General features: G+C 38.8%; 1 long non-coding RNA gene across 3 annotated transcripts; it reads right to left on the bottom strand.

The window, feature by feature from the left end:
• Positions 1-28,708: 28,708 nt before the first annotated feature.
• LOC122179205 lies at positions 28,709-54,561 on the bottom strand. 3 transcript variants are annotated; one of them, XR_006178586.1, is made up of 5 exons: positions 54,385-54,561; positions 37,653-37,750; positions 37,095-37,293; positions 36,351-36,615; positions 28,709-28,929 (listed from the first exon to the last, which is right to left on the bottom strand). It is a non-coding gene; the product is annotated as an uncharacterized LOC122179205 (long non-coding RNA). The 3 variants fall into 3 exon arrangements; XR_006178585.1 differs by lacking the exon at positions 28,709-28,929 and having other exon boundaries at positions 36,060-36,615; XR_006178587.1 differs by lacking the exon at positions 28,709-28,929 and having other exon boundaries at positions 36,060-36,615; positions 37,095-37,259.
• Between the last annotated feature and the right edge of the window lie 400 nt (positions 54,562-54,961).

The raw sequence follows: 54,961 nt of genomic DNA, 5'->3' as shown, positions 1-54,961 counted from the left end.
AAAAAAAAAAAAAAAAAAAAAAAAAAAAAAAAAAAAAAAAGACTAGAATAACTATCCCAAAATTTATTTGTAAGGAATTTTTCCAGAGATTCACTTTAAAAGGACATGAAGTGAGAGACTAAAGAAAGAAACTGGAAAAAAATCACTGAGTTACAAAACACAGGAAATTGATTGACTTCTGGATTTTCCTAGTTTTTGGATGACTAAAAAAACTGAAAATGTTGTACTGAAAGTATATTCTGTCCAAGTTAGGAGTATCTTCTCAACTTAAAAAAAAAAAAACAAAATTACTAGACAAATCATTTACATGATCATTTTTTAATTGGTGACAGTTATCCTGAAATAGGGCAACATGTTACTGTGTTTCTAAGGAAGGACTATGGTTATGAAGTTAAATATTCTATATTAAGTATGAATTTATATATAAAAACTACAGCTTGCTGGTGCATTTGCATTTAAAAGAAGTAAATCTGTAGAGAAAGAAAGCTAATTGTTATGCAGATATCTCCCCTTTGATTGAAAATAATTCTACAGACATCACTGTATCTCTCAGCAACAGTCCAAACTTTTCAGAGTATTCCTTCATTGAAGCCAGCTAGATTCTTTGTTCCAGTACCTCATGGCATTGAAGCTTATCATGAAGCATTTTTCCAAAATTTCACCACGTGGAAGTTAAGATTATTTACTGATGTCCCCATTCAATATTATAAAACAAACAAACAAACAAAAAACACAAAAAGCCCACCACAGACAAAAAATAACCATCACACCATTCTTCTCCCTTTGTGGCTTTCCCAGTCTCTTGCTTTTGCAGTGCTCTTCTGAAATTCCTGTGATCTTTCCTCAAGTCAGTTAACATCTATAATTTTACCATGAAAACAGCAAGCATGATGTATTTTAATGCCTCACTGTCCACTTCTATAAATCAAGTCACACTAATGTTTCTAGCTTTCCTATCTCAAATGCCAAAAATTAGGACTCCACATCTGAAAGACACTATCATTTGCCTCCTTCAGTAATATTTACAAAATAAAAGGAGCTTCACTAAATTCTCTTTCTCCCTGTTGCTAAAGGGCAAATGCATTATCATTTTTTTTCTCCAAAGGCAATATCTGAAGTAATATAAAGACTGAGGTTTTTGTGCCCTATTCTAACTGAAATCTCTCACAATTCCTGGCAGAGAACCTGGGGGGGAAATTTTTACCTTAAACACAGTATTGTAGAGATTAATGTTTTTAAACTTAAATAAGGATACAATAATACTCCTCTTAACACATCTGATTAAAAGACATCTCAAAAAAGTTAAAGATACCAGACCATACGATAAAAGTACAGGTAAAGAAGCATACTACAGTCCTGAAGCACCACTGACATTCTGCTTACCTGGTTTTAAAGCTCTTTTAAAACTCATTCCAGAAAAAATTGCAAGAGCCAAAAAAGAGATAGATGATGATTAAACACTAATTGAAATGTTGTGAAATAAAAGTGAATGTGGATTTAACATTTTTTCTCCATTTTATATGATTTTTAATATGCAGTTATAGTTTTGTAGCACAGAAGCAGGTGATGGTAGCCAGAAAAACAGGGCAAACAGCCAGCATGCCTTATGAACCTGATAAGGTTACTCTGAAATGAAAGCTTTTGTATTTCCTCCATCCCTTTCTAGCTCTACTAGTGAGCCTAAGAAAAAAACTATTGCCTCTCTCAAGAAACATTGCTTCCTTCATTGCTTCAGTGTGCTGCTTCAACAGGATCACAAACTTTGGGTCAGTCTTTACACAAGCAATGTAAAGACCTTGCAATAGAAGGCTTACAAAGTGCAAACACACAACAAAGGCTGGAGGAAAAAGAGGTGCATTTCTTACAGTCTCCAGTCTTTCTGAATATAGCAATTCATCTGTGGTAGCTCTTTACCAAAACATTCTCCCTTCCAGAAAGCTTCCCTTTCCCCCTCAATGACAGCACGCTGAAAAATGCTTCACAAGGATTTTTCGTCCCTTCCCCCACATCATGTTATTCTTGCATCTCTCTTACACTGAGAAAATGATGCAGAAAGAGCAGCTAGTGTTTTCCACACCAAATAATTTGTTGACTGTTACAGGGCATATGGGCAGGACAAGCACTGCCTTCAGCAGAATATCTGTGCCCTCTGTCATTATTTTCTTCTCTTGCTGCCTATTCCTAGCTCAAAGCAAGCTCTACTTCCGTTTGCTGCACATAGCAGTCAATTAAAGGACAAGAGTATTTTGTAGCTGAGCTATTCACAATGCCAACACAGAAAGCCTCGGTTCTTCTTTACTTTTTATCTGGGACTGAACAAAAAAGAGCACGTGGGGGAAAGGGAAGAAGAGATGGAAGCGTGCCCCACTGTTTTTTGTTTTTGGTTTTGCATATACTGTATTCTTCACAGTGTTCAAAACATTAGCGTTAGCATCTGGGTTGCCCATAGAATATTAAATCACAAAAACATCAGAGGTTAAGCTAATTTAATTTCTGTAACTACAGAAGAAATACAATTACTTTTATTTTGAATACTTGTCTTTGTGTGACAATTGATTTTTAGCTGTTTTTTTAATCTAGATGCTGTTATAGTAAGGTACATGTTTTTAAGTATTTGCAAATAACCACTGCAAATATCACTGAGACTTATCTCCCATAACCCACTATCATCATCTATTTTCATACACAAATGAATTTTGTGTTTCTGTGTGTGTTGCACTATTAATAGCTGAAGTTTGATAATATACTAAAATCATGTATACCAGCAGATGAAGGCAGAGAAGAGTTGTTTAAATTCCTAGAAATTTAGAAAATGATGTTTCTGTGACAAATAAGAGACTGAAGTCCCATCTCATCTCATCAGCAGCCTTACATTGAAAGTTTGTCTTTTTTCATAGCTCATACTGGCAAAGTGTTTTCAAGAAGTTATTTGTGCTGTGACATAGAGGTGAAAATTTCCAATTCTAGTTTAGTCTACTATTGCAAATTACATAGGAGATGAACTTTAAATTTACTAAGGGTACAAAATTGAGTACTTATGCTTAAAACTTAGGAAACACTTGAAAGGGAACTCAGTGAGGGACCTACAGAAACGCTTGCGCTGGAGATAAGTGCCCAGTACAGGAAATCAACACAAAGTTCAAGATATTCCTGCTCGTTTAAAAATGTAACCAAGCAAAACAATGTGTGCGTGTAGGGGGGAGGGAAGATATTAGAAACCTGTTGTATTTTCTCAATATATCAGCAGGAAGGAACTTAGTTGCTGCCTTCTCTTCTTCTCTAGGATGAATGAATGACAGGCCAGTTAGTCTCATTCATGTGCCTGGCAGGAACAGATCCTCCTGAAGGCACTACTGAGGCACATGGAAAATAAAGATGAGGTGATTGGTGGTAACCAACATAGCTTCACCAAGGGCAAGTCATGTCTAACAAACTTGGTGGCCTTTTATGATGGAATTACAGCGTCAGTGGATAAAGGAAGAGCAACTGATATCATCTACCATGAAGATGATCAGAGGGCTGGAGCACTTCCCCTATGAAGACAAGCTGAGAGAGCTGGGTCCCTTCAGTGTGGAGAAGAGAAGGCTATAAGGAGACCTTACAGCAAATTTCCAGTACCTGAAGGAGGCCTCAGGTCTGCCTCCCACTCAGAGACAGAGCCTATTTGCATCAGTGGTAAATAATTAGATGACAATAGCACTGCTCAACAGGAAGCTAGAAGCCAGAGGAGCATGTGGCAGCCTCCTGTGGATGCTCAGTCAGAGAGTGGGTAAGGGAGGACCTTGCTCATACTGCACCAAATAGTAAAGGCAGAACAGCAGATGCAGAAATTTAGAAGAAAAATTATATTCTGTATTCAGAAGAAAAAAAAATTATTTGTGAATTTAAATATTTTGAAAAGCTATGGCAGGCTCAAAATATTTTCCCCTTTTATGTGTGTTTACATGATGTTTAAATAAAATGTGCCATGTTATTGAAATGAGATAGCGAAAGTGGCTGGAAAGCTCTGCAATAAAATAACTCCTATGAAATTCTTGTGTCAAAGTGACATTTTCTCAGTGGTGGTCTGCATCATTTGAAAATACATCTGAATCTGGAAAAAGGCATCAGGTATATTTCCTGCTCTGGAATACAGGATAGCACAAGTGATCTTGGTTCTTGGTCTTGTTCAAGAACAATACAACTGTATGCTTCCTGATACATGAAACTCATGGCAAAGATAATTTACCACCCTCCTACAAACACATCTCAGCTGTTTTTCAGGTATAAACATATGAGAACTGTCTGTATTCCGAAAGGATCAGAATAGCTCCAGCACCAATAAACTTTGTATTAAGAGATGCAATGCATTCACCAACGTGTTTAATTCAAAGTTATAGCCCATTTTGCAGTGCTTGAGCCCATCTCTGTTGCAGAATTCACTGGTTTCTCCACTCTACCTCAGCACTGAGATTTTTTGTTCTTGCACACAGCCGGCAGTCTGGCAACCTAATCGTCCTCTGCTGATTCTGCCAGATGTCTGTGAAATAGAAAGCTGCCCACTACCAAACAGACTGTCAGTTTTATGACTGTGACAATTGCTTGTGGCAAAATTAAAATTAGTACAACAATATTGCTGTGCATTCTAAACTGGATCGTACTGACTCCTGTTCCAGTTTTCTTCAACACTCTTAATATGATCTTTAAACAACTGTGAAAACAGCTGCATGCTGACTGCCATTAAAGCCAACATCCACCAGATCTTAACATCAGGCACTCAAATGGATATTTTTCTCACTATTCCAAGGAATGTTGTAAGTGGTGAAGTCTAGGGAAAGCTGTCAGTGTTATTCTTAGAGTTATAAAACATCTTTGAGTGATTAGAGATAACAGCCTGGGTAATGTCTCTACGTGGTTTCTGATGTGCAGATATTGCACAGACTTTTTACTAAACAGAATACTCCATGTGAGGCTGTAGCTGCAATTAAATATTTTTCATATGTATTTCCATTCCAAGCATTTCTAAGCACCTCTAAGCAAAGGAGAGTGAGTGGAGAAATATAACACACAGAGAAAAAAATGCTTGGAAATATAGCATTTCACAAAAAAAAAAAAAACAAAAACCTGTTCTTGAAGAGGTCAGAAATGCCGCATTTCTCCTTGTTATCATCCAAAAGTAACTCCCATCTCACTCCCTAATCCCCAGGAAAATGGAAGCTACAATCCCACCAGACAATTCTTTAGATGCTACTGATATTGCCAAAGATGGGAATGCACAAGTCATGTGCCTCCCTTTAATTATGTCGGCAGGTTATTTACAGCCAGGTATGGCTGAGGCGAGGCCCCAAGGTGGAGGGCAGTGGTGGTGAAGGAGCCTCCTTTCCAGAGGTTGTCTCCATGGCCACTTGCTCCTGCATGGGGAACCAGTGTCCTTGCAGCAGCAATGCTGTTTTGCACTGCAACAAGGGTTTTAAATGTTTCTAATTGCCCTAATAATGGGAGTAGGCAGCAAAAGTCCTAAACACTCTGAAGGTTTCTTTGCAATTGTGCCTAGTTGTGCCCACTCACTGCAAAAAGCTTAAGTAAAATTGATGTCTTTTGCTCCTTTCAAGTAGCCATGGAAAATCCATTTGAAGAAGAAGTTGCTCAAGCTAGGGAGAGGAGCTTCCTGGTTGCAGAGCCCCACTGCAAAGGGCATCCAAAAACAACAATGGCAAATGCACAGAGCCCTATTACAGCCCACTTTGGGGTCTCCTGAATCAAACAGAAATCATCACAGATGGTTTCTCAGCTTTTCAGCACCTGCTGCAAAGCAAAGCCTGTCTGATATCAGCTGCAGTGCATTTGCAGACTAGTAAGACAAACCAAACACAAGATGGAGAGCGTAGCAGAAACAAGAACCAATGACTTGCAAGGCTGCTAAGATGGGTGAAGATGATGGGCTCTGCTTCTGCTAGATGGTGCAGGCCACTGGACCTTTCTCACCAATGTTTTGCCTCATGAGGTGGTGGCACCTGCCAGGGTTCTGTGTCATCCCTGATCTCCCCATCCCTTTTGTAGATGGATGAGGGAGGACCCAGCAAAGCTTCACACTTCCATGAACAGGTAATCCTTGCCATGAGCTGTAAAGTTTTGTATTTGTTAACTGAACTTTTGAGAGAATCATAGAATCACTCAGGTTGGAAAGGACCTGTCACCTGTCACCAGTGAGAAGAGACCAACCCCACTCTTGCTGGAAGCACCTTTTGGATACTGAAAGAGAGCAATAAGGTCTCCCCTCAGCCTCCTTTTCCCCAGACAAAACAACCTCAGCTCCTTCAGTCTCTCCTCGTAGGGCATATTCTCCAAGCCCTTCACAAGCCCTGCTGCCCTTCTTTGGACTTGCTCCAGCACCTCAATGTCCCTTCTGTACTGAGGTGCCCAAAACTGAACACTATACTCAAGGTGAGGCCTCACCAGTACAGAGTATAGGGACAGGGTTGCTTCCCTAGTCCTGCTCACCACACCATTCCTGAAACAAGCCAGGATGCCATTGGCCTTCTTTGCCACCCGGGCACACTGGAACATGCACATATAAACACACAGTACTCAGACATCTTACCGTGGCTGTAAAACAGGAGAACAAAAAAAACCACGACCAAGAGATGGCTGCTTACAGTCCTCGAGCTAGGAAGAGCATGTGTGTCAAGTGGACATCACAAAAGGAACTGTTGACAGCCAGCTTTGAAAATCCAACTTTGAGACTCATGCAGGCTGATCGTAGGTTGCTGTGGTCACTACCACTGTGCTAACAATCTAAACACTTAATACAATCTAAACATTGCTCAGAATAGGCTTTCCTGATATTATTGAAAGTGCCCATGTTCTCAAGAGAAATACTATTTTCAGGACAAATCCATTGTTCAAGGCCTGACAGCAAACAAGCAAATCACCCTTATACATTCAATGATTAGTCCAGCCAAAATAAGAAAGGAAAAAAAAAAAAAAAAAAAAAAAAAAAAAAAAGAAAAAAAGTTTCCTTCTGGGCATTCTTTTTTTTTTATCATTCTGCATGATGAAACTTAAAAAAAAAAAAGGAGAAAAAAAAACACAACCAAATGTCAAACAAGCAAATAGACACCATCTTAAAATATCTCCCCTTTATAAGGAAATGCATCATATCAATTGTGTGGGAACACAAAATGATTTTACTGATGAAAAATACTTTTGAAGCCTTCTAGGCAGTTTCATTTATGCATAAGCTAAAAAGGTTTTTCTGGTTTTTCTTTCCCCCCCATTTTTTAAAGGACACTGCCTAGCTGACAATTAGAAAGAATTGCTACAAAAAAGCATCGTTTTCTTCTTAATAGCAAGTATTAGCAACCCAAATCTCATGGAAATTCAAGACAAGATGCACTTGAACTACTATTAAGATATACTGCAAAATTCATTGCTCATAGGGCAGCTGTCCATAGTATATTAATATTGACTTAAGATATCATCAAAATTCATTTTGTAAAAAAAACCTCTTCACAGGAAGGTCTTTAAACAAGGAGAAAGGAGACTACTGAAAATCAAGGAAAGAAGCAAGATGAGTTTAAAAAAAAACAACTATTTTTAATGTGAAAAGAGTCAATGGGCAAAATCTCCATTGCTGTAAATGAACAATGAATAACACAGATGACTGAAGGACAGCTGGAAAGCCTGAAGAGATTAATAGCTTCTTTTTTTTTTTTTTTTTTTTTTTTTCCCCAGGAATGGCATTCTGCAAATAGCAAGCACCCTGTCATGAAGCAATCACGTGTGTATTATTGCACTTTCTCTCACTGGCATTTGCTCTTTTTCCATGTTTCTTACAGATTCATATCATAGTGTCTGAAAACAGAGAGCAAATGGGAAACTATTGATCTGGCTAAACAATGAGATGTAAATGCAGTTGGCAGTTAATTGCATCGACCATTTTCTTGCTGTAGCTTGGAAAGTAGCTGGAAGACATTAGGGATGTAATGGAAAAGTTGACATTAAATGAAGTCCCCATCCTTATCTTCTAAGGCAATACAGCCACCTCTTCTCATTTCGTAGCTTTGCTCATCTTGGTAAAAATTCCTATTGATTCACACATTGTGAAATGCATCGATTAAATTATAACATCTTCTGTGTTTTTGTTTGGGAGTGAAAAATAAAAATTGCCAGAAATTCACAACAAAATCCACATGGATGGATCAGAGTGAGAAATATCACATGATGATTTCCTCATCTCACCTTGTTTCATATCTGTCAGTATATTATCACCTAAGACTTACATCAGTTAAACAACACAAAATCTTTTTCCAAATCCAATGCTTTGCTCTAGAGAACAACAGAATGGCTTAAGCTGGAAGAGATTTGAATTCCATCCAGTCCCACCCCATGCCATGGGCAGGGCTGCCCCCCAGCAGCTCAGCTGCCCAGGGCCCCATCCAACCTGGCCTTGATTTGCCTCCAGGGATGGGGCAGATGGGGCACCACAGCTTCTCTGGGCAGCTGTGCCAGCGCCTCACTGCCCTTTAAATAAAGAATTTATTTCTAACAACTAACTTAAGTTTCCTATCTTTTACTTTAATGCCATTGCCCCTATCACTGTCAGACCATGCAAAAAGTCGTTTCCCCTCCTACTTATAAGCTCTCTTCAGCTGTATGCACGTGTTGAACAAAGGAAGGAAATCAATATTCCTCCTTGGGCAAGCAAGCAAAACAACTACAGCCATCATCTCTAGCTTACTGCATAGTTTTTACAGTATTAAAATATAAGCAAAAAAAAAAAGTCCCATTACACTACTTCAGGAAAAGTGGAAAGTATGAAGTCACATGTGTTATGTATACAGGAGCTATAAACATCCATTGCTTTCCCTTCCCCTCACATGCACTATTTTCCTTCCCATAGCTGCACCTCTAAGTGTATATCCTAAATTCTCCCCTGTGGAAACTTCATAGTAAAAGAGCATAATCCAAGGAAATACATGGCTTTTATAAGATGTTAGACAATTTGTCTATTAATAACAGTTGACGTCACACCTTCAGGGAAGCTAAAATGCTGCTGAAAGAGAGCTAAAATAGGCCAGCTCTGGCTCAGTATGGCCGCAAGAGCAGCAGTTGGCCTTTCTGCAACCTGCAACCAGATTTATTGTGCTCTTTAAACTATCCTGCCAAAATCCGTGTTTTCAGAGATTTTTCTGTCAGTAAACGAAAAACAACAAAGAGACAGCTAACGCACTTGTAGTAATTTGAATGCTATTTCACGTTAATTAGCCAGGTCAGCCTTGCTGCAACACTTGAACTAATTGTGGGAAAATGGTATCATCAGTTCACTGCTAGGTAGCGCTGTCAGGCATGTTCGGCAGTAATCCATCATTCAAAGAGGAAAGCAGTGTTTTGAAAGAGGATACAAAGCTTTGGGGACTGGCTTTTCTCCGACTCACTGCTGGAGCCTGTTATTAGTATTAATGTTTTATTAAGGAAGATTCTGAAGGAAAGAGACAACATTAAGGCTTGTCTGGACTTGTGACCCTTTGCTGTCCCTACAATGGCTTATTTCCCAGAAGGAGAAAGCATCTTCTAATTTCAAATGAGGATCAGCAGTCATCTTTGTTGATCAGCCCAGCTAACACCATGTCCAAGGTCACACAGGCGTTGCCTGTGCCATGTGGCTTAAAGCAGAGCTCCCCTCTGTACCTCCTGCCTCACCAAACTTTACAGGAGGAGAGTATCAACATGATAGTGCTGTGACGCAAAGCCTGGAAGCAACAGACCCTGTAGCACAGCAGCAGCAGTGCACTTTCCCTTTGCTCCCAACACAACTGTTTCTTGCTCAGGGAAGTCTGGGCAGCATGTATCAGTGCTGGGGGAGTCTGCAGTACCCCTAAAAGTCTTACTCTTGTTCTTGGAATAGTGTCTTCCCTGCTTTCACTGCTGAGTTATTCTCCCACTTTGTTCTTCACAAATACAACTTGGAAAGCCTTATAACAGTGTGTTCAGAGGAGAAAAAGGAGCATCTGTCCTTTCTGACTGCAGTAAAACTCATATACAACTATATATGTGTATACTAACATCAAATCTATAAGTGATTCCTTCTTCCTTCCAAAAGTAACTGCTAAAGGCTTACTATCTCTCTAGAAGAGAAATGCAATTTATTGAGTGGTCATTGTTTTGTATTAAAATTTTTCTTAGCCTTAGACAAACTTATTATAATACTGTAAGAAACTGTAGCATGCTGCCACCAGTGAGAACAGAATTTGTCACACAAAAATAGACAATAAATAGGCGTGTGAAATTGTCTCATACTGATCACAGGCCAAAAGTTTTATTACACAGTTTTTTAGGCAGTTTCCTCAATTAAAAAAAATCCAATTGTGTAAGACGCTTCCACTTGATTAGCTGACAGGGTTATCTTCTGGCTCTTGATACCTCCTCAGTTTTCTCCAGCAGTAGGCACATCAGCAAAATAGTTATTCCATTTATTTATCACATTATTAAAAGAACAACTTAGCTGCTAATTTTTGACCTAACCAAATAGAAGGTGCCAAGTCAGAGAAAGAGTCCATCCTAGGTGATCATTATTTTAAGCCCAGGATCTTTAAGTGTAAAAATTAAAAATAATAATAGCAACAACTGCCAAGATATTTTTTTTTGGCTAGGCCTTGGACAATTGTTCTGCTTTCCCTACACTCCTGCTGAAGATAACATATGGTTATTTAGGAAACTATGCCAATGCAGTGCAAAAAGCATCCACATCTTTTAGCCACATTGTGATATTTAAAACAAAGCAAGGCTAACTCTTTCTTTAAATGCAAGATCCTGGCGGATTTGCCAGATTATTTCCCCAGAGAAACAGAAACAACATTTTTATCCCTTAAAAAATAAATAAATAAATAAATAAATAAATATCCAGCGTGGAACCATCATGTATGGTTGCTATGGTGACATAATAGTTGGCTAAATTCAATCAGTTCTCCCTATTACGTTGGTACTTTGTTTAAGAAATCACAACTTAAAAGCAAAGCTCCCTTCCGTCTTTCTCTTCATGCACATTCCATTTAAAAGAACTCAGTGGGCTTATTACAGCACTGGTACCTGCAACATGATCTCTCCTAAAAGTTTCCTCTTCTCAGGGAAACCCCAGATAAACATCAAGAATAATCAGCTAATAATCTGTGAAAATACATACACACAGTATTATCCTTGTACCTCCCACTGTCATTCCCAACCAATACATCCTTATATCCTCATACACTAAACTGTTTTTGCTGAGGCTATTTTTAATGTATCAGCTATCAGCTGGCCTATGTTTTCTTTATCTGTATTACTTCAGATAAGTGAATCCACTCGCAGAAGCACAGAAGTTTTAGCTGCAGTGGAATCATTTCGTAGCCTTGCCAGGGCCTGCAAAACATCTGATATCACTAAAACTAGGAGCATTTTAGACACCAAAGTTCCACTTTGGTATTAAGGCTCAGTAGGAGAGTTTTTAAAAGTCTGATTGAGGTGGATGAAAGTATGTATTCCCGCTGTATTCCCTCAAACATGCCTAAAATGACCATGAAAACAGTGCAAATTTAATATAGTTAACATGGGATCAGGAAAACAGCTTTCATTTTGTTTGTTCAGGCTTTAAAAAAATCTCCTTCATAGATTTCTTATGTCTGCCCTATAACAGTCCTTTGGCTCTGATCTGCATAATCTCCACAGCAGTAATAAAGACAACACCAGTATGCAGTCAACCTGCACATGCAGAGATGCTTCTGACTCACGGCAGAGTGAAATAGTCTAAATCTCTACACACAATTTCTTTGTGATAATTTTTAAAGGCAAACTTGGATTTGAGCAGGACCACGGGCACAGTAAAATGTAGGGTCTTTCCACGGGAGAGAGCTAGATGCAGGGACCGAAGAGGCCCATGCAAGCACTTCCTTCCTGTTCAATCCAATCCACCACCCTCAGGCAGCTTCTAGAAGCTACTACAGAGATGACCACTGGCCTTGGCCCAGCACTGGGAAGAAGATGATGTTCCACTTGAGCTGCTGTCAGAAAAGAAATGTGACTGTACTGGATGGTCTTTCAGCAAGAGAAATAAAGCCAGAGCATATGCAAGCCCTGTACCGTGTCTGTAGCATTTCAGAGGTTCCCTTCAGCTTTCTGTTCTTCCTTCTAGTCCTTGCCATTCATTCATCACATAAGCAGACAGACTCGTATTTTAACGACAACTTGAGAAATCTCTTTCTCTCTCTACCCAGCCAAGGACATTGAATTCAACTCATGACACTGTTTCAAAATGTTTTCTCAGCTTAAAAATCTTATTGAGTTTTTAATGCATTCTTAATAAATGCTAAAAAATGTATTTTATGCAGCAGCTGAAAATTAAGCCCGCCCTGACAACCTGCTCCCAATTTGAAATTATTGTGATAATAGAATAGTGCATTTTGTATTTTAAAGATGTTTTTCCCACCCATGTAGCAATGCAGAAAACTCACATCTCAACAAAGGAAAAGACTGTGCTTAGATGTATGTTTTATAGTGGCAGCATGCCTGAAACCATTGCTTTGCCGTACTGTTTCAATTCTTTTCTTCTTATTCTGAAGGCATGTAGATAAGTCAAAAACAAAGGAAACAAAACACTATGCTTACAAGTAGAGAGAACTCAGTCATTTTAATGTGAAAAAAAATATATATTTCAAGATTTTACAAAGGATTGTCTGCTAAAGTTCTGCATAGCAAATCAGAGGCCATTGCAGAATGCTAGTGCTATTTGCATTCATTTCTTTGTACTAAAAACTCACTGACTGATGTCTGGCAGAAGAGATTTATTTTGCACACCAAAAGATCTTCCATTTGGAGTTTGCAATGAGCAGATGAGGGAGAATTAAAGTAATGATCTTTTTCCTTCAGCGTATTTAAGACATCATTGTCTGCTGTCACAATAGAATGGACTTAGTGCCGTCTATGGACAATGACTACAGCTTCTACTCTCAGAAACGCTTAAGAATTTTGATGGTTTTTCAGGTACTAACAGAAAGCTCATTCAGGATGCTGGTTTCTACTGCAGGATAAGGTGAGCTTTGAAAGACCAAGAGACTAACGGCATCAAAAATTTTGCTTGATAGATATCATAGCAACACTGCCACCAAAATGTGAGTTCTAAAAGCTCACAGTATTAGATGAAGTCCTTTAAGATGCATCATCGCTCCTGATTTGACTAGCTTCAGCTCAGCTTAACCTAGCTTGAAAGAGCAGTCGTGTGTAAAGCAATACCGAAACTACAAAGACAAATTGTTTTGGCAGCAGATGAGCTTTGCAAGTTGAAATGCAGGAAGAGAGGCCAACTGGGAAGCCAGTACCTGAGCTAAGCACTTGCGTGAATGCTTAAAGGAGTAATTAGAGGCAACTTTCAGTAATTCATCACTGAAATTGAGCTAGCATTCCCTTCTACTTCTTATCTGCCCCTATTTCACCTTTTGTTTTGTTCTCCTCAGGCCTATGTCTTGATTCAATATTTTTTCTTCAGAGAAAGACGGTCTCAGAACCAATGAAACCCTAGTACCAGCTGGCATGAAGTCAAGCACATTTCAGAAGGAGCATTAGTAGGATGGGTATAAAGCTCTGGAACTTTGGTTTTCTCAAATAATAATTATGGGAATAGCAATCTTGAAACCACTGTAACATAAGGAAGCTCTTACAGAATACAGAATAGTATTTTCTAACCTCTCAATGCATACATATACATAATATATATACACACACATGAATAACTTCACCAGATTTCCTATTCAGGGAATTATCTTCAAATTATCTCTGTACAATAGCATTAAAATATTTAACAAAGAGCAGTAAGAAATTTTATTTCCAAGAAACTTTTGTCAAATCAGTGCATACCCAAAGAAAAAAAATGCTGCCTGATATTTACACTTTCAGAGCACATGCATATTACAAGTTAATTCAAGCAAAACAGAGAAAGACATTTTTCACCCACAAAGAAAAAACAACACATTACTTCCATTTACAACAAAGAGAGGAAAAGAAGATCCAGGGAACTAGAGGCTGGCGAGGCTATGCTAAGTAATGAAAAAAAGTGTTTTTAAAAATTATGATTAAGATAGAACTGCATTAATAAAATATCATGGAATTTTGCACTCTTGTTCAAGACATATAAATTCCAAACTCAACATACCTCTCCTATAAAAAGAGTTGGAATTCTGTTCCCCTGTTCCCAAACAGCCTAGACCTAACCAACCTAAACCTACCAGGCCAACCCAAGTTTGTGAACTTAAGGAACCATACAGAAAATAATGTAGTAATTTAGTAGTACAAAGAAGGTAGAAATAAGAACATCAGTATAGACCCATGACCAAAATCTTCACGTGGGTGTGCAAAGAACCAAGATCTGCTTTTTGTCTCCAGGACAGTTTCTCTAGTTTTCTCCATGACAGTTTACTGCAGGACTTAATCTAATTGAGATAGGATTGTACCTAAGGATGGATAACTCTGTCTCCTAAGGAATATTATAAGAACTATTTCCACTAAATATTTGGAGAGGAAAGCATGCAAAGGAGGAATAAGCTGCAAGCCCTCAAGAAATGATTCCAGGCAGGTTCCCCTGGTCAGCAGATGTGTGGCAACTTACAGTATGGAACAAAATCAGAGCTCTTGCAACACAATATTTAGAACAAGCCATATGCACATGTGTAAGGATCATGTGGTGATTTTCTAAGCACAGGGACATACTACTACTTGCTTTGGTCCAACTTAGACAAATTTCTCAAGTGGGAAGGGTTTTAACAGCCCCTACAGGATCACCTTGCCCAGGCAAGCATATCTTCAAGCTTAGTCATTTCAGAACACCTCTACAAAATGATTTTGCACAGTTACAGGAAGGATCCCTTTCCTCAGCTAAGCATATCAACTACAAGTAGCTTTCATTTAAAGAAATAATATAGCAGTTAAAATGAATCTACTACCTGAAATAGATCCTCTTTCTGGAAACGTAGGTTACTTATGTAACAAGGAGATAAGGTGCTATTTATAAAGATATTTCTGAATACTCTAATCAAGTAGGCAATGATGGATATCTGCGATAAAAATTTCTATCTTCCGTCTCTTGTCTCACACACACAGGAGTCAACAGCTTATACATTAAAGTAATCACAAAAGAAATACATTTCCCATTTTCAGCAATACATGGAGACTGCATATTTTATTTTACTTATGATCATCTTTCCTCATCTGTTCTGTTGTGAGGTCTAAACTTGAAATTGAAATGCTCAAACAAATTTTGAAGATTCACATTACATTCTATGGTATAGAGTTGTTTTTTTAATTTTTAAATAACTTGCCTGCAATGCTGTGACTCAGAAGAAGTGTGAATGACAGAAGGAAATTTATTAGATTAAAGATAGTTTTTTTGGAGAGAGTAAGGAAAATGAATTCACTCACAGGAGCAGGTCCAATATTTTATTTCATTAGCAAAGATTCAGAAGCCAGCTTCCCACTCTGCTCCAGCTCATGCACTAATCACTGTTCCTTATCATAAGGAGCTCGACAACTCAAGGCCGCACAAAGACTTAAAACAGATTAAATGCATCTCTGATAACATAATAGAAATCCCAGGTTCAAATTTAATTTAGATGACAGCTTATAGAATTCCATTCATCTTCAGATATTCTAAAAGGTGAAACTTACTCTACTTTTGTCAACATAGCCCACTCCGTGGCTAGATACCCAAAAGAACTTTGCCGTTAAGTTCTCAGCAGCACTTCTCAATCAATGTCTACTATGGAGTTCCCAGCAGTCTGTCAGTATCTGCCTATACTGAGCATTTTACTCAGAACTGAGCAAATCTTGGACATGCTAACCACATGGGTCCCTACTTGAGACTTTGCCTCATTTCTGTTTTCCAGCTGCTACAACTAAGTAAGCCAGTTGTATCGCATATCCTGAGAACACACTCAAGGAAAGCCTTGCAAAACATGAAGCAGAAGGGGGAAAATAAGATCCTTTAACCACTTGTGTGCTGAGTGAAAAACTTAAGCTGTGAAATAGTCAACACGCAAATGAGCACAAAAGTCATTTCTCTTGAGGAAATGCTAGCTTACATCTCTAATTTTCTTAAGAACACCACTGCTAGTAACAAGGCAATGCCAATGTGGGGACAGGAGGGAGCTTCAGAAACCCCCACCAACCTAATCACTCTGATGCTAACAAAGGCATGTATAACAGCCACCATCATCCAGACATACATACCACATGCCCTACAACAGAACAGAAAATTTCCTATGCACTTCTTAAGTCCACAAAATGCTTCAGTACCGAAAAAGCAAGAGCAGGTGACACACTGCTCAGGGACAGAGCTAGTCAGTAGGTTGTGTTTTTTTAACCAGCATTTCATCCTTATCCTTTGGCTGTCTGAAATGTTGTGAAGAGGATGTCTGGCATGATTCAAAGGGGAGCCCAGGTGACAGCAGCTTGCAGTTTTACAGCTGTAGTGAAGGCAAAGCCTAGGAGCTGCTGGGCAAACATGAAGTGGTGACGCAATAGAAAGGAAGAGATACAGGGGAGGTTGGACAAATTGGGCTGCACAGCAGCGCTGAGTTTAGATAAATAAATACCAGTTTAGCTGCTAGTGATTCAAGTGACGTTGTTTTTTTTTTTTTCCCCCACAGGAACTCTCAATTCTGTTCACACGGTCTTTATACTTCTTCCACTGGAAATGTTCCTCACATGTGAGTAGAATGTTAATTGTATAAGAGAAGACATGCATTAATATCTGCACCTAGAGTTGGGTGATGAATTTACACCCAAGTGGATGTTAATTTCTAAAGGCATCCAGATATTCTTAAAGGAATAAGATACACTACATAACATGAAAAGATCAACTGAATGAAAGAATTTGACCTGTGATCAGAAGATCAGTTTACGGTTCTTGAAAGGTGGTTTTCTGATTTATTACTATAGACTTATCACTTCAATTGTATTCAGTATCTCTAATAAGGAATGCTCAAAAAAGTACAGCTCCTTAATAAAGCAAGAAATGTTTTCCTTTGAGTAAATGTCACACAAATAATATAGATATTTTCCTGGCCAAATAAAAAGATGAATATCCAAACCCAGAAACAAAAAGTACATCATTTATGCTTTCTTACTACTTATCCACAATACTTGCTTTTAATTAAAAATTAATGAAAGAAACAGGAGTTTCTTTATTTACTAAAGTAGGTTCCTACTCAAACAACGTTTTCCCCTCTTCAACAACAACCATGCTCACAAACCTGAAGGCTCTGATTACACATCTGAAACACACAACTGCACTACAACTTCAGCAGAAAGTAAGGAACACAGTTATTCAGCACTTGCGTTACATCTGGTGACCTGACTGATGTTTTACTAATATTTAGGAAGGAAATAATTGACAGACAATCTGTACTAAAGCAATACTTGCTGCTGCTGCTGAGCAGCAGGCAAAGGGTTTGGTGTTCAAATAGCCAGGTACAGATACAAATTTTAACATGACACTCCATAATAATGAAGAAAATTAACCAGCCTCCTAGCATATAAAATGGTAGAATGAGTGTGCTAGGGGAAAAAAGAAATAGGTCCAATTTATTCCTGCCGCAATCTGATTTCAAAGAACGTGAACCTGGCTTAAGGTCTCTAGCATGCTTGTCAGATGCAAGGAGAGTAAAAATACACATCAAGCTAAATTACAAAACATATTGTAATTCCCATAATCCCCAGATTAGACAGGAACTTTTTTTTTTTTTGCCTCTTTGATAAGTGTACAAGGAAAAAAATATTAAACTATGCCTGCCAGACATGTCATCTCAGACTCATTTGACAAGTAGTATTACAGTGAGCATCCTACTGTATCATTTTCTTGCTTCCTGTCTCTCAAAGCTATATGCAGCTTTCTCAGGTCTCCGATTGCAAGAAACATCACATTAAACAAAATAGCTGGGTTAATGCTAAGACAGTTTAAGGCTGTGAAAGCTGCAAGATACAGCTGGGGAAAAGCTATAAACTGAGCAAAAAGACTCCTGAATTAACGCAGGTACAAAGTATCTTGCTGAAATTGTTGTTTTTGAAAATGGTTGACTTGAAAAAGGAAGTAGAAACCACCCATTATTAGGTGGAATAATACTCTTCCTGTTTGTTGTACCTAAGAGGAGCAAGAATGCAGCAAAGAGTTATGATAGTATTTGCCTCCTTCTTGTGACTCTTAGTGGCTCTCTCTGCATCACAAACCCTTTGATTAAAATGCATTAACATCCCAAGGAGAGAAGTCCTTAGCAGGACTTTGTGTGTCATCAGTGATGATTGCCCATCATTGGATTTCTTAGCTCAGTATCTTTAGCAGATATTCACAGTTTTCCACATTAAAATCCCTAATACTTGGGAAGTTTTCTATTCAAAAACACAAAGTTGCACACAAAAAGCAAGACCTAATGATGACCTAGGAGCTAAAAATGTTCTCACTTCATGGGAGCTACCACAAAAACAAGAAAGACCTCAAAAAACACCAGATACGAATGACTGCAGATAGCTTTTAGCCTAGAACCAAATACCCTGAAGATTTGAGATATGAGGCTAAAGTGCACTGTGCTGGACAGAAGCTATATTCTGACCATAAGGAATTCACAGAGTGTTTAATTAGTATCTGTTGAGCTTTGTGACACCCTGGGAGCTGTGTGTGACATTTTATGAAGGAATTAATTGAAGTACAGAATGATTAGCTGATTTGCCATACAATGACATTGAATTAAGGTATTCTGAAATGCATAGATTGCTTCAGCTTCTCGAGGGAGGGAAGTCAGAGCTCCAGGGTCTTTGATTTAGGTGCCCATAGGTACACAATTAAAGTAATGAGATCACTCAATAGAAATGAAACAAAAAGAGATTTAATCCTAGTAAAACCTAGATCCAAACACTTCATTCATATCATGGCCTTCTGAGATGACAGCATCAGTGGGCAAAGGAAGAGAACTGGTATCATCTACCTAGACTTGTGCAAGGCTTTTGACATAGCTCTGCACCACACCCTTATCTCTGAGTTGAAGAGAGATGAATTTGAAGGCTGGACAGATGAACAAAAAATAGGTTGGACAGTCATATCCAGAAGGTTGCTGTCACTGGCTTTACATCCAGGAGGAGGCTGGTCATGACTGGTGTTCCCAGGCATCTGTCTTGGGACTAGAGCTCCTCATCATCTTTATCAGTGACATAGAATCACAGAATGGCCAGCATTGGAAGGGGCCTCAAGGATCACGAATCTCCAACCCCCTGACACATGCAGTGCCACCAACCTCCCCATTTAAAACTAGACCAGGCACATAAACAGTGGGATTGAGTGTATTCTCAGAAAGTTTGCTGATGACACCAAGCTGAGTAACACAGCTGACACAACAGAAGGGAAAGACAACATCCAGAAGGACCAGGATGTGCTTGAGAATTGGGCACATGAGAATCTAATGAGGTTTAACAAGGCCAAGTACAAGGTGCTGCACTTGGGTTTGGGCAGTCCCAGACATGAGTACAGATTGGGAGAACTTGAGAGCAGTCCTACAGAAAAGGACTTGAGAATCCTGACGGATGAAAAGCAGGACATGAGAAAGTGTGTGCTTACACCCTGGAAAGCCAACTGTACCGTGGGCTGCATTAGGAGAAGGATGGCCAGAAGAGAGAGGGAGGGAATTGATCCTCTTACTCAACCTTTGTGGGACCCCATTTGGAATACTGTGTCCAGGCCTAGGGGCCCTAGTCCAGGAAGGATGCGGAGCTGGTGGAGTAGATCCAGAAGAAGATCACAAAGATTCTAAGAGGGCTGGAGCACCTCTGTAATAAAGAAACGCTGAGGGATCTAGCTTAAGCCATTCTATGACTCTGTATGATTGGTTCTATGACCTCCAACACTAGAAGATAATTAGAAGATTAGAAGATAGACATGCAGTAAACTCTGAAATGTCTCCTCATTAGCATAATTCCCCCCGAAAAAGATTTAAAGCTGAGAGTTTAAAAAAAAGTCTACTTTTCAGAACATAGAAAAATTACTCTAGACTATCCTAATGTTTCAGATCAGTTTCGTATTGCCATAGAGCAATCCAAATCCAGTGTTACCCAAGCACGTGCAAACATCTCAGTATATCACTGTTCAAAGTTCCACATCATCATATAATGAATCAGTTTAATTTACAGTCTTGAAAGGACACTTTTTTTTTTTTTTTTAGAATCAACCACAGTTATTCTTTCTATTGTTCCTTTTGTTTTAAATTGACTGCTATAGAATAAAAGTGTGTAAGAGAGGTTTGAGACTCTGCCTTCAATTCAATGACCCAGATAAAAAGTTATGCAGTGTTAATCAAAGTTAAGAGTTTCAAACAATTTTCACAGAAGCCAAATGGGTGAGAGTTATGTCAAAAGACATTAATACTTCAGAAAGAACGTTTTGTATTGGCAGAAATTACGATATTAAAAGGCTTAGAAACTGCACCTTTCTCAGGCATTGCAATAAGTGTTTCAAGGACAAATTAAGCCGTTAAGAAAAGCAAAAAATAAAAAAAAAATTGTCCAAAAAGAAAACCATTTATGTATTTCAACTGAAATGAACACAGCGTACATTGTTAAAATAATCTTAAGGAGAAAATACAGTCATAGTCTCCATAGAAATGATACTGATCTTTGAGAGCCAAATAACAGGCTTAAAAGTCTGTTGCTGTATTTACTTCAAACTGAGAGATATCTTGTTATGTGGATATTAGAAATGCTTACAGTCTCACTTGTGACAACAAGCTCTACTGGCCCTTAAAGAGACTTTCATCTAAACACACAGGGCTATTTAAAAAAAAAAAAAAAAAATGCTTTAGAGTTTCATTTGCTAATTTTTTTCCCTTTCAATCTTGAGTAAATTTTTCATAAAAACTTTAGATTTTGGATGCCCCTTCCCCCTCTCTCTTCTTTTCTGAAGGGTGCAACTACAGAGTCCAAGATTTTTTAATTTTTTAATTTTAGAGATACTGTTGGAAACAACCAAATTATTTAAGTTATATATTCCTTTGGAAAAGGATCAGAGTCAGCAAGACTCTTTTCACTTCTTACTTGGGCAGGTGACCCTCTTTAGTGCTGCATGCCCATGGGTTGCCCTACTGTGTAAGAGGACCTACTGGTATGATATAAGACAACACGAAATCCTATTCTTTTCCTTCCCAAAGTACTGAAGAGTTGGCTCCACTTTATATTCACTGCCTTCAGATTGTGAAAAATAACTGTTGCATAAGGTGTGAATAATATTGTGTTATATAAATATCTTGTAGTATATGAACATGACAGTATATATTTATGGAGTGGAAAATGCGTAAAAAGCCAATTGCTTTCCTCCCCTTTAACTATGTAGGAATTTGCTCTAACAGTATCCTAACAATACTCTTAAAAACTAAAGTATTTTCCAAGCAAATATGCAAAAAGCTGGCAGAAAGCCTTTAACATTAAAGCCCACAAAATTAGTCTAATTTCTCCCTAGTTTCTCATGCCCCAACAGATATGAACTACGTAAGAAACCTTCTGTTACCACACTGCTTGTCAAATTATTAGTGCTACATGTGAAATGTAAACCAGTAATGAGATAAGGAGGCCCAGGAGATTTATATTTTATGTAGCAGCCCCATGTTTATGCCACATCCAAGTATTCCCCAGATGTTTCGGTACAGTTAATTCCACATCACACAGTATCTGTGCTATTAAGCTGACTTCCTTATGTTCCTTTACATAGCATTGTGAAAGTCCTTTACTTTCCAGCTGGGTTGTTCTCCTTTGATGTTGCTTTATTAATGTGCATATCCCTTCTACTTTGCTCATGTGAAAAGCTAAGTAGAAAGACAGAAAGAAAGCTTCGATAATTACCATTCTGTACTTTTACTCTCTGAAGGGACTGGCTGGCATAAGAGATTTGTAAGATTGTTTATATCTCTCTGAATCCACTTAAGTCACTTGTCCACTGTTTGCTCACAAATCTGTTCATTCTTTTTCTTATTCCTTTATATTTAGGTTCTTAGGTTTTGCTTATCTCAGAAGATATGCATATTTTTGAAGAAACTATTAATTGCTGTCAGAGCTGTAGAAAATACAAGGCAGTTCCAATTAGAGGTTTACCCAGGTATGCCAAAGGGACTTAAAGGTGCCACTTGCTACTTCGGGCAAGAGAGAATGAAATGGGGCAGAGCCTCTTACACTCTTCCAGAAGGCTTCCCCTCATCTTTCCCTTCAATTGTTTACGCTTTACTGAGGTACAACAACAGATGCCTAAAATCTCACAACCTCAAGGTATTTCTTTGATTTCATTAAAGTGCATATTTCTGAAAACTCAACCAACGTGATTAGTTTTCTACTTAGCAAGAAATAAAAATTCTTATGGACAAAAGAAAATTAAAGAGGTTAAAGTAAAAGCTGTAACTCAAATTAGTTATGAAAACCAAAGAAAAGAATTGCCTCTGGACATCTGTCATGCATGATTTTTATCTGTCTGAAGAAATATGAGTAACAGCTATTTGCTACAGTATCTATTTTCTACAGCAACAGTCTTTCGCCATGGCTCATGGATTTATTACCCTACAAAATTATGCTCTTGCTTACTCACTGCCAGAACTGCAGTTCTTCAGCAGACAGGTGGATTCGTGGCACTGATTGGAACACATATTTATTTGCACCACCACTATTAAATGAAATCTGATATTTGTATACTTATTAGCCCAGAAAACAAAACAGAACAAAGCATCCTTGCAATTAAGAAGAATCAAAACTTGAGAGAGCAGTAAAAAGAAGGTAGGGTGATTTAGGCCAACTGTAATCAACTGTAACTATATTTTTTCTTGATTTCTGTACTTGGTGCTCTTCTTGCATTCAAAGGCAAACCTCCCACAACAACCATCCCACTCAGCATTTGTCACAGAAGTGACCAGAGGACCCTCACACCTCAAAGTCACCACACAGACAATCTATCAATACCTCAACCAAACCAAAATCCAGTAAGGTGCAAAAGTCAGTCCATTCTCCAGGAGATGAGGCAGTGCCAAATAAGCACCGAGGTCACCCCAGAGGCTCCAAGCAGAAGAAGAGAGACGGCTATTGAACACAAGATGGGAGGCGTGCTGTAAATTGCAATCACATGGCAGTTGCTGTGGTAACCACACCTTTTTAAAGATCAGTTGACAGATAAAGGCAGTTATAATCTATCATATCCATTACTTGCATACAGGCAAAGGTTGAAAAAGTATTCATCTTCCACTTTGCATGAACATTGATTTTCCCTCTATGAATTCTCAAGGACCAATTCTCCAAGTACTCACAACAAATCTTCAGGAAAGGAGAAAGAGGAGGATGAAGTGAATACACAGATTTCCCTGGCTTCTTTGTACAATTGTGTACTATGTACAACTATAACAACAACCACTCAAAAGTCTTCCATTATCTATCGTCTTCTCTTTTCCTCTTTTTACCATGCTTATGAATGCATCATTCCTAACCCAAATTTCATCTGAGCTGTATTGCTTGTTTTGATATATAGACAGTTGGACTAGCTGATCTCGTAGGTCTTTTCCAACCTCGGTGATACTATGATTCTATAATAGATATAGTTATCTTCCATGAGGTTCCAAAAAAAGGTTAGCATATCACAGTGCTTCTGAGAAAATAATTTTCTCATTATTAGAAGGTACTTTGTTAAATTCAGGAGCACAGTTCTGTATCAATTAAACAACCCTCTGCAGTACAACTTACCCTGATAATTGCCCTGCAGAGGGCAGAGGTAGGACCAATATTTGAATCCGACCCCATTTTACTTTAAGTAACTTTTAGCTGAGCATGAAGAAAACACAAGCACAGTTTTGCATTCAACATGATGGAAGCGTTATTGCAGCCTATACCTCTAGCTCTCCTTTGGCATGGCTAGACCTACTCTCCTACAAGTCGTTTAGACGAGGTGGAAATGAACCGGCAACCCTCACACATGGTTGGCTTGTTTGTGAGCTAGGTCCATCTCCTGTGCTAATCTATGAGGGCTGCTTCAAAACTAATACCTCCTAGTTTATTATGTTAGCCAATTACATCCGAGACAGATGTTTGTATTACTGCAGTAGTGGTTTGTTGCCTTGTGACAAGTGGCAGGGGCAGTCTGACAAAACGGTGTCTGACATGGAAGTGTATACGAAAAGAAAGGGATGGAATTTAATTTCTCCCTGGAAAAATCTGCACCTACTGACATTCATTGACACTTGCTGAATGCTTCTGGAGACCAAATAGCGGCTGAGAGCATAGTGAAGTGGTGGGTGGTACATTTCAGCAGTAATGCTGTCACAGCAGCTGTGAAACAGTTAGTCATGTCAGTGAGTGCAAATTTAAAAAAATAAATAAAATGAGAACAGCATGCAGGCTCTTGTTCATCACAGGTGAAAATACACAGCTAATGGTGGCAATTGTGTTGAAAAATAGTGTTTTGCAGCTGAGAATTTGCTCTGTCAAAAACCATTATTGCGCTCTTTGTATCTGCTGTATTTTCCATGGAAATAAACAGGAGGCATCACTTTCTGAGTGACCTACATGTATACATACCTAATCCATTTCTCTAGGTCAGAATGTTACAGAATAAGTAAAAATAAGCATTTGGTAGAATACTAGCACTAAAATTTGAGGTACTGCTACAATCATTCAGTTTCTGTATGCTTATATGTAAGTGCTAAGGACCTAATTTATTTTCAGATTGATACTCAGGAGACAAATTTGAACCAATGTAGTCATTTCCCCATTTTGAGGGGAAGAACAGCAAGTAAGTGAAGCTGTTTGTAACTGATACAAAGAAAGCAGATAAATGTGCATTTCTACTGCTAGTCATGCCAGGGGAAACTAGAACCTCCTCCCTGCCTGCCCACCCCAGCTGCTCATCAGCACCTAGCATAAAGATTTCTGCCTTCCTCAAAGTCCCTTCCATCACAAAAAACAATGTGAACCAGCCCACCTAATTCTACCTGAACTGGAAGGACTGCTCACTGTTACTGTCCAGTTGACAAAATCTGGCGCAGCCTGGTCATTAGGCAGAGGCTGTCTTTCTGCAATCATAGACCAGAGATTATTGGTAAGAATGAAAACAAAAAAAAAAAAAAAAAAAAAACACAACAAAACAACTTTTAATATTTATCCAAAAAGTATCTCAAAGAGTTAACTGAATACTGAACAACAGCATTGAGGACTATGTCACAGGGAGAATATAATACATCTTTCCAAACAGGTAAGTAGCTTCTGGTGAGCCTGAGGCTCAAAGGGCGATACACACTTGGGAGAAATGATACAGCTTCAGTGACTTTGTCCTTTAATAGCTATCTGCAAGTATCTCTTGCACACACGATAGGTGATCATTCCTCATCCACCTAGGATATGGTTCTTATTATCTTCTCTTCATATGGTACACTCCCCAAGGCATTTCTATTACCTACTCCATATCTGATGAGTGTTCATTTTTATTTTCTAGGTAGACTATTTAGCTGATGTCAACTAATAGAAAATAACAAGGTGCATTTAGCAGGAAAGGCGTGTGGATCTGAATAAAATAAATTTTAAAAATCCTCAAAACAGAAGCCTGTAATAGTCCTCCCAGTTCTTCCACTGTCTATCCTACCAAGAGACCACAAATCAATAAAACATCTAAAGCAGCAATAGTACCTTATTTCAATTAAACTTTATCACTGTTATGCTCTACTCATTGATTTTAATAGCAGAGCATTATAACTGTACTAAAAGGTTATTTGGGTCTCTTGCAAAGCTGAGACTTCTATTTTATTTATCTCTTGAACGCATAACTATGTTTACTTCCAGTGTAACCACATCTGCTTTCATCAGGACTAAACCTAGTTTATTATCTCAAATGTTATTGCCATAAAGTAATTGCACAGAGATATTGTTGAGAAGAAACTTCTGCCATTCATAAGGCAGAGGTTCTTTTGCTATAATGAACATGCCTGTTAGTGGAAAATGGAAAAGGGTAAGAAACAAAAGCATCCAAAAGGGTAATAAAAAAAAAAAAAAGAAATGAAAAAGAAAAAAGAAAGAAGAAGAAGAAAAGAAAGCATAGAGGCACACTACCTGTTGCCATGACACATTTATACAATTAATAATTTCTCTCTACATTAACCTACACATCAAAACCACTTCTGGTGCTGTTGCTATAACAAAGCACCCTGCCTCTACAATAGGAATGATCTTTTTCACTAGTGGTTCACATCATACATGCCTTCAGCACTGTCAAAACCTGAAAAACACAGTACTTTTTCACTGACAATTCTGCTATTGATTCAATGGTATTCAAGTTATTATTGGGCTCCTTCTATGGATGCGTCATCACCAGTACCCTACTGACTTCCAACAGTATCAGTCCATTAAAACTGTCAATAATTCAAATCAAAAGAGTGCTTGAGACTGACTTAGATCAATAGACCTGATGGATGATGCATACACCCATTTCACTTAGAGAGAGATTGTTAATATAAGTGATTTTAATGGTATTTCATTCTGTAGTTCCTGCAGCCCAGTCATTAATGCTCTGTGTTAATTGGGGTTGATAGATTATCGAAGTGAGAACTGTGCAAATGAACTGAGGTGACTATTTTCCCACACTTGTTTCCAACCCTCATTAGACATAGTAAAGGCAGAGATGTTGCTATGCTCAGCCCAGACCATTATCATTATGAAGTCATCCAGCTTTGCCTTTTGCTTTGGAATCTTAACAGATGATCAATTTTGTGCAAAAAGAAGCAAGAGGCAAAAGGAGACAAACTGAAGAAGGAGGAGTTTTCCAGCTTTGAAGGCCTTAAGACAAAGCATTTATAAATGCCTGAAGGACTACCAGCTTTAACACACAACCTGCTTTACTAGCAATTTTGAGTGCTTTGAAATTCATGGCCTGGTCCCACATTTTTCTCAAGATTGATGCTCCAAGGCTCACTACAACAGGTGGCCGCAGAAACAGAATTCAGTTGAGTCCAATGGCCTCATGTTGCACCAGGGTAAGTTTAGGTTGGACATCTGAAAAAATATCTTTACAGAAAGGGTTGTTAAGCACTGGAATAGGTCCCCAGGGAGGTGGTTGAGTCACCACCCCTGAATGTGTTTAGAAACCGTTTGGATGCGGTGCTCAGGGACATGATTTAGCAGAGGGCTGTTAGAGTTAGGGCAGCATGGTCAGATTGTGGTTGGACTTGATGATTTTTAATGTCTCTTCTAACCTTAGGAATCATAGAATCATTGAGCTGCTATGTTCAGCAACTTATCTCCAAAAATAGTTAGACCCAGACTGAAGGCAGTGCCACGTATTTATCAAATGAGACCTCATAAAACCCTGGGCTGTGCTTGCCCATTGCTTCCATGAAGAAACAATTTTAACTTTCATAGGTTCTCAAATAGTACAGTATGCAACTAGTACTAGGTCTAGTAATAACAAATCCTTTCCTCCATAAACTTTAATCCTTCAAAAAGGACTCTTCTGCTGTTTTCTTGGAAGCTCTACCAGTTGCTTTCCTTGAGTCTTTAATGTATTAAAAGACTTGGTGTCCTCTGTTGTGCTGCTATAAGAGCACTGGTTGTTCATCTTATACAGATATTCAAAAATAAATAAATAGATAAATAAATCAACATACTAAATGCATTCTAGACAGTTCAGAGTCCCCTCTCAAGAAGCCATCTCTACTTTTGAGTTTTCTCTCCAGAATTCAACATGTTTTTCTTAAAACAACTTATTTTAATATAGTTCACCACAAGCAGTGAAGGTCCTTTATCACGAATATAGAGCTGCTCTCTTCAGTCAGCAAGAACTCCCACCAAGCTCTCTGTACTTCCTTTTAATATGTATTTCAGAACAGAGAAATCAAAGTAAATGCCTTTCAAAATGAGATCATGAATAGTTCCAAAATTGCTTCCGTAACAGATTTCCTTTTTCAAATAAAAATAGAAAAGCAAAAGTTTACTTTTACTGCAGAAAAGTATTCTGTTCATTCTTTTCTTAGACACAAGAGGTAGAAATTTTGTTTATTCAAAGTTCTGAAAACAGATATTTGACTGAACAGGAGGAGCCAAACATTGGAAAAATATCAATTCAGAAGATAAAAGAAAGGAAGTCATGGATTATTTGAAAACAAATAAACAAACAAACAACAACAAAAACCACATAAGCACAACACAATGTGAAAACCGGTCCTAGCAAGGCCTCACAATTTTAGTTATCATTCAACAGGTTGCATCATCAGAGGCACACAGTAGAAATCTCTGCACAGATCCAGAGCTCCCACTTCAGCCTCAAAGTGCTTTATTTCAGGCATAACACACTAACTCAATTTTACAGTGTGCTTTGACTTGTAGGATAAAAGTAATTTATGAATATGAGGACAATGCGATATACTTGAACAGAAAACCTGCTACCTCACAGCTCTGATTTATTAACTTCGCAGGAAAAGGAGAACGGTTAGTACAGCTGTAATAGGTCTTTTCAAAGTTCACCACTCTAGAATACCATTAATAAATTAGGGAGAAGTGAACTTTCAATGACCATAACAAAGACTAAACAAGAACTGTATTACTAAAAAAATACAGCAGACCTCACCTCAAGATATACAACTAATATACTAAGTAGAGGTGATCTCTCAGTTTCCCTCTTGAAACAGTTTATGTTGTTCTGTTGAAAGACATCTATACGCCCTTGTCAAACTGATTGGGAAAACCATTCTCAGTAAGACATCTTCCTGCAAGATCTCAAAATAATTCAATATATTGCCAGCTACAGGCGGTACCGTTCAGCCTTTCATATCCAGCCAACATCATTCCTGTAGTTCACCTCAACACACTGTACTGCAGTGGTTATTCCAGTGGCATAGAGGCATATAATATATGGGTTTTGGTCACATTTATACTGGAGTAAGCTGTCTGTAGAAAACAAGAACATGAATAACAGCTTTTATTATTATTATTATTATTATTATTATTATTATTATCTCCATGCAACACAGCTCTACTCAAGTGGAACGACTGTTCCACTGCTTCTCCATTATGTCCTTCAGTAAACAGGTTTGAAACTTCAGTCACTGGTAGACAGTCATTTCAGGTTCAGTTCTCATTTTGCCCAAACAGTTTACAAGAGCTAAATCAGGATATAAAATTCAGTTCTAAGATCCTTCTGAAAATGGTGATAAGTAGACAGTAGTTTACTAAAACAGCTAGAGACATTTCACTGAATAAGAGTAACCTGTAACATACACCTGCCATAAATGTCATGTAATTTATTGTGGATCAGAGGATTTCAATGGAAAACTACTTGGAGCAGCCATATACCCCCTCAGTTCCTGGTTTTCTAGTTGCCGTGACTCAACTACAGTGCATCTTCCACAGGCCCAGGCACTTCTTTTAAAGGAAGTGAAGATGCTTGAAAATGGGAGAGAAAAGAAGCCAAAGAAAAAGCTGCTATTTGCTTGATCTGGAATGGCCTTGTGGTAACTCTAGGCCAGGTTCTTCTCCACCAGTTACATGAAGAGTACAGCATTTGGCAGTCTCATGGAACTATTCCTACAGTCTTACTCCATGTTCAGATGGCAGACTATGCCCTAATCACTCCAGTTCAACCGTGCACCTCAAGAGTTTTGGTGGTGTTTACTCAGCAGTTTCATCAGGTATCTGCCTGGGGAACATCACTGCTCCCACTACTGGAAATGATGTATATGCATCCAATTTCTGAAATGACAGCCTGTTTCCTCTCATCCTGCCTTCAAGGATGATAAATGGCACTTTACTCCTCTCTTTGCACAGGCCTTATATACCCAAACATTTTAATTCCTCTCCTCATTTTTATTAGAGAAGAATGCTATCAACCTTCTCTTGGAGGCCATTTTTACTACCTGGTCTGTTATTCACTTTGTGCTCTTTTAGCCCCTGAGGAGCTAAAATCAGCAATTCCTTATGTATATCATCAAATCAGCAAATTCCTTATGTGTATCATTTCTTTGGGAACTACAGCTCCTGTGAGACCTTCTCTGAGTTGATTGAAGACTGCAAGTCAGCAGTTATTCAGCACTAGCACTGTATATACCACTTATCTTTCAGCTACATTAGATATAGGTGAAGCTATATTTAGGTAAGTAAACAGTCTATATTTCAGCTTACATGACGTTAAAAAACTTTTAAAATATTTTCTGTCTCCTATTCCTTTTATGTACTACTTTAATCTCTACTTTGTGAAGAAAAACAAACAGCTCTACCTGTAAAAACATGCTAAAGGTTCCAGGAAAATTTGTGTTTCCCCACCAGTTTTGTGTAATGAAAGATTTTTGCCTAATTTAATTCTCTTTTACCAAAATGTTGGGATTATTAGGATTCATTCAATTATGAGTGAAATAGTTTGTATCTACAGCATGCAACACTGACAAACTGCAGTACCAAACTGATTACAGAATCAGCTCTGCTGTCTGCATTATGTGAAATCTCTATACAGTGTCACAGTCAAAGCCAGTATGCGATACAAATTGTAAACTACAAAAGAACCTAGGTTGAACCTCACTGCTAGTGTCTAGAAACAGAGACTTTCCCCTTATACAACTCTTACTCCATACCTTGAAAAATAAGGAAAAACCAATAAGGAAAAACCAAGATAGTACTAATGCTTCTAAAGGAAAGTCAGAACCTGAATTTTGCTAGGGTCTTTGTGGAATCTAATTTTCATTTCCCCACTGAGAAAAGCTCATTGTAAGTCTTTTTATATGCATCCCAGTCTACCCAGCAAATAAAACATTAAAATTAATGGTCTACGTTGCAGCCCTACAGATTCTTGCTATGTTTTATTCTTTTGGCATCACTACTTGAAATATCTTATGTCTGAAAAATTGATATTTGCAATACTTCACCATTATGTCCACTCAGAGGATTTGATTCCTGCATGCAGAAAAAGTGGCACCCATTAAAATTACCCGAATGTATGTGAGACCAACCAGTGGATGCGTGCACAGTGATGCAGTGCAATTCAACAGTGGCAATAGCAATGTCAAAGACAAGCCTTATTCCAAACGGCCATGCATAATTGTCACACCACAAAATGAAAAGTATCTCAATCATCTTGTCTATGTGAAGGAGTGGACTGTGATCAGAAAACTGGGTGAAGAGCAGAATATCAGATTCAATGCATTGGAAACAATGGTGGCTATGTTGTAATATTGCAAAATTTGTGCCATTTGGATCCCACAAATGCTCAAACAAAAAACATTGAATGCAAGTCTGTCAGGACTTATTGAACCAACATAAGACTGAAAATGACAGTTCCCTAGACTGAATCATAACTCTGTGATAAATTACCAGTGATAAGACATGGTGTCACCATTACAAGCCAGATTCAAAACAGCAGTCAATAGCAACGGAATGGCAAGAAGTGAAGAAAAACTTCAAGACGCAACATTCAGCGACTAAAGTGAAGAGTGCTGCCTTTTGGGGTAGGAAAGGTGTGATCCTTCTGGATTTCCTGGAACCCAGACAAATCGTCAACTCTGACCACTATAATGCTGACTGAGCTGAAGGCTTGAACTTACAGAGTTAGGGCAGAGAAAACGACAACCTTTTTCTTGCAACACTGTAATACCAGGCCACAGACCAGTTTGAAGACCATAGAACACACTGTCAGTCTGGGCTGGACTGTCCTACCACATCCAGCACCTAGTCCAGATTTGACACCTTTTAACTTTTATCTCTTCAGGCTGATGAAAGGAGGACTGCATGGACAACACTTGCCTAGAAACACCATCATAGCAGTTGTGAAACAGTGGTTCACAGCCACTTGTGCAGACTTTATTTTTTTAAATGAGTGTAGCATACAGGCTCTTGTTCATTGCTAGCACAAGTGCACAGCTAACAGTGATGACTGTGATGAAAAAATTGTATTTTGTAGCTCAGAATTTGCTCTATCAAATGATATTCTTATGCTTTTTGTATCTGTTGTAATTTCCATGGAAATAATTAGGAGGCATTACTTTCAGAGTCACCTATATAATAATTATCAAGTAAGTGCTGTAAAACTGTAAAGTTAACGACATTGAACATTGAGCAGTTAGACTAAGAAGTGGAAGCAGCAATTGTAAAAATAATTAAGCCTTTTCTGCTTCTAACTCTTTATGCTATTAAAAGCCACTTGCCATTTTAGACCTCTACAGAATAATGAAAAACTAAAAGATGCATTATTCAACCAAATGAAAATGTTTTACTGCATATTCTCTTAGCAGCACTTGGATGTATTAGATCCTACTTCAAGTCTGAAGAAAAAAAACACTGTTGCATACTTTTGAGATTAATCAGATTTCAGATACTAGTCAGGTTATATCTTGTTCAGACCAGCATGTCTAACAACCACCATTCACTGTGAAAGACAGGTAAGCATATTAGTGTTAAAGGGGCAGGCACAAGAACTTAAGGAATCAAACATTCTGACTTGAGGGGCTCTGTTAGTATTATACGGAATCCAGAGATCAGATGGAGGAGAAGAAACGAGTGTTTTTATCTGAATTTCACCCAGATGAGAACATCAATTTGGGAGATTACAGTGTAGACAAAATGCATAGCTAGTAGCAGCAAAGCATTTTAGTTAAGATTATTGCCAGATCAGGAAAAGCACTTCCATTCAAAGCACCTATGTAACTTAAATGGTCTCATTTCAGTGTTTTCCTTGATGATTTTAAAGAAAACATATAAAACATTCTGACAAAAATTATTTAAAAAAAATGACACATGACACGAAGATGAAGAAACAGTAAAATACTCAGAGGGACAATGTCAATGTGACTGTGATAAATTGGATAAGTAATGCAAGAAGATGAAAGATGGCAAAGAACAAAGTGATTGATTTCTCACTGCTGTATCTAGCAGTCATCTGCAAAACAAGAACCACAAACTCCAAGGAGTTCTATTCAACTTCTACTCAACAAAGAAAATAGAGCCTTCAATTTCGAGGAAGAAAGAGTAAAATAAAATTAAACTTGTATAAAAGAACAAGAGCTACTTGTTCTTGTTGCTATTGAGGAAACGAGGATCAGGTCATACAGCAACTGAAGGAATGAATTGTAGCTCAGCTGCCACCATCTCCCCTACATTTTCTAGTTCCCCAAGATCAAGGGAGAAGCATCAGGTTCATTCAGTTTACTCAAATGATACAGACTTATAACAGCAATAATATCAACCAAAAATTACAAGTGATCAAATCAATACACTTACATTTTGGTTCTCTAGTGCTTATTACTCAGAACAGTAGTATTTCTGGGGATATCTTCAGATAAATAAGCAAATAGATGAAGTCTTCCTAGACTACTAGATATAAAGTTTGATTGTATCCTACCAGAAGAAGATGCACTTCTCAGTTGATATGCACATCATTTATTCTACCACTCATTTTCTGCACTCTCCTATACAACATAAACATTGCAATAAAAACCCTTATCACTGAACCTTATGCCTCAGTATTTCATTTAAAAATATCATTTTGTGAAGTATTGTTACAATATTCTATGTTCTTGTTTATTTTCCAGTTCATAAGACCAAAACTTTGAATCTACATTTTCCTGACAAGGCTACTCTACCAACCAGTTAATGAACACATAAAAAATAAACCAGTAACATTAAAGGGAAATCTTCTATGTCATTATTATTTCATCCTTTCTATTTTATTTTACTATTGAAAAGACAATCATAGCATAGAATGACAATTTGTGCCATTATTTGAAGTAATTCTAGACAAAAGTCGTATCTGTAACCACAACTAAAAGGTTTCTGTGAGTAATGGAGTTCACTTGAGAGAAGTTTCCCAAAAGATCTTTAGATCAACTACATTCCTCCAAACACAGCGATACCCATTGAGGTGGTGAAGTCAAAGGAGAAATTTGCCTTTGCAGAACATTCATAATACATACAGTAAACTTTTAAGACTCTCTTTTTTTCCCTCTCTAGAAACTGATTCTCTATACTATCTCAAAGCTGTTTGCTCCTCTTAAATTTTGAGGGTTGTTGTTGCAGGCAACCTTTTGTAATCCAGATTTCCACCAAAATATTGAGAACAGCATGTTTCAAGACCATGTTTATCCACACTTTGCACACATTACAAGGAATTGGGGTGGCTCTGGTGTTTAGGACTCACATTTCTGGTCACTTCCAGGTGGAGATTTTGACTATTTTCTTTCTAAATTCAGTGTTAATCTAATTATGATTGCAAGCATCTTCGAAAGAAGTCCAGAAATGTGAGACTCTGTATTATTTCTAACTTGAATGCCTAATGCCCTTTTATAAAGTTTCTACTGCTTCAATGACATATTTCAATACCTTCCTCAGAAGAGGCAGTAGAGTGAACACTAAACGCTCCCCTTGGCAAAGCCATCTAAGCTTATGTAGTGGCCCTAAACCGAATTTTTCTGGCATTCACCGGTAACAAGAAAGCAACATGTAAACATAGTTTCTCATTGACTTTTCTCCTCTTGGCATATATATGTATGTGACCGTGGTTTCTTAAGATTCACCTTGTCTTGGAAAACTCAACCTGAATTGCCAGCAAAACAGGGAGCCCAACCACTTAGTAACCTTGTGATTCAAAACAAGAAAATAAAAACAGATGTTTAGGTTTATAGAAAAACTCTCCATGTCATTAATGGGTAAGCTTGATACTGTGATAGTAAACTCAGCTATCGCAGCAAGCTGAGATTCGAGTTGACATAAACTACGTTCTAGGAGGTTGGTTTTTTTTCATTTTTCTTTTTAAATTTCATAGAATTCCAATAAAAAGTTCTTAAAGCAAGTGAGGCAAGAAGGCTTCCCCTCCTCGCCCCCCTCTACTCTTCATGTTCCAGGGGATAGTTTCACTTTTACATGTCTTGTGTTAAATAAACCACAAACCCACGGATCCACTTATTTCAAAAGGGACAGTTTTTTGGGATGAACAACTGAAAAGTTATGATTAACACCACATAATATTTATATTAGAGAAACTTCTTGTACAATAATCAGAACACAACTGAATTTGTCTTCTGTTTTCCCTAGTAATATAGTGGGAAGTTAAAAATGACACTCAGTGCAGTTAAGCACAACAACATTTCACAGAAATGTATGCTCAGGAATGTTAAGGAGTCGTCAGGGTCCTCTCAAAAAAACCCAAACATTTAAAAGAACAGGTGAACAAAATACTGCATAATAGATAATTGAAATGCTGCTTCATTTTTACATTTCTCTAACGAAGTGCACTACAACACAGTGACTGAAATAATTTTGGGTAAGGGGACTACCTCTATTAATTTACTTATAAGAAAGCTGTTCATTAATTAGGGTGGACAGGGCAATCAGTGCTATTAAGCAATAGGAATGCCAACTCAGATCCTTTACAAGTATCTAATTAGAATTTAATGATCAAAACCATGCAGATATACCTCCCCTATCTACTAGAGGAGAACTTATTGCAGATACACATAATGAGAGAATCTGACACATCTATCTTCAAAATGTACTCAAGAATCAATTTAAAAAACCATTAACCCTTCGTTTTCAAATTAGACAATTAACTCAAAGCAGGATCCTTGTTAAGACTGTCTCATTAGTTCCATTATAACTCTTATAAATGTCAAAACTTTCAGTTACTTGAAGATTAACATTTTTCCCCCAAGATTTAAAAAACAGAACCAAAACATCAGCCACACTCACCCAAACCCAGCAACAAGAACTATCAAATCCAATTGGACAGAAAATTCAAGAATTCAGACATTCTGAAAAGGGCTGATCCAGTTCAGTCCAACTTATTTAGGAGAAATCTCGTCTTGCCACACCAAGCTATGGAGTCCAAGCTATAAGAAAAACTACTGATATGGGATTAATGTAACTTATTGCATGTGTGTTTTTCTTTAAGTTTATGAAAGTTAATCATTCAAGAATGGTACTTTCAGTCATCCAACTCATTCAAGGACCAGGAAGCATTTACTTGACAAAAGCAGCATATGCAATTGGAAATGCTGATGTGCTTAAGAGACTACAAGACCAAAAGATTAATAAGCAAGCATATTACAGAATGTGTCTTATTTTACCTCTCAAGAATTTTTTACTTTTTTAATAATACGCCACATTTACTACTTCATTTCTCCTAAAATAAACAGATAACAAACAGTTGAAACAGATAATCATTCCGAAACTTCTAAAGAATGTTGAGAAGTCTGTCAGAAACAACATTGTCCCTCTTAAAAATGCTTAAGATAGTCTTTTACTTGTAATATCCTTGAGGAAGGGGAGGAATTGACCCATTCTGATTTTAGTGTTATTTATTTTGTGTGGATGGACTGTGCTTCACCACTTACCTTTGGGGACCAGAACAATATGTTTATTCCCTTATTCCCATCTCAAACAGAGCAGAGATCCTCGTCATTTCCTTCTGAAGCCTTGGACTTTGATAGAGTCAGAATAACTGAAAATTTTTTTTTGTCAACTGTTCCTGTAGCTTCAGGATAGTCTGAAACACATCTTGCTTCTCAGAGGCTTGGAGTGTGCTTCCCATACACCACTGTCTACACTTGCAAAGAATAGGAATTCGGCATTGCTTTGATCCTTTTTCTGCTGTTTAATCTGTTGTGACAGATTAGAATTTGTCAGAAATATACCAGCTTGCACTGAACTTGTCATAAAGCATCTATGGTGTTTTGTTGATCCTTTATGGCCATTTTTTACACAGAGATGCTTGGATACTCTATCCTAGAAGTTTTCTTCAGTTTTGTATTCCAGTTTGTAAGGCTGAAGAAGAAAGGCTTCCCTCCTACACCTTTACATCACTTGCATTTTACAGACAGTCTAGTAGGCATCTGATCTCTCGCATTCAAGAAAAGGGAAATTAAGACAAGGTCTACAACCCACCAGCTTCTTAGACACTGTCAGCATACCTGCCTAAACATTGCAGTCCTGTTGCACACAAAGAATACCATACTAGTACAAATTTCCACTTTACTATGCCTTCTTGTCAAAAACTTGACATAAAAATTGAAAGTAGCCATGTTTTTTCCACACATGCAAATTTCTTTAAGATAAGGTTTTGTATTCCATCCTCTTACCTTGAAGTATGTAATACAGCACTCAGAATATCTTCAATATTTGAGTACTGATTTTCAGCCTTTCACAATATATATATCCAGTGCAACACGTTGTTTTCACTAGCAGAATCAGCCTGTTGCTTCTCCTGTTGTACTCCAAGGGAAGGACAACACTTGGGTCAGATTCTGGAAGTAGCAGAGAAAGTCAGGTGGTCTTCATCTGTAAATTGGAGGTAGACATACCATCTGTGTCCTGTGTAGCACAACTGCCATAACACTCATCTAGATGGTTCTGAACTCTAGCCTTAGGTGTTTGCTTGTCTTTTAACTGGAAAACTGGATAGCTTTCACAAGCTTGGTGGCCAAACCACTCTGAATTAGCTCAACAACCCTTACACTGTAAGTAACTGAAATCCAGATTTTGCAGGTTTAAAAAAAAAAAAAAACAAAAAAAACAACAACAACAAAACTTCTTTTAGAAAGCTTACACGAGGAAGACTTGCAGCACTACAGCACAGATGTAAAGAATACTCCTAAAACAAGTCCTGTAACTTGGTTCACTCTCAGAGTTTTGCACACCTTTTGCTGGTGGCAGATCACCATATCCTTCCATCCAGGCATTGCGTTACTTGATTACAAAACAATGGATACAGGCTCTTCTGCTCTTTGAAACTGAACTAAGAAAAAAAGAAACCAGATTTGTCCTTAATACTGAAGCCCAATCTTTTTCAAACTTGAATTCAAAAGGGGGAAGAGAAGAGGTTGGAAAAAAAGTCAATCAGAATGCTAGCTGTAAATATGGTCTTGCTGATTTATGTATTTTTTATTAATTTGAGCATTTCCCTCTGTTTCTGCTTTACTTCATTATTTGCAGTTAACTGTAACACAGCTCGAAGATAACGATTCCTTTCTGAAAATTAGATGTTATTACATGAGTTGTTTCAAATTGGCATCTTGTTGTTAAGAGAGAATTATATTTTTAGAAGTAGCCAGGAAATTTGCACTTTTACTTCAGAAACCATAAGCAGAATTTTGCTCTTTCAAAATGCATACATTCATGAATGGCTAAAAAAGCCAGTTCTCACATGGACGTGCATCATTTATCAAGCATCTTGAAGAATCTGATCCCACAATCCTTGTCATAAAACAGTCCCATTGAGGCCAGTAAGGTCAATCTCAGAGCTACAGAATTGCATCTGATACAGTCTTAACAGACAAAAAAAATGTTGCAGACTACACTAAATCTACTGTCCTGAAGTATCCTGAGGTTCCTGTGGTGATTCCTGGATAACCTCTCACTGCTGATCTGTCCTGACAATTTGGCAATAATCTCCACACTCAGAATTTCAAAACTACAAGTAGAGATTGTGAGGATGATCTGTCTCTCTGCAGTATGAGCATGATGCGTTCATCTCAGACAAAAAAAGCTCATCCTAAGAAAAGAGTACATCTAGGACAGCTAGGAAAGGAAGTCTAGTAGTCCTATCTCATCCACTTAGTTCTAGGTGCAATCTTTGTCTGGGGGTGAAAGTAGAAGGGGGTAGAGTTCTGTCCCTTCCTGTACATAAACAATCTGTCACCACACCAAGATGTACTACTATCAGAATCAGAGGTTAGCAAACTCTTTTTACCTCTTTATTCTTTTTTGCACGGTCTTTTGTAGTCTATTGTATAAATTTATACAAGTACAATTACATAAATATGCAAAACAGGGAGATTTAAGAATAATAAGCATTTTCTTTCTTGTTAATTCTTCAGGCACTTCTGAAAACGTTGACAGCTACCCAGGCAGAACGTATTCAACCTAACAACTCTGGATGACCCAGTGCTGGTATTGAAAACGACCGGTAAGGTAAGCATGGTGAAACTTGAAGTGGTGAACTAGCCCTGAAGGCCATAGTGCTGAGAAGCTCTCCAGCATTCTTTGTAGATGTCTTGGGCATCCCACCACCACCCTGTCCTCAGAGGATTCACAGCAGGAGCTAGGATAGGCAATGGCAGCAGACACCTTCACACAAGGCAGGGACAGTAGTCCAGACTCATGAGGGCAGAGAACAGGGGGATAATCACCTCCCTTGCATTGTTGGCCACCTTCTTTTTACACAGCCCAAGACAGTGTTGACCTTCTGCGCTGCAAGTGCTCATTGCTGGCACGTGTTAAGTTTTTCATCTATCAGGACCCTGAAGTCCTCAACAGGGCTGCACTCAAGAAGCTATTCTCACAGTGTAGTTATACCTGGGATTGCCCTGACGGAAGTGCAACACCTTGCACTTGGCCTTTGTTGAACCTTATTACATTGGCCCACCTTTTCAAGCTTGTTCATCCTCCCTTTGGATTGTTATCACTTCCTTTTGGCATATGAATCGCACCACTCAGCTTGGCATCACCCACAAACTTGCTGAGGGAACACTAGATCCCATCATCTATGTCACTGACAAAGATATCAAAGAGTAACAGTCATTCAAAGTAGTGCATGGTAAGAAGATATCATGCATAAACAGAAACAAGAGGCACAAAATGGACGTGAGCAAAAATTATTTTTTTTTTAATTGTGAGGACAGCCAAACACTGAACCACATTCAACAGGCTGTAAAAGCTCTGTCCTTGGAAGCTTTAAAGATCAGAAAGTCCTAAGCAACATAACCTGATGTCACAGTTTACTCTTCTTGGAACAATATGCTACTCTAGAGACCTTCCGGTGTTCTTCCCAGGTATCCATTTCACTTTACCTTAAGCTCCTTCCTGAATGTAGGTAGTACTGATACAAGTTCACAAAACATAAGCTGACCTCAAAAGACCATGTACTAGTTGCATTGCTTGCCCACTGCCAGCTCATCTTCCCCACAGGTGGGCAGACAGGGCTCTAGCCTGATAACTGGGGCATTTCTTTGAGGCTAAGAACTGCAGATACAAGAACAGAAGGGTCTCCCACTTCCCAGACAAAAGGTGGGCAAAAACACCACAAACACCTCTGGCTGCCATAGCATCAGGCATAAACTGGAGATGCAGGGCTCTTTGTGCTCAACAATGCCTAGAGGTTGAGCAGAAGTCAGCTCTGCCTCAAAAGCCAATGTATATGTCAGAAACAAGTAGGTCATAACTGAACAACCAGGGAACCTAAGCATGGAGGACGAACTTCTTTTCCTGAAGGAGAGGCTCTGTTGAAGTTAAGAGGTCATCACTGGCAGATGTCACTCTGCACAGGTCATCAGAGGAGCTTTCCTGGTCATAGGAGCCAACATTTCACCTAAGATGGACTTATATCCCCTTGTAAGCAACCCATAGCTTTTGCTGAATTGAAGTGGGGGAACTGTCAGAATTCAGTGCTTATAGCACAGCAGAGCTCTCAGAAGAAAGAAAATCATAGGCTTATATTTAGCAAGTGAGCAATGAAGCAAAATGGCATAACAAATGCTGACGGTAGTGGTGAGGCTGTGGGGGTGGGTGGGGGGGCGTGAAAGCTGGCAAGAGTTTCAGGAGAGCGAGTTTTGGTATTTCAGTTTGAGAGGTAAGGACTAGATGCCTCTTACATCCTCTGCAGCAGGTACTGAAATTCCAGCGTTGCAGAAATTTAACACCACCATCTGAGATTTCTTCCATCTCCCACCCCTCTATCTTATTTGAAAAATATTTACAAGGAGATGAAAGGCCACCTTCAGACATGTGACCATAGCTGCGTGCTGATGCTTTCTATAAATACAGTTTCGCTAACGCGCTAAGCTATGTTTTACTGCAGTGTGGCATTATGGCTTCTGCATCACATAAGCTGTTTCTTTCTCTTTTCAGACCCCTGCCACCCTTAGCATCCAGCTCCCAGCTACACGACTTTTGTCCTACCCTTCAAGAGCAGAGAAAGAGAATATCCTCAAATATCCTCTTCACAGCTGCTGAAAAGAACAAGCTCGGGTTCTGTATCTCAGACCAACCTAATCGGCACAAATACAGCAGTGATTTAAGAAGTCTGATGATTCCAGTCTATATTTGGGGTGCTGCAAATCATTTTGTGTTTAGTCATCACTCATTCCGGTTTTCTGGTTGGATTCACACAGAGTTCTCTGATGTGCAATTCAGACAGTTCAGACAAAAAGCACTCTCCTCATTTCCCTAACTTTCCCTTTGTATTTTCAACAGCCCTGTCACACATATATGTTAGCAAGCCTATTTGAAACCTGTTTGTCCTTGCACATCAGTGTGGCTGAATTTGTGTGCCTGGCTATTTGATGATGGCAAGATGCTTTTAGAAGTTGCTTTTTCCCCTCCCCCCACTGTTCCATACTGTGGAGTATACATGTGAAGATTATCTTATAAAAATAGAAAATTTGTTACCCTAAAGGTAGAAAAAAGGTTTGCATAAATGTGACAATAATCATATGTATTTAACAGCACTAAGCTCAAAACAAAATACTTGAAACGTCTAATAACAAATTTGTGGTTATATATACACAATCAGCAGGCAATGTTGTGCTGCCTTTTGCATAATCTTCCTCCATTTAGAAATCAAATAAAGTCAATAAAATGTGTTCAATTGTTCTAAGAAGACAGACAACAACCCAATGAGAAACAAAACACTTAAAGCAGAAGCCTTCTCATTCTTTCTTCTTTTCTCTTGCTACTACTGAACATGCTGCTTTTCCTTTGCATTTTTTCTCCTTTGAAGTGAAAGGAGAATGTGTGTACTTAGCTTAGTTTTATCTGTTAAAGAAAAAAAAAACAAAAGCGGGTACAATTTCTTATTTCATTTGGTTCATACACCATGAGTACATAAGACCTAGGCTGTTCATCATGAAGATTTCATTCAGGCTATATGGGATTGCATGGTTCTGTATGCGCCCACTTACAAAATAACCTTACACCAGACCTAGTCACAAAATGATTTCCAAATTCTATTTGCTTGTTTTCACATCTGTGCAGACACACATTGGTGGTCTGGCTAACAGCCAAGGAGGAGATAAGTTCTGTTTTATTTTAAATCACTGTCTCCAAACATCTGTTTTGGACACTGCTGGGAAGAAGCTTTGAGGCTAGAAGGACCTCTGGTGTGGCTACGTTTATGCATCATCTAAGGACTAGTACTTACGTGGTCTGTGAAAGACAGAGTTGGAAGACCTGCTCAAGAACTAGTAAAGCACTGCAGGAAACAACAAAAGAAGGCCATAAGAAAACAATGAATATTAGTTATTCTAAAAGTTCAGGATGCAGATATTGAGAATAAGTTTACTAATTGTATTCCCTGCCTTCCAGTATTTCATTTTTAAATGTTATTCTAGCATACAATACTGGCTTCTAAAGATTAAAATGAAAGAGAGAAATAATGAAAACAATTCAGAAGCAAGAAACAGCTTTACAAATCCAACCTTGACATAAGAGGCATTTTACTAGCTGTGAGGATAAATAGATATAGAAAGAGCTTATCCAGGAAATGGTAGATTCAGCACAGACTGGAGCCTTTAAAGATTAGATATTTAAAGTGTCCTCAATCCAGTCAGGAGGAAAAAAATAGTCATTGATTACATGACCAGTGACTTCTGACCTTAGAATAAGTGAGTATATAGATATCTTTCTATATTCCCTTATTCCCTAACCTTGTAGGGGAAAATTTCAGAAGCCAGCAAAGAGAAGAGTCATTCAATTCTTCTGAGCTTTGAAATGCACTGCTAGATAGGAACTCACCTGAGCCTCTGCAACCCCATAGATAAATCTACCCTTGATTCAGGCACCTCCATGCAGGGAACAAATAAGACTTGACCCCTTGGTAACTGGATGGATATGTTCTAGAGCTTTCATGTCACCTCTCATTTTCTCATCTTCTGTCATTCTCCTCTGCTGAGACAACCAGCTGGCTGAAGGGTGGATCAGGTTGGCCAGTGCTTTGAAAAACTGGAAGAAACCTTCTTCATAGGTGCCCAACTGAAGACCAACCAAACACCATGCTTGGGAGAACAATATTTTCTCCAGCTTCTCAGCCTCAGCCTTCTCAGAGGCTTTAGCCTCTGAGCAAAGGGGATTTTCTACTATCATTTATTGGCAGACTCCAGCATAATTCCCCTACTCAAACAATCTGCACATCCCACAGTTTTCCTGTCATTTCAGAAATCCTACACCATAATAGCAGCCATACTTTCTCCATCCCTACATCAGAGACTAAATTGTCCTGGACTAATGCAAGTCACTTGACACAAATTAGGTCATTTGGGGGGAATCTGAATAGCTTGAAGAACAGAAGCAGTCAGGTGAGCTGATGTAACCCTGGAAAGCCTATACAAGCTGCAGATTTGCTCTTAACTGCAGCTTTCTTACACATCAGAAGCAAAGCAGCAGAGGGAAAGCACAGTGTGCTATTATGAGTCATTCCCCTGCTCTGCTGCATCTTTATTTGCATTTAACATATGGCATTAAGACCTTTTGAGAGCATCTAGAATCACAGAGCAAATTACAATAATGTCTTATCAAACAGTCTTCGAAGAATATCTTCAATATCTTCTTTCATATGAGTCTTCCCATGGCATACATTTCCACAGGTCACTACAAAATAGTGCCTCCTGTGTATTTCCATGGAAACTACAAACAATACAAAGAGCATAAGAATTTGAAATGTACCTAAGAATGTGCTCTATTTTTTTCCATATAGTCACCATCATTAGCTATGCATTTTCACCAGCCATGAACAAGAACTGCAAGCCACGCACATGAAAACCTGCAACAGTGGAGGTGACCCACTCTCACCACAGCTGAAACACACCACCCACTGCCTCACTGTGCTCATAGCCACTGTTTGGTCTCCAGAAATGTTCAGCATAAGACAATGAATGTCAGCAAGTGCAATTTTTTTTTCCCCCATGGGGAGGAATTAAACCCCCCCCCCCCCCCCCCCCAGTTTACCTCACATGCACTTCCACATCAGACATCATTCTGTCAGACCGCCTCCCTGCTGCCATCTGTCACATGGCAATGAAATGTAACAGAGCACTGGTGGGAAGGTTCAACTTCTATTGCCATATTATCAACATCCACCTCTGACTTTGTGGGCAAACATAATAACAAAGGAGATTAGTTTTGGAGCAGCCCTCATACACAGCTTTAGAAAAAGCCTGTGACTATTTAACTGCCTCACAGTTGAAAACATTAAAAGTCTATTTAAGACTCAGAAAAATGTGTGTGAAAGATGAACATGTTGCAAAGCACCTGTTCTCCTGAAGCTACTGGGGACCTAAAGATATTTTTACCTTTCAAAATTTTCTTTTTCTTACTGTTTTTTAGAAGGCCCATTGTCAGATTCAGGTTTTCTGTTCTCACACAAACACAGCAGTCACCACAGGGCTCTGTTTTACTTCATTTTCAAGCTGTATCCCCTAGTATATCCAGAAGCAAGGGCAGAAGTTATCAAACAGTACAACTGACACTCTTCATCTCAACGAAGCCTGACCACATGCAGCAAAATAAGTTCTGTACCAACGGTAAAAGGAAGCTCTTTTAAACAGAAACCAATTATTTTGCACCAGTTCTAAGAAATTTTGTGAAGATATTTATGATTTAGCCATTTCTAACCTTAGACCATTTTAGTGCCTCACTGTTCAGGCCCTGTAGTCTTTCCACAGCAAGATGAAGCCTGGTGCAAGATGGTGCAAGACCTTGTATTCTATTTCACACTGAGTAACTCAGTATAAGAGCTCTTGAGACGTGGTGCTCATCAAGAGCCCCACACAAGGGATCCTCCTGGTAAGCATGACTAAGTGAAGGACACTGTCACACTGAACAGGAGCTCCTGCCTTCCCACTCAGAGCAACTTGGCCAGGCATTGATAAATCTCAACTCTCAGCTTCTAAGGACTGGCCAGCCCTCCACAATACAGCTTCAATGCATCTTTTCCTTATTACCACTGTTTTTTTTTAACCCTCTGTTTATCAAGCTTACCTACACAAACTTCAAAAATCCAAACTCAAGCCTTCTCAGGCACTTTGTCTCCAAATCCAGGTGCATGTATCACAGCCCCACAGAAGTAAAACCTTAGCTGTTATCTCTTCAAGAGAAACACGCACCATGATTGCCCAGAAGATAAACATTACTACAAGCATTCACATAAGGGCAGGGAAGACATGGGGAAAAAAGAATAAAACCAAAATGGCAAATGTTAATGGGCTCTGCTGCCAGTTGCACAGCAGAAGGGCAGGCTGAACAGGTAAGGGCCCATTAGTTCATGTAGGACCTATGCTCATCCCTGCAAATTTGTTTGGCCCTTGCATGGAGAATATGCAAAAGTTTCGATCACAGTTCTCCTCCTCCAATATAAATGCAGTTTTCAGGTAAATGATACCCAGGAGATAGCTGAAAATACATTTTTACTAATAATACCAGAAAAAAAAGAACAGAGCCTCTAGCATTCTAGACATTATAGCTGTGAGCTAGGCAGAAGATCTATACCTCTCACTACTGTAGCTTACCCAAGAAAGATTTCCAACAATTTCACAATTCTTAAAACCAATCTGTTACCACAAAATGCTCAAAGAGCTCTGCCTGTCTCTAGTTTTAATGCAATATATACAGTTTCTTACCCTCCTAAAAACAGAAGAGATTTCTATTTAACGACAAGTGTTAATGAAAGTTTGGTACAAGTCAAATTAGGAGAAAAAACAAACAAACAAAAAAACAAAACAAAACCAAACCAAAACTTAAGTGTTCGCTCATTTGCTTGTGTGACTTCAGAAGCTGTTCTAGAATATAGTTTCAGTTTAATCTCTTCTACTACTTTAACTAGTGATGCAATGCTAGTGATTCAAGACACAGGATGGTGTATTTGGTACATCTTTATTCCATTATCAGAAGGCTCCTACTGATAGCTGTCCCACTTGCTGGATATGAATCTGGGGCCATTCATTACTTCTGTAGTGTTTTTTAAATGGCCACAGCCTGGCTCCTCAAGAGGTCTTGACCGGGTCAGTAGTTTTAATTCTGCTTTTTAATTCCCTGCAGTCACTGGGGCTTTGACACCTTATTCATTGTAAGCCTTAACACAACTCCACAGCTTCCTGTGCACTCAGTACACTGGAACAGTGAGGTCAAGGTCTAGAATTGACTGTGAATTTGACATCCTGCTGCTGACCCTGGAGTTCAGAAGCTGCCCTTGTCAAGCCAGAAAGGAGCTGAAACTAGCGAGTATGGCCACATCTACCTGCTGCTTTGGGCAGGGGCTGCAGTGGTGTAACCCAGCCACAGTTTAGCAACACACAATGATCACTCGCTCCCTCCAGATGGGTTGGAAAGTACTCTTTCTTCTCTGGTTGACCAAGAACCTTCAGCCAGATGCCTGCTAATGTTTTCCAGTTTGCTGAATATTTATCTGTTAAAGGGAGATACTGAAAGTCCTGAGAGCAATGCATCAGAATAATCAGCTCTAACTACACTGTCTTTTAGATACTGATACATTTTGGATCAAGACTTCTGTTTAGTGATATCTTGTGAGAGCTGACACCCTCCCATGGAAAAAAAAATTAAAGTGAAGACCTTTTGTACAAGTTGTCCCAGCCAAAATATAGGAAAGAATAATTGAGACTTGTGATATGCATTTTTTTTCCCCTGAAGTGATTTGCATTAACAAGGGAAGGAAGATACTCCAAACATCAGGTATTTTCCACCAAACTAAGTCACATTAAGTCACCCTGGTATTTCTACCTAAGCTGTATCCAGAAAGCGGTGCCTGCCTTCATAAATATCTAAGTTTAAATGAAGGAGTCATCAGTAGGTGTTGATGTGACCAATTTGTGGTCACATCACAATTGATTCTCTAATCACAAATCCAAGATCTCTGCTGGTACATATTCTTATTTAGCATGTGAAGTCAGTCCACACCACTTTCAAACACCCATATCTGAAAAGTTTGCTTCATCTTATAATCAGTATCAGCTGATGGAGAGCCTTCTAGAGTTCCATAGTAATTATGTCTTTTTTCAAAGTCAGATCTTATACCTTGATTTGTACTTACTGACTTTCCGTAAAGAAAAGATGCACCACCACTCCATTTCCTCTCAAGTTCCTGTGTTAAAAAACTCAAATCTCCATTTCCTCCCCTTCCTCACCCTTTTGCAATTCCTGGTCATTTCTCTTCATGCTCTCTGTCTGCCATTGCACTCCAGGTCTGCTCCTTAGTGCAATAAAGCACTCCCTTCTGCAACCCTCGGGATTTTAGCACCTTAATTGCAGCTAGGTATCAGATGAACAAAGCAGGTGAAGGGGGGGAGGATGAATAAACTAAAAACTGTGGTCTGCAGTCTCCAGCCACAGAATTCTCCCTGCACCATGAAGATGCAGATGGTCACATACAAATTTTGATCAGCATGTAGGCACTGAGAGGGAGGAATAGTGGCTATTCACTACCAGAAAACAGAATATTCTGAGAACTCATCACACATAAGACATATCCAAGGATATGCAAGAAACTTTTTTTCTTCAGGTATTTAACTAATCCAAGCAAAAGCCTTCATTCCCTCTTGAAGCCCCCCCCCCTTTTTTTTTTTTTCCTAACTTGCTCAGAATCCTCTTAAGGGAATTATGAGCTCCTTCACAGAGGGATGGGAAAAGGGAAACAAACAACAAACCAAAAACAAGAACGTTCAGATTTACCTTTGCCTTTATCTAACAGAATCCTGCTATTTCTCAAGATAGCCAAAGTCAGTGTAAATAGGACAACTGGGAAGATCTTACCTTGAACAATTTAAAACTAGAGAAATAGTAAATAACTGAAAATAATGTCTTAAAATTAAAACTGCTGAATATGCCCAATTGCCACTGCACTGACAAGTATAATTCCAGTCATCACCGTATCATCAAAGATTTTACCATAGATAAATTCAAGCAACATAATGTAACAAAGAGGAAAGTTGAGGCATGAAGTTTTGTTTGGTATTCGTTCTTAGTATCCTACTGGTAGGTCCATTTAAGTAGAGAGGGAAGATCCCTGTGGTTTATTTCTGCTCTTCTGAACCAGGAAGTATAATTTATTCTCCCACCAAAAAGCACAACTGCCTACATCAATCTCACTTGCATTAGCAGGAGAAGCAAATGTTTTGAAATGCAGGAAGAAAAGAAATGTAAATAAAATTAATCACCAAAACCCATTATCAGATATTTTAGTGGTCACTCTTACAATTACACAGTGTGCCCTGGAGGGCAGGCATACAGAAGTGAATACATTTCAGTACAAACATCATAGGGGTAATATATTGCTAGCTCTAGGAGAGCAGCAGTCTATGATAAAAGTCAATACGGAGCATCTAAAGGTTTTTCTTTCTTTAAATCCTATGTACAGCTCAGATCAGAAATACCCGCCTTAGAAAAGACAGTCTTCCAACATACCAAGATTACTGCTGCCTAAAAATTTTTTTCAATCCCTTTTTACTAACAGCTTCTGACAAAGCTAGTAACAGCCTTATCACAAAGCAGTAGGTAAAACTGCAAGAATTAGTTACATGTTATTTGTTTAACTTCCCTTGAAATCTGCCTCCAGCCCTTCTGTTTGAATATGCATTGTTTCACTTAAATCATCTTTTCTTCATTCGCACTCTGCTACCAGCCTCACAAGCACATTTAGCATTTACATTTGTTTAGGAAAGGTATAAATTAACACAAGCAGAAAACAACACATTCATTCTCCACTAAAACTTAGTTCTGGTTTTAATCCTGGACCAGATTCCTGACAGATTCATTTCTACTATTAAGTTAAACTGAAGTCTTTCTCTTCCTGATGAGGCTAACAGAGGAAGAAGATGCTGCTATGCACAAGCAATGGTATCAATTTTTGCTCCCGCTATTTGATTCTACTTTATTAGACATACTCAAAGTTTTGATTCATCTTGTAGCTTCCTTCTCAACTTCCTCTCTTTTGCTATACTGTCACAGCTCACACTTCTAACAATACACTATGGGCAAGCAATAACTACAAGAGAAAAAGTTACTTAGGAAGAAGAAAGTCAAAGGAGAGGCAGATAAGAAACACACTTCTCTTCAATTAAAACACAGCTGACTGGCTTAAATTTTGTTTCTGTCATGCCTGGTTATCCCTGCTAACTGTCAGATCTGACATACAGATCCAACCGTTACTTACTGATAAGCTACAACAATAATCCAACCAAAAATAAACAAAAATGGTCAACATGCCACGTTATGAAAAAAAAAAAAATGCCCAAGTCAGCACACCTCAGCCACACTGCTTTCAGTCCCAATAAGATCATAGAAGCAACAAACATTCAGCCAAATCACATTGCTTTCTAAATTGTGTAGCATTTAACAGGGTGGGTTTTGTTTGTTTGTTTTGTGTGTGCGTTTGTGGGTTGTTTTCTTTTTTTAATGCCGCCATTCTTTTTCTAGGACCTAATGTGACTTCAAAAAAATCTTATTTACTAATGACCTGCAAGAACCAACCCTTCCCTTCACACGTTTTAGCCATGAGATGAAGTCACCAGCAAATGAACCCTTTCCCTGTTGAATGAAAGCTGCACTCTGGGCAACCTTGCACTCAAGACTTTCTGCACTTGGCTCCTAGGGTGTTTGCTCTGAGATCACTGATGAGCACAGCCTTTGCGTGCTCCCAGCCAGTCAAGCCCTGTCCTATTCCCCTGATTTTCTGCCATCCAGATAAAAAGTTGTTGTTTCTCTCGTTAAGGGTGGCATGCTGACAGTCAGGACAGCATCTAGCCTGCAAGGCAGGCAGCTGCTTCCACTGCTGCAGGAGCTGTGCATCAGAGCCCGTTCATCCCTGCTGACCCTGATGCTGCCTGCCTAATCCCAATAAATCACAGGCTCAGACAGCTCCTGCAAACACCCCCTGATGGGCACCAAAAGCAAGGAGGAAGCAGAGCACAGATTTTTTTTTTTTTTTTTTTTTAATCTTTGTCATTCCTGCAGTTGTGCCAGCTGAATACTGCCTTATAATATTCACTCCTGCAAACGCCCTCCCAAGAGGAACATGTGGCAGGGAAGATCAAGCTGTGCTTTCTGCTGAGCACAAAAGTCATGCAGGATGACCAGACCTTGACTGCCACACAACTTTCCTTTCAGCAATGTTTTTTTTTCCAGGAAAAGCATAGTCTATTTTCTTCAGAGCAGCCCCATATAGCAGTGGCCTGATAAAGTCAGTGCCCTGAGCGCCCTGTGATGGTGTTTCTTCCAGGTTGCCCCATGACATCTCAGGTGCAGCCCAGGACTTGTCTGTGCTTTGCTGCTCAAGAGTGAGTGCAAAAAGCATGCACTTCCTCTGTTCCAGGAGGACAAGCATTGTCTGGAGCTTTTACAGCATGTCTGCAACATTTAGTTAAGGGTTCACCTGGGCATAGAAAGACAAGGTGCTGCTTTCCCTCCAGATAGGAAATGGCAAAATTAAAGGGAATTAAAAGAGATGAACTGTGGTCCTGCCAGTAGAAAGTTACTTGGATTTAAATCCTACCACTGATGCCTACTCTGTACCATATAGGATTTCTACTATTCTGCATGACTCACATAGAAGCAGCAACATACCCAAATACGGGCAAGTACTTGCAGGTCCAGCTTGTAGTCTCTTAGGCAAGAGTAGCATAAATTACTCATAGGATAACACATGAATAAGCCCAAATGAGTCCAAAAACAGACTTCTTAACATAGCCACAAAGGCACCGAGATCCAGGTTTTGGGTTGGATTTAGATAACATAGCCCCATTGATCACTGCTGCAGTATCTAGTAAATAACTTGCTTTTCCACTTTAGAATCATGACTGAGCCCGTAATTATTTAGCACCACATGCCAACTTCCCAAGCGAGTTAAAGATAAGGCACATTCATCAGCACTGCCATTGGTCTGCTTGTTCAGAATCGGTGCCAACCACACCAGTAAGCTGTGGGTCAGGCAACCTGCAACTCCTTAGCTACAGGTTACACATAAAACAAGCATAGAAACATCTAAAACAACTATAAAAACAGGAGAGAGGAAAAATAGAACAATAAAAATAAAAGAAAAACCAGCACAATAATATTTGCTAGAAGCAACAGATTGTTTTAGGTCAGGATGATTTATATAATAATTGAATTTTGGGCAAAATCTGCCAGCTGATATATGCAAAACATAAATCACAACTGACTGAACTTGTTCATCAGCATGGGAAGCTTCTTCTTGGAGAGGGAAGAGAGGGAGAAGCTTCTCTAATAAATAAGAATTAGAAGTATTTATTGCAGTATGCTTAAAATGCTATCTTTCTTGAAAATCTTTCTATTAACACAATTTCTTTTGGATTCATCTATCTTTATAAGAGATCTGTTCCCTTCTGTAGTCCCTGTGTGAAACCTCAGCTTCTTTCCACTCTGCTCCCTGCAAATCCTTGCAGCCAGCATCATACCAGACACCAAGTAGCTTTAATTGCTATCAGCAGCAATCAGGACAGGAAAAAAAGAGAGTATTCACCAAGCTGCAGCCAGGATGCAGAACAGGTAACTCTCAGCTGGCCATGGTCCCTCCATGCTTCCTCCTTGCCCGCAGGGGGCTGTTGGAGATGCATGTAGATGAACACCTTCATGGCAGCCTCACTTTGAGCACTGTGTGCAGACTGGGGCACCACAGTGCAAAGAGGGCATAAACCTGTTAGAGAACCAAAGGAAAGCTACAGAGATGATGAAATACCCAGAGGGCAAGACGAATAGGGAGCAGCAGAGATCCCTGGGTGTGCTCTCAATGCAGAGCAGAGGAGCTGAGGGGAGGCCTGATGGCAGCTGCAGCTCCTCACAGGGAGTGGAGGGCAGTGCTGAGCTCTGCTGGTGTGACAGCAACAGGGAGGGAACGGCATGGAGCTGCAACAGGGGAGGGCAGCTGGGGATTAGGGACAGGTGCTGCACCGCAGGGCAATGGGCCCAGCCTCAAGCAGCCCAAGTGCAAGGAGCATCTGAACAGCACTATTGTAGCATGTGTCTGAGATTTGGGTGGTGCTGTGTGGAGGCAAAGGTTGGACTCAGTGGTCCTTATGCCTATCTCTTCCAACTCAGGGTATTCTATGATTTTCCTAAACGGCACAAGGTTAGTCATAGCTTGCCTGAATTCCAAATGATGGTATATTAACTTCTCTTTATAAAACACTTGCAATTCTATAGAGGGAATTGGGGTTGGAGGGAAACATGTTCCAAGTACCTGTCTCCAAGCTGTGAATTATAGGAAAATCTGAACATCTTGAACACTAATTCAGAAAGGTGAGCTGTTGCAACTTCATGCAAAGAAATTGAAGAGATTTTACTGTAACATACTTTCAGTTACTATAATTATTGAACCCTGTATTCAAACAAACTCTGCAGACACAATCCACAGACAAATCCCCCAGGGTGATATTTGAAGGCAGGAACTGTAAATAACACATAGGAGTAACAGCTGGAGTCTTTAGCAACACGAGGCAATTCAAGTCCTGTGTCCCCATGCTCTGAATTTGTCCTGCAGAATCCAATTGCAATTTCTGCACCAAAGTATTTGTGACACTTCACTGCCACCAAGAGCTTCCAAAGCCATATTGTGCTTTTTTTTTTTTTTTATAGCATACCTTCTTCCTGACTTCAGGGGAGAAGACGCTGGAAAATAACTAAGAGAAACTGCTACTTTTGTCTCAGTTATTCTTTTCTCACCCCAATGCAAGTTTTCCTCTCTCCCAGCCTGTTTCACCTCAGCAGTTTGGGAAGGCAGTGCTTTACTCCTAGGGACTCCTGTACTTGTTCAACGTCAGTGACTCCTACTGCTAGCACAGGGATTGTTGTGGTTGAAGTGAATCAGTAGTTCAGAAAACAAGCAGCAAAAACAGAACTTCATAAGTATTGCTACAAAAAAACTGATCATATTAATAAAATAATCAGAAGACAAAGGGAAAGTTTGCATTGAATTGTATCAGGATGACCATAGAAGCTCATACCGAAAGTCAACAAGAGGACTCCTATCACAGGTTGTAGGACAAACTCTCACCCTAAGCACACATCCAGAAGTTTTTACAAGACATAGTCATCATCTTATCTACAGATGTATCCTCGCATTCCTACCATAGCACAGCTCTAACATCTCACATGAAAAAGAAGGAAGCTGAATGTGTCCCAGGTCTGCTCCCCTACTGCTGTCAGTGCTACCTCCAAGTCATAACATAAGTACCTTAAGAAACGAGCAGATGACAAAGCACTACAGTTCCCTAAAAGCAAATCCTTCCAAAGACGTGGACTTCAAATTTTGTTATCAAATGAGCAAGTGCTCATTATTTGATAAGATGGAAAGTGTAATACTCAGCAAAATTATGATATATGGGTACACTTTGGCATTAAAGAGAACAAACAAATTCTCACATTTCAGTTTTTCTTCTAATCTTTCATTGGAATACGTGACTAGTGATATTTCAAATAGATAAATGCTGTTTTATTAAAAAACATCAGGCTTTTCAGAATTTTAACCCTTGTTTTTATAACAGCCACTAACACAGAGGCACTAAAATTAATATAAGGTCTGCTCTTGGTAGATACTATTGTTTCCCAAGAAAATTCCCCCTAATCCCCCCCCATGTAATGGGACACAATACACCACTTAGTAGCAGACCTTAATTGCACATTTCCAGAAGTAGTAAACATTTGGATGACAATTTCCTTCTGTGTTTTTTTTCCTTATTTAATTAATTCATAATGATGGAATTAGAGATTTCCTCCTTACTTAAGCTTGATATAAGCCTCATTTACGGAACTTCAAGATTAGGATAATTTGAATGATTCCATATTTCTGATGTTTTATAAACATAATGAGAGGAAACAACTTCATATGTTGTTTACTTCATTATCTAGAGGTCAAGTAGTTATTTGGTATGGAAGGGATAACAGTAATGAATTATAGAGTAAACAAAATAACATCATCATTGCTTATACGTATTAAAATTATGCCTGAAGACAAGCTGCTGTTCTGGCAACACACAAACAACTCAGCCCTTATCCATAAAGAACTGTTAGGTTTTAAATACCTGAGCCAGTAGAGGACAAGCACAATAACAACAAGAAATAGAAATAGAACAAGAAGAGTTACAATGCTCAAATATCAGCTTGTTAGTTTTTTTGTTTGTTTTCTCCTTTTTAAGTCTTTGCTCTAGGGCTCACTTAGAAAAGCAACATTTAAGTAAGAGAGAAAACCTAACGAAAGGTAGAAAATCAAAGTGAATAGCCAGAAGAAAGGAGTCAGCCCAGTTCACACACACACAAAAAAAATGAAGTCTATCAAAAATGCCCTGTTCCCAAAAGGCAGCATAGCCTCCACAACCACAGCAAGTGCTCCAAGACCACTAGAAACAACCACAGTACCTTTTCCTGGTGCCTGTGCTTTCCAGTCCTTAAGGTACAGCTTCTTCCAGGATTACCCCAAGTTCTTACCAGCTAATCTAGTTGAGACAGAAATCATGGTTTACAACATTGCTCTCCTGCAGCTGAGAGTGGTAAGGAGATGAGTGGGCCCAGGTGGAGCTTGTTGCCTCTGCAGTGGCAAATGAGGTAGCACAATCTGCTTTTCCATCCTTCACAGGTTAATATGGAGCTCATCATGTTTATTGAGGAAAATAGCCTGAATGACTGAGTAGATTCTTACCTAAAGATAAAAGTTGTAACAGCAAAGATAAGTGATTAAGCTATGTTTAATTAGTATAAACACATATAACATCCTTGTGAAACTCCTTATCTTTTTCTTCTTTGATGTCCTGATTGATAAATTGCTGGAGTGTGTGAGCATATCAGAGGTTACTAGTAAGCTTAGAAGGGGCAAACGAATATAGAGAGGGATAGATAGTACAATAAATGCAGTAATAGTTTGCAGTATTGAAAACAGTATGAGGAAAACAAATATGAGCCTTGAGCTCTGAACTGTGATTCTTCCACTTTCCAGCCT

Source organism: Lagopus leucura, unplaced genomic scaffold (genome assembly GCF_019238085.1).
Source record: "Lagopus leucura isolate 7727_CA_CO unplaced genomic scaffold, USGS_WTPT01 Super-Scaffold_100002, whole genome shotgun sequence".
NCBI lineage: Eukaryota > Metazoa > Chordata > Aves > Galliformes > Phasianidae > Lagopus > Lagopus leucura.
The sequence above is the reverse complement of the archived record's forward strand: the minus strand, read 5'-3'. Positions and strand labels throughout refer to the sequence as shown.